Source organism: Cyprinodon tularosa, unplaced genomic scaffold, assembly GCF_016077235.1.
Source record: "Cyprinodon tularosa strain WSP-4 unplaced genomic scaffold, ASM1607723v1 ctg395, whole genome shotgun sequence".
NCBI classification, from domain to species: Eukaryota; Metazoa; Chordata; class Actinopteri; order Cyprinodontiformes; family Cyprinodontidae; genus Cyprinodon; species Cyprinodon tularosa.
This window is the reverse complement of record NW_024039113.1, coordinates 738,649-810,737: the sequence shown is the minus strand read 5'-3', so window position 1 is coordinate 810,737 and position 72,089 is coordinate 738,649. Positions and strand designations below refer to the sequence as shown.

Below are 72,089 nucleotides of genomic sequence, written 5' to 3'. Positions count from 1 at the left end.
TTCAACGTCAAGAATACAGCACCAGCTTCCATCCATTCAAGAACAGCGGCCGTTGCATGCTTTCTTTAATGCGAAAGTCTTACTTTTACATGTTTTCAAAAAGAGAAAAAAATCAAGGTATAATTTTCAGGTGTTAGAATACAAAAGTGCAATTATGGGATTTTCTATGAGCAGCAGTGAATGCATGACTTGACAAAGGTTTAAATGGGCAGTAGCAGCTGGACTTGATAGATAGCATAATCAGCTGATGTAGAGGATGCACTGAGGCAGTCCTCTGTGGGCAGCTGTGAAGCACACCCAGCCACTGAGAGAAATGGTAACCTTGGGATGAATGAGTAGTGTTAATGCATTTAATCAATACATGGGCTACAGCTTCAGAATCAACAATCAGCTGGTTGTTTTTAATTGTGCAAAATAAAAGGTGTAGATTTCCCTTTTTCATTTGTTAACTCAATTAGTGATGTAAATAAAAAGGATATTGCAATAGATAAATTCTTTGTTAAGAAATTATTACAGATCCATGTTTGATTAATTTCTTTATATTGGAAAAGGGAAATCATTTAATTTAACTTAAAAATAAAATCTTGTGTTTCTTCATTTTCTGGCTCCTTTCAGGTCACCACACAACATAATAATGAGAGAAGATCTGCATTTGGCAAAGCAATATTTATATAGTACATTTCAGTGGCAAGACAATGTCCAAATATTTTTATGACTTTGTTTTTTTGTTTTTGTTTTTTTAGCATTTAGTGGCTTATTTTCAAGAAAAACCTTCCTTGGATAGCCAGAGATATATAAAGTACTTGTCATAATTCTCAACTTTGTCATTTTAGATTTGGATTATTTATACTAAACACCACATTTGATATCTGAGATATAAACAGGTGGAACCTCTTTCAAAATGAAAACCAACAAAATACTTTATGTGGGTGTAGATCAAATTAAATCAAGTGGCCGTCAAAGTTGGGATACCCTGATCTATTTCTCATTAATATGTTTTGCAAAAATTACTAAAGTCCTATTCAGGTTGTATTATTTATTTTTTTTTTTAAAAAGCTCTAAACTAGGCAAATTACAAAAACGTAAACAAAATAAATGTTCTTATTTTCAGCAAATTTTTTAAATGCTTGCAGATGTATAGGTTTTTAAACAAATACAAACCCATAGCTTCACAGACAGACTTTCTATGTAAACACAGTAGAATTGGAACAGCAAAATGAACCATTTCAAAAAGTCCAGTTAAAGATATTATTTATCCAATGTGCATTCCTACATTTAACAGCAAAAGTCCAGCTTTTAAACAACAATACATTTCAATTAATTTTGCAGCTATTATTATGATTGTCACCTGTACCTCATTCTTGGAGTCTGTTATCGTCACACTGCCAAAATACTAAAAGCTTTAAAGATTTGAAGCTTTCTATATAAGTATAAATCAGTATGACTTATTCTAATAAGGTTTTAAAAAGCACCTGATGTAATTATTACTACATATTGCAGTCTGAATGTTTGTTTAATTTTGTTTAAGGCTGAAACTCAATTCTTGCTTAATAAAACCATCAATATCTTTTGGTTACTCCACCAATATAACTTAGAGTAATGAACTCATTTTGCTGTTGTATGGAAATTTGGTCTCATTACAATAATTTTGCCTGATCCACTTGGCAGCCAATATTAAGAGTAAAGCCCTAAAGTCATAGCCAGGGTTATTATGCTATACACCAAAAAGTGCATTAGACTCATAAAAACTGTCAACAATAAGGTAGGGAAGTTTGTCTGGAGCCCAGCAGGTTGATATATTCTCTCCCAGGACTAACCTATATTGCTAGTTTCATAGAGATTATTTCAGGCTTCTCCTGAAATTCCCATGTAGAACCTGTTTTATATGAATATGTTTTTGCTAAAATCAAAAGCGATGATTAAAATTAAGTAAATTCCAAGATGAGGATCTGTTTGGGATCTGCATTAGAAAGAATCCTGGACAAGGTTGACTATTATAATGTTTAAGCCTGGACACTGAGGGGGGCTTCATGTCTGCAGTGTGGCACATAATCCATGGATCTGTGACTCTTTGGTTTGGTTTACCAAAAAATTATCAACTGAACATCTGGTTAATTTAAACTTTTGGAACTAATCAACGTGCATGTCAAGATTTAATTGGTGATCAACAACCTAACTGCTTTCTGAAATATAAATATGGCTTTACGCAGAGGCCTATTTCTTTTAGCGACACTTAAAAATGGGAACAAAATAAAAGCAAGGTATTTATGTCTTTCAAAAGTCAGAAGATGGCTAGATGAAAAGAGCTGATTGTGAATACATACCGAAGTCTACAGTCAAAGAAATAATGATAATGAGGAAGATCAAAATCACTATATAACATTGTGGTAAGTCTTTTTTCTCAGATAATTTAGAAGCAAAAAAAAAAACAAATCTGGATTGCTGGTATTATTTGCAACACTGAAAACTAATAAGATACCTTCCTCTTGTAAATAAATGAAAAAAATAATATAAATATATTTATTTATAATTATGTTTTTATAAGCAAACTAATATAGGAAGCATGCTGTTACTTGCTGCTAATTCAGCAGCACCCTCACAAAGTGTCTTTCATGTAATGAACACAAACTTACGGTCAAAATTCCCCAGATCGATACTTCAGTTAAAGTTTCCAATAGAAATTAAGCAATAAACATTTAGATAAAGCTTGGAAATGAAAAAAGCTTCAGTACAAATTGGGATTTTTTTTAATGAGGCATGCCTAAATGAATCTAGTATTAAAACTGCATTCTTTAGTGCATTTCTATGAAGATTTACAGTACAGATAATAGGAATGTTTGTATAACTTTATGACAGGGAAGCTTTTAAATTATGTTCATCTTCTGGTTCCCTCTCAGATTAATTAATTTATTTTTTTCTGAGCAGAGAGCAGATCACATCTTTGGTTATTTCTTAAAACTATTAGAGTTTTTGAAGTCACTTCTTACAGGTTATTTGGCATTGTGCAAAACTATGGTAATGGCGCAACACTTTTAAGCAGAGGCTGGTAGAACAGCTAAATAATTTGCTCAAGTAGTTGCACAGCTTTAACTTAAACTTTACTCATGTAAAAGTAGAATGTAGTCATCCTAGAAATTGCTCATGAGCAAAAAAGTACTTGGTAAAATGGCTTTTCAAGTAATTGTTGAATCGCAGCATCTTATTTAATTTTCACAAATGATGTGATCAGATACATTGCTATGTGCAAAATTTTGTATTTCAAAGTATAAAATAAAGTGGAAAATATTATATTAAATATGATAAGGTGATTTTTTGGAACATGAACTTTGAGAATCTTTAAAGTAGGTAATGAATATGTTAGGAAAGGTTTAAGAACTAGTTACTACTCACCTCTGTGTGTAAGTTTTTACTTGGATGTAAGTGCAAAAATCTTCCAGAGTGAGTGACTTTCAAATACAGAGGTACTATTTAATGGTAACTTTTATGGAATTTCTGAATATACACATATATATAATTGGATCATTTCTGCTTTTGTTTTATTTTGCTACCCTCCATTATTATTATTACCATAACCTTATTTTGGAACCCTACAACGAGGCAACGCTTTAAGACAAAAAGGCCTTAGAAAACCCAAGGTTGAAATCTATAACAGCAATTCATTATTATTTAAGGAAGATTATTTTAGTGTTAAAAGCAACTCTTTCATGCAGCTTTTAAAACTTGTGTTGGAAATACATATTCCATTTTCTGACAGCTGACATCCCTTGATGGAAGCCATTATTGCACGCGTGGTTGGCAAGTGAGTTGTACTCACACTTATAAAGAGCCAAAGTGGGGACAAAGATCAAAGAAGAGCGGATGGTAATTGTTTTGCAAACTGCACGTCAGCGTGAATGTGTAGTGCAGAAAAAGCCTCCTTTGCACAGCACTTTAAGGCATCAAATGCGCTTCTAAAATAGCTTAATGTTTTGTTGTTTCTTTTTTCCTGAGGAGGGCAATCTTTTGTAACAATCAATTACGATACATTTCCCCCTTTGTCTAGGCACTAATAGCTCCTGTCTGTGCACATGGTGGTGCTTGTCTTGTAAATATACAGTGTTTTCCTTTTAAATGTCTTATAATATGCATGGGGAACACAGAAACACACTATGACATAGGGATTGAGCATTAAAACTGGAGAAGCAATTCAGCCATGCTTCTGAGTTGGAGAACTGAGTAGTTTGTGGCTTTCTTCCCATTAGCCAGATTGAATTACTTTGTTTGACTTTTAAGGCCCATCTGTTCTGGTTTAATTCATTTTTTTAATCTGTCATGTTGTGCATGTGTGGCTGTGGATCCAGGCTAAATCCTTCTTTGATGAGAGGTAACAGCTTTTGCAGAGTATAAAATTATGTGTAAAGACTATTGTGACATCTGTAAGTTGTATGAATAACTGTTTTAGATTCCAAACTTTCTGAGATAATTTGACCATTTCCATTAGCTGCTTAGCAAAGTACAACAAAGTGTTGTAATCAAACTACCCCCCTGAAGTATATTAATTTCAAAACAGATGTCACAAATGCTGATTTTTACTAATTTTCTCTTGGATAAATCTATTATGAGGGGAGAGAAAACATCACCAATGGAAGTGAGAGAGATGAAGAGATATTTGCTTAAGGGTTGCAGTTGAAGAGGAATCATATGACTTAGCAGTGGAGAAGGTGCAATTAAGTACTTCAGAGAAAAGGATCAGACATTTTTACTTTTGCAAGTTTCGAACAAAATTTCAAAATATCAGAATGCACATAAGCATAAGTAAGTTATATACTGTATACACCCAAATTTACAACCGTGTCTGTATTCATTACCTTTTTGTGTATCCATTAATTTCTGCACAGCGTTATTTGTTATACATATTTTCATTTGTAGTTTAGAATAATGATTTGGTATTACCTTCTTTGGTTATTTTTTTTTTACTATTACGTTTTTTTTAAAATATTGGTTAATCTCAAAGGATGTATGTATGTAGGTGTGTGTGTGTGTGTGTGTGTGTGTGTGTGTGTGTGTGTGTGTGTGTGTGTGTGTGTGTGTGTGTGTGTGTGTGGGTATGTATGTATGTATGTATGTATGTATGTTTCTGTTCTCACTATAAATGTTTATATTACAGGAACATTTAGTTAATGATTATATCAGCTAGAAATCATTAAATTACTGTATTTACTGTTTGTTGTTCTTTATCAAACAAAAAGGATAAATATGTCTGGATTTTACTTGCATGTTGCAAACACCCCTTGTCTACTATAAGTGTTAAAAGGGAACACGTTTTTTTTTACATTGGCCCCTTGATTTTACGTTATTACATAATGTTCTACTCCCCCATATGATTTTTGTGTCATTTGGAGCTGTTCTGAAGATATTCCGTTACATTATATCCAAGTAACGTCTTCCTATGGGCAACAAGTTGAAGGCACAAACTAAAGTGTTAATAATTCATACTTTATGGTACGCCAGCATTCATAACATGCAGGTGAAGATGTGTCCTTTGCAATTGAAGCCCTTATATAAGTCATGCAAATCCATCCATCCATTTTCTCCCTCTTAGTCTTTGTAAGGTAAGCAGTGGATATGGTGCCGGATGTCTACGGGCAATGGGCGGGCTACACCAACTAGCCAGTCTATCGCAGGGCAACACAGAGACACACAAAGACACACAAGCAAGCAATCCCAAAATCACACCTAAAGACAATTTAGAGAAGCCAGTTAACATAACAGTCATGTTTATAAACTGTGTGAGGAAGCCGAAGACCCTGGGCCAGCAATCAAACTCAGAACTTCCTTGTTGCAGGGCAACAGCGCTTCCCACTGCACCACCGTGCCGCCCAAATGCAAATATGTGCCTATTGTCATTTCAAAGGTATGCATATCACTTCATATTACTGGATACACTGCATCAGAGAAGAGAAACAGCATTTGTTTAAAAGGGCATGCAGTGTGGGAATCTAGGACCAATGGTAAAGAAGTTTTAATAATATTTCCTTTATTGACTAAATTCAAAAACATTAAACTTGCTGTACTTTAATTGATCCTTAGTGGATGTCGGAGAAACATCATCTAGATCTTTGGATTTAATAAATGTCTCAGACCCTTTTCTTCCTCATGTGATGTACCTTTTCCTTTTGGTGAAAATCCTGACATGATTTTAGGCTTGAGGACCCCTGCACTGTTAGAAAGATGGTGCAGGATGGCTTTAGGGGACAAACTATTTCCCTGCCAAACGAAAGACTTAACAGAGAACCTCTTCACAGCCCAGCAGGCCTTCCACTGTCAGTGAGTCCCACGATTGAATTGAATGGTCCACAGATTACTCAATTATTTCTATATACCAGCCTTCCATGGCAGACTAAAGGCCTATTATTGGAGGGACTGAGACCATAGGAACTTATTACATGTGTGACCTTTTAAAGCCTTTCACTGTGATGGATCTCAGGTGAGAATTTACTGGAATCAATTTTTATCTCAAAGCCCGATGCATGCTCACCAGCACAACACTATGAAACGTTCACTTTGTTAAAAAAGAGAAATAAAATTCTCAGCAGCACCTTCACTACTTGAAACAGGTAATACTTTAACGCACCCCCCAATGTATCCACGTCCTTTCCTTCCTTATTAAAGAGACCTTGAAAAAGAGGGCTGGTGGAAGTGCTGGAGTATTGTGCCTAATCAAGGTGGAAGCACAAAGAAAGAACCAGCTCCCCAAAGGTTCACATCAAAAGGTGCATTCCTTTTTGTGAGCTATTTAATCAGTTAAAACACAGATGGCATGCCGCCGCAATTAATTAATCATATATGAGACATCCTGTACTGAAAGTATGTCAGTGCTTTTGTGCTATTGTGCCACCGCATGAACTGTGAAATATGAATAGGAAGTTATTCTGAGCATAATATATAGAAACTGAGCCACTGTTCTCTTTGATTATGCTGTCGATGTAGAAATGAGTGAAATTTTAGTAATCAAAGTCTATTTTCCCTGTGATGCTGCTTTTATTTACTTTTAAAGAATGTTAGAGAGCAGCAATTTTCTGAGGCTATTAAGCTCTGTGCTATCATAAAAAGAATAAACAAGAAGGCGCAAGACATCAGAGGACATCCACGCATTTCTTTTTTTTATAAGATGTGAATAATGAGGTTTTTAAGCATGCAATTCCAACAAATCTTAATTAGTTGAACACAAAGAATGACACACCAGTTGAAAAATTCAGAGAGATCTTTGTATGCAGGCGACATGACTGAAAACCATCTTTGAATAGCTGTGATGTTCAGGGCCCACACCCAGGGATGGATTATTAACATTCAAAAATCGGTTGTGAAAATTACTTTAGGGGCAAACATACTTTTAAAGAGGTATTTCAGTAAACACTCTTTATTGACAGCAATAAATTCGTTTAAAATGAACCATGCAAAGACAAAAACAAATAAAGGCGTACAGCCTTGGCACTTTGAACTGGAGAGACAGAAGTAGAAAACTATTTGCTTAACTCTTAACTTTTTTGTTTTTCTTTCTTAGATTTGCTTACATTCAATTTGCAATACTAAAAACGAGTACCCATCCAGCTCCCAAATCTTTCGAAGGTGAAACTCTATAATTCAGTTTGGTTTATTTTATTTATTTTGCACTAGTTTACACCACAGGCCAATACTGAGGCAAAATAGGAGGGAATATGTTTATCATCACCAAATCTATTCTCACCTAATTCAATTGTATTTTAAATCAATTGCATTTACTCCGATTTAGTGAAATTGTAACTGTTAGAACCTTGTTGACTACCTAATAGCATGAAATACAAGAAATACTGTATTTAAACTAATGAGAATTAACAAGTGATTTCCCGTTCAAGATTTCTGTCACAGTTACTATTCAAAGTTTAAAACTTTATTAAAGTTTATTAAATTAAAACCACTGATATCCTTCTAAACTCAGCAGTTTTAAAGTGCATTAAAGCAACAAAGTGCATTTAATCCACATAATTACCCACCAATGATATCCAGGTTGCTGCAGCTGCTCCAAATCTAGTACTAGAGAGCTATTTTGTCTCAGTCAGAATTTCAACAAAATTGTAGAAACATGCTGCTTGAACACAAGTAAACTTGATAACTGTAAAACTACCATCATTTTTGTCTTGCTGTCTTCATACAGCAAAGTTTGCTGACCTTTGATAGGTGTAATTCATTGATCATTTAGCACCTTGGTTGCCAGAACAATGTAACAAATTATGTTGCCCTGGTTAAACTTATTGATTTTAATCTGAAAATGTATGTTTACTGTTAAAGCTTTGCTCTGTGCAGCTCTCATACCAACAGCAGTGAGAAGAGCAGGAGAAGCAAGCCATATGACACAGACAGACAGAGCCTGCATTTGAATGTAATTACAAAAGGTTTCAAAAGCTTAAATTCCAGGTGGAAAACTGAATCAGATGAACCAAAAACCTTGCACAATCTATGGCAGCTCCACAAGCTTTGGTTATCAAAGTGACAGAGGCCTGATCAGGACCAGATCATGATAGACTCAGTTTCTATATACCTCAGTTGACAGTTTACCTTTAACAATCAAAGGCAGTGCTAAACAAATGTTTCTTTAACTTTGACTTAAAAGAACTCAGGCTTTCAGCTCTTTTACAGTCTTCTGGGAGTTTATTCCAGATAAGTGGAGTGTAAGAACTAAATGCTTCTTCTCCATGTTTGGGTCTAGTTTCAGGTGTGCAGAGTAGGCTTGAACTAGAAGACCTGAGTGGTCCGGGAGGTTGATATACTGATTTAAAAATAATAAATGAAATTAATTTTGTATTAATTTTCGATTCACTTTTTATATGCTTTTGTACTTCCGTTTGGATATCTGCAGCTCCTAGAAGCAGTCAAAGCATTAAGACATCCCCCATCCAGCCTTATTGTTTGGCAGTAACTATATTTTGTGGTGTTCTAATAAATAAATAATTTAAAAAAAATTATTACCTTACAATTGGTAAACACTTCCCCTGGCAACCCCACCCAAACCCAATCCATTTCACTATTAGAAGAGGAGCACTGTCATTCAACTACTTTACTGCTGTATGTGCTGTAAAATGATTTCTGGAAAAGACACATTTGTTATTGTTGGATGCAATAACAACATAACAACCATGCAATGTGAAAAATTTGACATACAAGTTTTGATCATTAATGGAAAATACTGCTCCCACATTTACGTTTGACTGTTCTTTATTTATAAGGTTAATGTGTTTCATGTTAAAAGGCCTCCTTTTTATCACCCTAATCTTTAGCTTCAGCATCAGATTTAAGTAGAAACCCCTGCCAGGTCACTGAAAACTGTAGATAAGTTATACAAAACCTGTTAGTAAAATAAGAAAAAGCAATTCACAACTACAGTATGCTAATGGTTTTCAAAAATCCAAAATGTAGCACATTTTTTAATTCTGAATAGAGGGGCTTTGTTGGAGGTTGTGGTTAGTCTTAGCCTTCTGGATTCAGGCTTTGTACACTCCTCTCAACGACAGCATTCGTCTGGAATTTTGACACTATACACTCTGTTCATCTTCCATGTAGATCTCAAATCTCTATTGTCTGTAATCCTAGAAGCAAGATCCTAACCTTATCCCAGTACCTCCCAAATGTTGCCATCAACTCTCAGAACCATCTGTGCTGGAGAACTTTAAATCCTTAAACATATTGCAGTTTGTTCATTTATAGCTAATTTGAACAATGTTAATTGCATTTACTTCCTATCATTGATTCTGCAGGTTGAACAGACCTATCTTGGAACATAACCCTGCCTGTCTTTAATTGTTCTGCTGACCGGCTTGCACTGTTAATCAAAGAATATGCAAGGTGGTTTTCTGTTTTTATTTGCTACTGCAAATCAACTCAATAATCAGAACTATCACTGTATAATAAAATGAAAATGAATGTGTTGGAGATGCTTTGAGGAAATACTGAAGGAAATTGCAGGGACAGAATTAGGGTGTTCTGTTCCTGCTCATATGTGCAGAAATATGCAGCAATTGTTCCTCAATAGTTGGCCTTTTTACTGAGTACGTAAAATTGGTCCAAAGAAAAAAATATTTTTCCAAAGAATTTCCCTTTACCAGGAACTGTGTGAATTTGATAATGATGGAAAAACCTTTTCTTCATTTATTTAACCAATATATTTGTGTAAACTATTTGTTTTGATGAAACTTACTGCATACAATACTTCAAATTCAACCAACATGCCTCTTGTACTGTAATTATATCACTCCAAATGCAAAAAAACTAGTGAAGTATGCACATGTTTAAATCTCTGTTTTTGGGGCTGAAAACTTCACCCATGAAATGTTTCCATCCAATGCCATCTATCCTTTGCTTAGAAAGACAGCATCAAAAACAAGTTAATAATGTCTTTATGGATCATCCACAGTGAATGAGGTGATGCACAATGCGCTGATTCTTTACGAGAGAAGAAAATTGTACATGTAATAAAATTCAGTTTTATACTTCCATTCTGAGAACTACAATACACACAAAACAAGCAGTAAATAAGCTTTTCAGAAAGCTGATTACAAAAGCAATTTATTGCCAACTCTAGGACTATTTTAAAGCAAAGCAAAGCTGGAAAGTGGAGGGGCCCTCATTCCAAATCTTTTTCTCCCTCTAGCTCTGCTAAGAAGCCATTCTGATCAACATTTTTTTTAATATACAACGCTCCAGTTCCCAATAAATGCAGTAAAATAGACTTGCGATTGAGGTCATCCTTGCATGCTTTACAATAGCATATACTACAACAGCTATTACAGCAGCAAGGTCATTTGATGTGTAGGGATGGTTTTAACAGATCTGAAGGACAGCGCTCTGTGATCCAAGCTCTGTATGCCTACTTGTAGCCAGTTTATCCTGTGCTTTAAGTGCAAAAAAATAAAATAAATGTGCCATACACATTTGCACCAGAAACATGGGTGATATTTTACACTGACTTAGCTACCTAGCCACCTACCTAGCTAGCTATCTACCTACCTAGTTTTTAACCTTAAGCCTCATGGTGTTAACATGGAAATAAAAAAACAATAAATAGTGTATCATATAAAATAAAAGATCTTTAAAAACATAAGTAACTAAAACTCCTACCTAAGATTTCAATAAGATCATTGTGTTTTGTTTTGTTTTCTGTTGAATATTTTTCTTTTCAGTGTTACATCTGGCCTTAAAAACCCATGCCACTTCATCCATAGCATTTTTCCCAGCACAGGTCCACACATCAGGCACTGTCCCCAGGGCACCATGCACTGGGGGAGTAGCAAAACAATAGGGCTTGTGAAAATTCCCAATCATGGTAATCATAACATATTAAAAATACAACTGTGTAAAGTATAGCATTAGATGTTAGCAATGCAAAAATATTTGACCAAGAAAATGACTAGTATGTACTGCAGTGCCCCCCCCCCCCCCCTCCCCTCTATGAGCCCAGTATGTGATTAAGTTGTGATAGCAGCTACACTCAAGGTGATACTTTTAAAAAGTCATGAGTTAATGAGTCCAAAACAGCTTGGTAATAGAAATGTTGAAATAGCTTTGTAATTGTAACTGTCAAAGTTAACATGCTAATGTCATTATTTCAATTTCTTATCAATAGCTGTATGTAACGCACATGCATCTGTGCATTTAGAAACTCATCTGCACCTCAATTGTATTACAGTTTTCAAAATATCAATATTGAGGCCGCTCAGTGGTGCAGTGGTTTGCACTGCTGCCTTGCAGCAAGAAGATTCCCTTCTGGGTTTGATTCCCAGCCAGGCGTCTTTCTGCATGGAGTATGCATGTTCTCTCTAAGCATGCATGGGTTCTCTCCGGGTCCTCTGGCTTCCTCCCACAGTCCCAAAAATATGACTGTTAAGTTAATTGGCTTCTCTAAATTCTATTTAGGTGTGCGTCTGTGCGTGAGTGGTTGTTTGTCTCTATGTTGCCCTGCCTGTCCAGGGTGTACCCCGCCTCTCGCCTGTAGACAGCTGGAGATAGGCACCAGCAGCCCTTTAAATCCTGCTTGGGATAAGGCTGACAGAAAGTGGATAATATTGAGATCTTATTTTGGAAATAAAGTGAAACAAACTGACAAATACTATTTTATTGTTTATTTTTCAGGTAGGGGGTACCACACTATTTGTGCTCAGGGCCCCCAAATGGCTAGAACTGCCACGTATCTTATCTTTCATCTGAAAAAAATGGCAATTGCAGCATTAGGTTGTCCTTGGATGCGATGATTCTAGCTTGTAGAGTAAGAACTTTGTTTCCTTGTGTAGTGAGGGACTGTTCATAGCACTGCTGTTATCATTCAGCTCAGCTCCAGTTTGGACGAGTCCCTTTGGAGCCAGATAAACATTACTCTTGTGATCATTTACTTTCTCCGCTTTTCCTCACTCATCTAAAACACCTTTACTACATTAAAGTATTGGAAGCAATTGTGAGGAAGCAATGGGTTTCTTTTGAAGCATAATTAACCATTTAAAAATGTTAACTATGGAGAGGTCGTGGGGGACCAAGGACAGCGAACAAGGAGCCTGCAGGTGTACGGCCAAAAGTCCCGGTATGTGCTGCGTGCTTGAAAAAACTTCCAGTACGTCGAATGGTAACATTTAGAACTGATGGTTCTGCCCCGGCCCACTTAAAGCTCTAGGTTTATCTTAAAAATGTTAAGCCATGAACAGATATATTCAATCCTTAAGCGAGTCGGCACAGTGAAAGACAAATTTAACCCTTGCATGCATTTAAATTCACTGAAGAAATCTACTAAAAGTTCAGCTATATGTGATGATGGATTACTCTAATTACCTTGTAATTATGTTTTCGACGTAAAACACTAATTCTGGAGTGGTAGAATCAGTCATTGCATTGCAGACATTTTAAATTAGCTCCAACTTTAGGAAAGATGACAGAGGAATAAGCAAAAAGTAAAAACTGCATAATATTTCAAATATAAATTGAGGCTGTGATGGCACAGGAGAAAATGCCACGTGGGGATTATTCACAGTTATATAATGTTGGGAAGAAAACCAGCCGCTTCTCATTTTGGTCACTTATCCCTCATTGTAAAGGTCTGTATATTTCATTGCTGGTGCAGCAGCTTAGGGGATACATTTCAAAGCAGCAAATAAAAATTGGCTAAACTTCCAAAATTAGCACTTCAAAGTCAAACATGATTTGCAGCAAGGGAAAGGATGGAAGCAGTGTGACTGTGAAAGTGTGTATGTGGGAAAAGCTAACTGTGAATGTGTGTGTGTCTGTTGTGTAGCTGATGTGCAGAGTTCAACATTAGGGCTTAGAACCAATTTCTAGGCAAATTGGTTTCATTTAAGAATGAGATCACAGAGTAAGCAAACCTCTTTCAGGCAAGTTCATGCGTGTGTAGCCATTTATTTCAGTTTTATATGCACTGCTTGGCGCAAGCTGCTTGTAGGTAGAATATGCATAATCTTAGCCATAGGCACTGTTCTACAGTTAACATGTTCACATTTACCTGTTATTACCATGAATTTAAATAGTTTCTCCCATTTTATTGCATTCTGTCACAAAGAGCTTCAGCAGTAATTTAGCATTTTGTTTCGTATCCTCCCTCAAGCTCTGCTGCAGAATTAGTGCTAATCAAAGCCACATGTAACTAATTGCTCTCTCGTGTCTCTTGCTCATAGCAAAAACAGGTCCATTAGCCATCAATAGAACATATGTTGGAGTTTGTGAGAGGCGATGAAGATCTGCTTAGTTTTAAGAGGTATAATAGCCACTTGACCATTATGATGCCACATTTATATCAGGTAACAGCTATTTTTTCTTTTTGACACCAAGGCTGCAGATACTGGCAAACGGTTATTGAACCACTGATTCAAAGGATCATACTTAATTATATACACTGAGGTGCTTTCTTCTCATAGTTTACCATTACATCATAAATATCTTAATTCTACCAACTCTCAGCCGATCAACCCTTAACAACTGATCCAAGTTTTTGTTTACCCAACATTTACTGTTTTCAATATAAAATTCTAGCAGATAGAGAAGCCTTGTCTCGATAATTTGTACTTGGGCAATATTTGTTTCTTTTCCATATGATGGACTCAACAGAGCCCTGTCAGATGTTCAAGTCTTGTAATCTAAATCGATTTAAGATTTGTAGTGATGTGTAGTTATTCCTGGAAAACTGAGACTGGAGCAGTGAAACAATTGTTTTGAAGAGCTGGTGAAAGTAAATTAGAATTTAGGGGTATCTTACTTGTCAGCTGTGAGGACATTAAAACAGAGCAAAATGTATAGAGTAAAAACTGCAAAGATGAACAAGGTAAAATATCTACTGTATAGACCAATGGATCTAGAGGTCAAATTGGCAAAGTTCTTGGTGTTTATCATGCTATAGCTGCAATTCTGAATTTAAATAAAAAGTGAATTAAGTATTTTTAGTGCACGGACACTTACACTTTATACCTAAACTAAGTGCACACAGCTCATGTGTGTTTATATTTTTGCTATTTTATTCTGACTTTATCTACCACTAAAAGTCACATTGCACAAACTAGCTCACCTCAACTGATTAAAGTTACATGATGTTTGAGTTCACATTGCTTTTTTTTTTGTTAAAAATGCTTTTCAGCAGAGATTAGAGAAGAATTAAAAGTGCTTCCTGCTTACAAAGAAAAGGGTTTCTGCTACATTTGATTGTGGCACACTACCACAGCAAAATAAAAACCCTATTCCTTTAGAATGACAAAAAAAAGATACAATATGTTAAAACAATATAAGGTTTATAATATAGCATGCTGTATATCTGGCAACTTGTTAAAATCATTACCAGCATGTAAACATAATCTAATATCTTGAAATATTAAAATGTACTTATTCAGAAGAAAAAAAACGGAGCCCTCCGTTCTGTCCAGCTGCAAAGCTGGCTGGTATATGAAGCTATACTGGTGGCTACATCAGGCTGCTCTGATCTCTGTACTTAAGGAACACAAGAGATGACAGTCCAGTGTTGCTAGCTTGGTGACTTTGTGGCTCTCTTCAAGGACCTTCTCAGACATCTGGGTGAATGCTCACCAGTAGGGACCATTGTACAGCTCTGAAATGTCTAAATACTGAATAGTGGTAGCTAAGGTTTATAAAAAATAATTATAGATTTTATTTGTTGGGGCCTTTGTCTTTACCACTATTGTAAAGACTGACCAAAAGTTAAAAGAATTACAGAGAATTGACATTAAATTGGACAATACAGGCTAACAAACAGGCAAATGATAAGAATGAGCTGAGCTAAAAGTTGGTGACTTTAAGTTAATTTGTTAGAATTTTCACTAAACTGAGAAAATTCTTAGACCAGCCAGTTTTGCTTGGTCAAAATATGTAATACTCAATAAGTATTAAGTATATAAAAACGGTCCCTATATGTTAGGAATCCAGTTTGTGTGGGTTGTTTTTGTATTTTCTTTTCCACCACTAGATGATGCCCTGTCTTCGTTTGGGCCTCCTCGCACATCTGCGGCTCATTGGGTCATCACCAGAGGAGTATTTGAGCAGTGGGCTGTCACTACCTCGTCACCAGAGTGTTTGCCAGTATTGGGTACTCTAGCCAAACTGAGATTAGCTGAGTCTAACCTTTAGCCTTGTCTTTCTGAGTCTAAGCTTGCTTTGTCTTTGTTTTCCGGCAGGAAGCCTTCCTGATCCACTGGATAAGCCTGAACCTTCTACCCCCCGTGGAAGGATAAACTGAGTCACAATTGAGCAAGGGGAAACCTCCACATGATCTGTTCAAGTCCTCTTCAGGAAAACCCGATGACAGTCCGTTCCTTTGCTCCTCTGGGCCCAACGTTAGTCTGCCTGTCCGCCCTCCAACGAGTTCTTTCATCTCTGGATAAGACCCCACAAACTGGATCCAAAGATTAACCAAGATTTCCCCAAACGTGAGTGCCTCTCCTGCAAATTGCAAGCCTCAGTCTTTTTTCCTACGGTCCCTGAACTGATCATTGTGATCTCCCCTTCACAATCTTCCAGCATTGTAAGAACAAAAAAAAAAAAAAAAGAAAAGAAGCTGATTACTGAGGGGATTTTTTTAATAGTTGTTCAGGGGAAATTACATTTACATTGTAACATTTTTCAAATTTTTTGAAACAAACAGGTTATAATTCTGTCCTGACGCATCTCAATAATCAAGGTAAAAAAATCCAACATCCGATAAATGTTTAGTAAGTCTTCTGGATGGGTTCTTCTTTGTTGAAATGCTTAGTTTGCCCTGTGACACAGAGTTCTAATATCTGCAGGCACATTTTTAGGAGTTGACATGGTTGCTCTGTGGAAAGAGAGTTTCTGCTGCTAAGAGTGATGTCTTAGTTTAATCTTACACAGACCATTCCCACCGCTTCATCGACAGGAACACATGTAGGGACTGATGTATCATGAGGGGAGACCATATTTTCATCTGTCTCTATGATGACGTCCCTGGCTTTGTCTACAAAGTCCATGGTGTTCTGTATGTGGTGTTCAGAGCTGCCAGCTATAGGACTGGGAACAGACTTTAGATATTTGGAAGCATTGTAAGTGACATTGTTCACACAGCAGACAATGTTCCCACTAACACAGTAGCCAGGGGAAAGAGACATCTCACACCAGACAGTCCCTAGAGTAATGACGTTATCCTAACTGGGCAGAGAAGAAACCAAAACATGACCCCAGCCAGTCATTAGATGAAAAGGAGGAACCACAACCCAGACCCAGAACAGTAGTCATTCCGTAAGTTGTGGGAGTTTCAGAGAAATTTAGTTATTTATTTTTCAAACATGGAGGAGGTGATCCATCAGTTCTTAACAATTATAGGCCAATTTCAAATGTATGTGTTTTATCTAAAACTCTGGAGTCTCTTTGGAGACTGGAGGTCCTCCATTCAAATGAAATGCTTTCTAAATATCAATCAGGTTTCAGAAAAAAAACACTTCACTATTACTGCTACTATGAAGGTGATAAATGATATAATTGTAGCACTTGATAAAAAACAGTACTGTGCTTCACTCCTTACTGATCTTTCAAAAGCTTTTGACACCGTAGACCATGATATTTTAAAATGCAGGCTACTTCTCACTGGACTGTCAGAACATGCGGTTGCTTGGTTTTCCAATTATCTAGAAAACAGGTCTCAGTGTATAAAATGTGAGGAGCTTTGTTCTGAAATTTTACTGTTCACAAGGGTGTGTCACAAGGATCTGTTTTGTGCCCCCTCTTATTTATCTTGTACATCAACAATGTTGAGCAAAAATTCTCTTATCCTAATATGCATTTTTATGCTGATGGTACCATTATTTATTGATTTGGGTCATCTCTTGAACAGGCTATTTATTCCACACCCTTCCAAAAGTGTTCACTCTGGAGGGGAATGTCGTTGAGGTGGTACATGAATATAAATACCGTGGAATTTTAATTGAAGACTCCCTCACCTTCAAACCTTTTATTGATAAACTTATTAAGAATTTAAAAGTTAAACGGGGCTCCTTCTTTCGTAATAAGACATGTTTTTCTTTTGGAGTAAAAAAGCACCTTGTCTCTGCTACATTTTTATCAGTCTTAGATTATGGTGACCTTTTGTATAAGAATGCTGCTTCTTCATGTCTTCAACTGTTGGACTCTGTTTACCATGCTTCATTAAGGTTCATCACAAACTGTAGAGCCATGACACATCACTGTGACCTGTACTTCCAAGTGGGATGGCCTTCCCTTTCTACAAGAAGGCAGTGTCATTAGTACACTTTTTTTTACAAGGCCCTTCTTATGCCCTGAGATCCAACGATCAGCTGTTGCTCACTGTTCCTTTTGCCCGCACAGAACTAGGGAAGAAAGTCTTTAGCTACGCAGCTCCTTCTTTGTGGAATTTTTTACAAAGAAACTGGAAGTTGACTGAGTTTTTATCTTTAAATGCTTTTAAGTTGAAAGTGGAAGAATTTGAAGCAGCCTCAATGATCTGTAATTGTTTTAATTTATATGTTTTTTTTATGTACCTGTCATTGAATTTAATGTATCTCTGGGCCGGATTTATCAAGATCCAATTTTGCGTGCAGTAATTTGCGCTCGCAAACTGGAATTTTGCGCGAGGGGCTGAACCATGGTTTGCGGGTGATTTAACAAGAGCGATTGCGTACCTAGTGGCAGGTGCAAAACTGTTGGAGACGCCCTATTTAAATGATGGTTTTGCACGTTTTGTGGTTTGCGGCAAAGTAGTTTGTGCAAACTAGTGCATTATCTTACAGTGACACCCCCACCCCCTCCAAAAAAATATAAAAAATAAAAATACACACATATATATATATATATATATATATATATATATATATATATATATATATATATATATATATATATATATATATAAACTTTGGCAACCTTTATTCCCTAAGGTGGTATGTGGCTGAATTTCTACTTCACTGCAGTAAAAAAACAAAAAACAAAACAAAAAACAGGTGTTTTGTATTGGCCTGTAGAAAAATGCACATACCAAATGGCTCACAAGAAGTGACTGTGGATAAGATGACTGCGCTTACGCATCCCCGCAGCATTGGCATGTTGATCCACAGGCGCAGGGGGGAGGTCGGGGTTCTCCAGAAGGGCGTCAGGGGGACATGGCATTTAGAACGTCGGACAGCACTTCTGAAAAACGAGATTGGGAGATCCCAGATGCAAAAAAGTGCAATGTTGCAAGGAGTTTTGTGATATCTGGTATTGCGTGGGTCCTCCTTGTGGCTGGCTCCAAATCCATTCGGAGTTCCCCCAACAGCTCCAAAATGGCAATGCTGGATAAACGATGTTTTGATGATCGTTTCCTCGTTCATTCCAAAAATATTCACACGGAGTGAAAAAATGCGTTCTCTGCGTCTCCTTGCTTCATTTCGATGTCTCCTTCTTGCGACAATAACTGCTGCCATGTGTGCGCAATTACGCATACAGACCATTTGCACCTTCTTTTGAAACGTGTTAAATATAGAGTCAGATACCGTTAGCAAAATTGCTTTCAGGTTTGATAAATCACTTTGCGAGTGCTAAATTAATATATTTACATGTTCTCCTCCCACAAGACGCACTTTTGCGTGTAAACGCCCCATATTGCATATTCATTGCAGAAAAAGTACTAAATGGATAAGAGGCGCTATTTAGCACGTTTTAAGGACCAAATCCTTTTAGCGCGCTGTTGATAGATCAGTTTGTACATTTTTTAGCGTGTGCAGTGAAATAGCTCACGTTTTTATACACGCAAACCTTTGATAGATCCGGCCCTCTGTTTCTTATGTAACTTTGCTGCCTTTTGGCCAGGACTCCCTTGAAAAAGAGGTTTTTAATCTCAATGGGATTTTCTTTCCTGGTTAAATAAAGGTTAAACTAAAAACAAATAAATTATGACCCAGTGGTGTTTAAACTCCAAAATGTAGTATATATACACTGCAAAAAACATCTAGAAATAAGTAAAAAATGGCTTAAATTAAGTGTATTTACCCTGAAATTGAGCAGGTAAATAAGATGATCTGCCACTGGAATGAGTAATTTTACTCCTAAAACAAGATAATTAGATAATATACACTTGAAATAAGACAAAGCAATTGTTCCATTGGCAAAGTGTCTCACTTACCTCCTCAATTCAAGAAAAAATTGACTTAATTTGAGCAAAAATGACTTATTTAGATTTCAATTTTTTGCAGTGTATGTTAGAGTACAGACTACTTCACTCCAAAGATATGGTCCCCCTGCACAGAGTAATGTTGTATATGCTGTTAAGTACATGGATGACTGTGATCAGAAGGGAAACAGAGCAGCCTGTAGCTTAAAGGATGGCCCGAGAACAAACACAACTCCATAAGGCCAACATTCAATGGTTTATGCTTATCTGCAACTGGAGCCACTCTTTAAGGAATTATGATTTTTTTCCCAGAAACCTTTGACCTTTAAATCAGGGTGGTGAATTTAGGCTCTCATTCTTACAATTCTGTCATTGCAAGCATGACTCCGCCCTCTGGAAACAAGGGACCATCAGAGCACTAAAGATTAGTTGTTAGGGGGTTGGTCCTTGTTTGGCTGTGAGCAGCCAGTTTTGATTGTCACCATTTACCGGGTAAATCATTATGCAAACAGTACAGCTCATAAGGCTGATGTTACCTCTAACTTCTGAGAATGGAGAGGTTCTTATTGCTAATAAGAAACAGTACCCTTGAAAGGTTAAACTTCATGTTGTTTTTTGTTGTTCGTCAACAAAAAACATTTCTTTTCATTTCATTTCTTAAGCCCGTTTAAATCAAAAGCAGATTTGAAAGATTTAATTATTCCACAATGACACTGCAACACTAAAATAATGCATCAAGGAAAATAAAGAAGTTATGTAGAAAAATAATTATGGTATTTACTTAAATATGCTCTAACATAATATCATGTTTTTCTCTTTTCTTCTTTATTATACTGTAGGTTAGGGTTGGAAACCTACCTAAAACTGTAATGCCAACTTTCTATCACACTGTGAAATTGTACTGCTGAAAATGGATGGAAAGATTGTGAGGATCAATTTTGCTGATAATTTCTAGTATTTTTTTTATTTTTATGGCAATGATCAGGTTGATTCCTCACCAATACTTGGATACCTTCAAATTAAGGAGAGAACCCAGCAGGAGGTTACTTTCAACATTACCTGTTGTAATTAAAAAACGCATAGTCTGCTATCAGTTTCTTCTCCCAAAGAGCTCTCAACCATAAAATTGAATTTTGTATAATTAAGACTGAAGAAATGCTGATTGATCCAAAAGGAACTCAGAAACAGTAGTTTTGCATAGAACTTTGGCAGCTTCTACACCTATCCGTTATTTGTGGTTCCTACCCTGCATGCATCCTTTATGACCATGCTCCACTGACAGCTACCCCTATTTCAATACGAACGCCTGTCAGGAGAGATTATACATCACATGAATCGCAGCACATAATGAGCAAGAGGGAAGGGCACTTTTTAACACCCCCTCGGGTGCAACACATGACACCAGCCAAGCTAATTAAGCAGATGCCATAATGCAGTAATCAGGAACTCAGGAGAGGCTGGAGAATTCGCCAACTTTAGTCATAACAGCACAACATTTGCTGCTCAGGAACTTGTCAACCGACCCAAGCAGATGGGGATGCCAACCTGCAGTTCATGTGTATTAATGTGTGTGAATACGGAGGTGTGTGCCATGTTTTATAATTCTTCATGCGCTTTTTAAATTATGTGTGTGCAGACTTCTTATTTTTATGTAGACACGCACCAACAAGACAGACTATATGCAGTAAAAAATCAATACTCCGAGTTTTCATCAACATAAGCTGTGGACAGTGTTACCTGGTGAGGTTTTTCCTCATTATTTTACAGGGAAATGAGCAATCAGGCATATTGCATGAAGCCTGATTGTTTCCCTCTGTAAATCAGGAATTGCAATTAAAATGTTCTCTTATGTGGTATAATTGATGTCTGCCTAATCCTTTATTTGCACACCTGCCAATGAGACTGAATTTTTAATGAATTTCTAATTAATGCTCTTTGCACACCTCATTTATATGTTAGCAAATTATATCGCTGTTCTGTGTCCTGCTGGTAGGAGAGCGCCTGCAGGATACTGCACCTGCAACATACATTTTTTTTCTTTTGTCTCCAAAAAGAAATAAATCAACTCAGCAATAAAGCGGGGAATAATACAGGAATACTGAGGACATCAAACATGTTAAAGTTTTATCTTAGTTTTTTTTGTCCACATCCCCCAATTTGCACTTATAAATGTAAATCTTATCATTTCTGAATAAGGTCCAAAAGGAAATTGGTTATTTGTAAAATGGACAATTGTAAAATGACAGTGTATGCGACTTGAGTTTATAAAAAAAAACAAGAAAAAAAAACAATTATGGATGAAGGTGGCTTCTAGTGTGAAAAACTTTCAGTAAATAAAAATATTGTAGTACTAAACATTTAAAAATGCTACATTATGTTTCTTTGATGAAAGTGCAGATATATTACTAGTACTTTCATTTTATATAAATTATCAAAACTGTACACATGTACAGTACTGATCTTACCTCTGAGCTCTGCATGATACGATCTAAAATGGTTTTTAAAACATGTAAAAATGAATCTATGAACTTGACTAACATATTTCTTGATTTCAGTGTAAAACAGTGGCTGACAAATTTAGGGTCAAGAACTCCTTGTAGATTGTTGAGCAATGAACTGGAGGTCTGGAGATGATCTCTAGGAGGTTGAACCTTGTAGACCAGCATAGACTGTTATTATTGCTGTAATTGAGGTTAACACTAGCAACTTGAATCAATTAAAAACTAATTTGGTGTGTGCTTTTTGTTTTATCTCATTCTCTAATTGGCCTGGTTAGCAACTATTTTACTTGTAAACCAGTGCTAGTTAAGGTTTTAAAATCTCCAACAGTTTTTTGATGGGAAACTAAAACATCATGGATTTGTAAAGCTATTGGATCTGATTTAAAATATTCTTTAAGAGGCCTGTCCAGGCTATAGCACTTACACAATATAAACATTTTTCTATATAATATTTTTCATTAAAATGTATAAATTTGTATGTTATAAAAAAAAACATAAATAATTCAGCCACTTTTGTTCTGTGTATAAAAGTTTTTGTTTTTCTTTTAGGCTGACATATTTTCCTGCTCGTCTTTTCTTGTAATGTTTCAGAAAACAATATAGCAAAAGACCCACTTGTAAGGCCCTATATGCACTGGGAAACAATGCAATAAAATGTGCACCTATTTGTTTGAAATACAGCTTTTATTTGCTTAAATCTAAAAATATCAAAATTTAAAACAGTAAACAGTTATCTAATTTGTTAACTTTGCATTTGCACCCAGTTACTCTGGGTATCTTTTTCTGGAATGTTTACTGCTTTCCACATTATCAAACAAAATGTGCATAGAGATCAAATTAAAACTGAACTTTAGAAAAAAAAATCGTAGCTAAACACATTTGGTTTTTTCTTCGCTAATGTAAAATTCAGCTTAACAAGGTTTTTTTTCTACCAAGTTTTAACTGGTACTATTATATATATATAGTTATAGATGCTAATTTTTAGTGTAGTGAATTATCTTTTGATTGATCTGACAATTATTTGACAGTACATTAGTTCCTGGTGCATTTATCAGGAATAACCTTATCAGATAAACAGACAGCGTCATGCGTCTCTATTAACAGTGCCTTCGGGGAAAAAAAGCTTTATAAATACAGCTCATGATGAGTTTGAGTGAGCTCTAACTCAATGAGCGTTTATTTTCCCTCCTCTAATTTATTTGCTGTTGCATTTCATTTCCAGGCCAATTCACCCTCATAATCAGATGGCAATTAGTGAAGCATGAATCACAGAAAAGCCCCTCAACTTATCTCACTTCCCGACACCTGCATGCTGACAACAACACAGTTTGGTGAATCATTCTTTTATTCCAAATAAAGTCGTGCTTAGTTTATTTTAAACAGCATTTCCAATTTCATCAGAAGTTTTCAAAATGTAATAAAACCTTTTAAGCATCATGAGAGATGTTTAAATATATCTGCCAAGCTTTTATAGCATTGTCAGTTATTTGATTTTTTTCAACACATGGGCAACGTCCCTCAACTTTCGTTTCAGTAGGAGGACAAAAAACTCACTATTAACATTTAGGAATCTTTAATTCACACTAGTAATAAAATTGCATTACATTTCATAAAATAAATGTTCCAGTTTATATATACAGAGAAAACAGACTGTACATACCCTCCAGTGAACCATTTCTAAAAGAAACAGAAAACATCAAAAAAATTTCACAAAACATACAAGCAATACAGTGCTCAGCATAGCAGGCACAACTGTACATCAAAATTTAAAACTGCTCAGTGTTGGGTGGGCATGGTGTGGTAGGGGCAAAAAGTTGAACATTTATAACAGAGTCCTTGAGGTGGGTGGGGTGGGAGGGAAGGATCCGAGAAAGGGGAGTTAAAAAGTATTGCAGGCAAGCAGACGGATGCTTGTCTTGTTCCAAGTGCAGCAGAACATCCATCTTGTGTATAAAGTGTGGATCTGATTGTTGCTGCCATCAACTATTGAACCTGCGTCTCAAAGCTGCCATTCATTTGGCCCTCTTCATAGTCCATTTGACACAAAATCATGTTGTTTTTTAGGAAAAACTTGTCCCCAACGCAAAACCTGTGAAAAAAGAACGAAACAAGAGATTATAAATACAACTGTTGCTAGCTTGTGTGGCGTGTAGGGATAGATCTTGATAAAAATTTATCAATGCTGCTACTCCTAACAATACTTCTTATCAATATAACAATTATCAATTTTATCCATACCCTTATCAATTAGGGTTGTTTTTTTTTTCTTTTGGACAGGTTTTAATTAAACAAAAGGGTAAAAAAAAAAATAGTAATAATGATAATATATAATTTAATATATCATTTATATTTCAAACATTTGGAACAAAAGAACACAAAATTAATAAAAAATACAAAATCAATTATTTTATATATAAATAAAGCAATAGCAACACAAATTAAAACTACATCTTAAATAAAAAAGTATTTTGTAAAGTTATAGGAGATTTCAAAATTGGCAAGAAAGATTGTGATTAAAAACATATCTAAGCCCCCCCAAAAAAATTAACTTAGGTATTCAGTAATTCAGGCATCCCCAAACTTGGTGCTCGAGGCCCAATGTTCTGCAGGTTTTAGAGGTTTCCTTGCTCCAGCACAGCTGATTTGAATTGAGGCTGATTAACAGGCTTTTGCTCTACTGCAATCATAATCAGCTGTGCTAAAGCAGGGAAACCTCTAAAACCTGCAGGACAGAGGCCCTCGAGAACCGACTTTGGGGATGCCTGCACTAATTTACCTGAATCCAGGCTACATTTTATTGTATTATCAAACTTAACTAAAGATAGCTGAAGCACCCACAGTGAATGAAGTGGGAAGCTGTGTGTGGATCATCTGTAGAGAGGGATTGAGTTTTAAAGAAAAACTAAATATTATATTAAAATTATAATTGCATCCTGATGCGTAATCTAAGACGGAATCAGTGGAGGTTTTTGCTCATGCAGTTTCTCTCATTTTTAATGGGGAAACACTAGTCACTCGTTTTCCACTTCTGACTGTAGGCAGAGGTATAAAGAGTAGCAGAGCTTCCTGAATGGGGAGGTTGACTGCATGCCGTCCGTCAGTCCTTTTGGACTCGCAGCAGCCGTTGCCATTTGCCACAGACAGTGCACTCAGAGGGATCAGTACATTCACTTGTTGCCAAAGTGAATGTACCAAACAACAGAAAATAGTCTCTAGATTTGTTGCTGCTTACATTTGAAAAGAAATTTTGCAAAAGGAATCATAAAAGCTTTTATGTTGTCAAAGGTTTGATGAGAGTAAGAAAAGTGAAGATGTGACAGCAAAACGTTAGCCCCTCCCTTCATTGTGTCTGCTTCTTAAAGAGAAGGAGATTGGCAATACAATGTTAGTAACATTTAAGTCTCCCTGACAGGTTGAATGCAACCTTAATAATACAGTTTAGAGGACTGATGCGGCTAAAGCCTGTCAGTCTGTAAAGACTGTCCGAAGTGGCTTACAAGTGGTTTGATACCAGGTTTAGTACCCATCTTTAGCAGTCTGAAATGCTGCATTTGAAAATGATGTCTGACAAATATTTAGTTAGATTATAAGCATTATGAACAGGATGTTTTTAATTTGATGGGCATCATTAATGCGTGCCTTTAAATACTTTAATATTATAAACCAATCTGGTTAGAAAGCAAATAGACTGGGGAACTGGAACCTGATAAAAAGCAGGTTAAAGCTCACTTGGTCAAATGGTAACGTTGCCTCTGGAGTCTGCAAAGAATTCCTGGCACAAGCTTTCTCAGACATCGGTTTGGCTGCAGTGTTCAAAATCAGTTTTCCTTAAAAGTCAAAGTCAATTGAAGAGGGAAAATAACACACAGCTGCCTGTCCCAGTGATGTTCCCTCTCTGCGCTGCAGTTTGTTGCGTGACACTCTGGAAACAGCTCCATAATGTGACTGAAAGGGAGCGGTGATAAGAACATTGCTGAAAATAGCTTGGCCTCAGTAATATGCCAGGCTGGTAACACGGTAAATAAAGCTGGTAACAGTCACAGCCATGGCAATGTTGTGCCAGATGAGCCCTGGCTTCATATATCTGCCAGCTGAGAAAAGAGACTGGAGTCATAATTCCCTTACAGCAGGTGTTCACTATGGTAACTGAATCTGGCCTGCGGAAGGTTAATGGGCTTGTGCTGTGTGGAGGAACAGGGTCACAGCACTCCTGACAAGCATGCAAAGGATGCTCCACTCTCATACTGCTGCCATTACTGACAATATATTAATGGGGAAAGCCAATATTAGGGTATGTCATACTTCTTGTACATCATACCATAGGCTTTGTAGTAGTTGCAGGGTTTCATTGTGGGTGCTATTCTCCTAGAAATACAGTGATATACTTGTACTCGTTATTTTTTCATTTTATACACCAAAATGCTTCTCTTTCTGTAGCGTCTGAACTTCACACATAACAACAAGAACTAATTTTATGTCCCTCTGGCTTTAAAGATTTACACATTTAGTCACAGATGGGAAACAGACTGTTGGCACTATGTTATAGTAAAAACAATTCTAAGGGTATTAGAAAAACAAAGACATGCAATAAGATAAGTAAAAATGTTTTGGTTTTTCTACAAGATTTCCAAGCTGCTTGATGTAATGCAATTAAAATGGAAAACAACAAAAAAAAAGAAACAAAAAAAAAAAAGCAGAAAAAAAACATTTTTTTCCCCCCACTTGAAAAACGGTTTACATACGAGCCCTTTTTCCTACTTCATTCAATATGTGATTAAAATGCGGTTTCATTGCAGGTATGATCCCTGTTCTTACCTCTGGTTACAAAGCTGACAGGCAAAACAGTCCAAATGGTAAACATTATCTCTGGCTCTCATCACCATTTCAAAGGCTGGGATCAGTTTACTGCAGGCTGCACAGTTCCCTGTTGTACCAAAGAGCCTGAAAGACAGAGGGAAAAGAAAGAGAGATTTACATACTTTTCTTTTTACTTTCATGCCCTGAAATGCAAACAAATGTGCTGCGTGACAACTGCAAATAACAGAAAATAATATGTGATGTGTTATAGACAATGCACAGGGAACAGATTTCTTAATGTCTTTAAAGTAGTTTTGTTTCACCAACTAAAATTGATCTCTATATTTCACAACGGATCTAATGCTTAAGATGTATTTAAAAAAGCTGAAATGGATGACAACATAACTGAAATGATCCACCTTTCAGCTTCTCCTTTAAGAAAAAGACTTAAACACATAAAAGAGGAATGCAGTCATTCATTTCTAGAGATTTTCTTTTGCTCAAATCATTCGCTTTGTCTCCAACATCCCCTCGCTGCTAACTGAAGAACTACCTTAATGTTAAAATGTGAAATAACAAAAAGAAATCTCACAGCAGCCTGTTAAGGCTTATTAGATTTGGAGATAAATTATAAAGGTCATAAACACAAACAGAAGGAACTGGTGGAGATTTATTCTTTTATAAAAAAAGATAAAAAATAAAAAAAATCCTCAAATGCTCCATTTCTCAGACAGATTTACATTTTCATTTTCCATGCTTCTGCCCTTATGTTTAATTTGGAGATTTTGGAGCCCAGAAAGATTTATATATTCTGCGGCAGGAGAAGGTCTGCTTCACAGCTTTGCAAGACAGGATAAGAACAACTGCAGATCGTCGTTCCAGCAGTATGTTAAACACTCCTCACTCCTCAAACTTGCAAGACTCAGACAGATGAGTCAGAATGTTGATATTCGGCCTAGTTTATGCTTGTCCCATTCAGTTTCTTTCACCTTGTTAGGGAAAATGTATATCCAGCAGCCCTGCTTCTAATTAGGGGCCACTGCCCCAGAGGAGCAGCAGAAACCGAAACAGAGAGAGAAAGGTTGTTATGTTCCATGAGAGGGATTCACAGGGTGTTAAACTGAGACATTCTTACATTTAGTTATTTCTTCAGTAAAAAAAAAACACCCTCAGTGTTCTCATACAGTAGGCATCTGCCACCCACAGACTGCTCTGAAACACAAAGAATGTGTTTTTCTTCTGTGAGACACCAAGACTGCTGCTTAGTCATGCATCTAAAGAATTTCTCAACATCCAATATTGATGCACAAATCCAATATTTTCACTAAAGTGTTTGTGTGTAAAATAGCTGACTTATGATATTCTAACTATTTAGGATATAGAAGAAAAAGAAAAGAAAAAGATTTACAGCCGGAATCGGATTCCTACATTCACTTCACAAATAATAGGTGCACATTTTTATTTCTCATGGACATTAAATAAGATCCATTTTATGCTATTACGCTCTTCAAAGTGAGGAATTTACAAAAATGTTTTGCAAATTTTGCTTTCTAAATTTTCAGATTCGTAAAGCATTTTCGTAGCTCTACACGAGCTTCCCACAACAGTTTGCTGGCCCATTACTGCTGACATAACTGGTGCCATTGGGTGATTTGCTCACACACATCTTCTCTGTTGAACTGAGATCAGGGCTTTTTGATGGCTGCTCTAAACTATTGATTATTGTCCTCAAGGGATATTGTGACTGGGTGGCTGTATGCTTACTGTCCATGCTAATGACCCAGAGAATCCTAAACTGTAGCTTCCTGACTGATATCTTGAGATGCTGCTTCAGTATTTTTTAAGGTTTAAAGGTTTTTGCTAATTTTTGAAAAGACACGCCCTCTCCGCTTAAAAAAAAAAAAGCAAATGCACAACCCTGTGCCTGCTTCCAAGAGGGAACTCCTATTAATTGGATGCAAGAGCATGTAAGAGCCCATTTCTCCTCATGCACTCTGTTTAAAAGTTACTGTTTGCATCTCTCATAAAAGCTTACTTTTCAAAAGAAGAGTTGTAATATTTCCACTATGTCAGACTTACCACCGGTAAGTGAATATGGGAGCAAGCAAGTACTGTAGGTCGGCCTTATATAAACATATCACCACAATAATTGACAATTACGAGAACAACTTATCTTGATGATCCTCCACTATATCTTTAGCAAAATGGGTTTAAATCATGGTGCCATATTTTTTGTCAACCTAACCAGTCACCCCAAGAGCAAAATAACCTTTGAAATTGTATCATAGGGCTTGCAAGCTTTCTTCCATTTAAACAAAATAATATCACCTGGATTTTCCCGATTGGTGAGAGAACCAGAATGTGAACTTCTAATGGAAAAGTACTAAAATACATTGAAATTAACATTTCTCATTCATTTAGCAAATAGAAAAGATTATTTGCTTACCCTACCTATTCAAAAACTGAAAAATAAAAAAAGGACAAAATGGTAATTTGTCTTTTCATAAAGCATATTAAAAATACACACTGAGATAGTGGTACATTTTTCTGTTTGATATAAACTTCTTACTCACCAGGGGAACAAAACAAAAATCTATACTGTTTTGTTGAAATTGTTTTAGCAATGTGAACAAAAAATAGTGTCATGAGTCAGCAAACAAATTCATAGTTTGAGGATGCTGTGGCAGTTAACAGGCTTGGCTATTTATAAGAAGTGTGACACAACTGTTTATTTGCACCAACTATGCAAAAAAAGAGAGAGAACTTAATAAACTACAGGCAAATCTGCTTTGTAGAAAAATGTATCACTTGACCTCAGAGCAGTAACAATTGTGAAACATTCTAACCAATCACTAATTTAATTAGTTCTAATAATCACCCAAGCTAAATTTCTTACTTATTTTTGTTGGAATGTCTTGGATCTGGGTCTAGGAGAGTGGGCCTAAATTTAGCTTTTGTAGCATTGCACTTTATGGAAATTCATCTATCTTAAAGATTAATTAATACCAAGCGACTCTTGGATCAATAAAGTAATTAGTGGCATACTTGTCCTTCATTAAATATACATTAATTGCACTAAAATATTATATTAGGCTGTTGTTTGAGTGTATGTGGCAGAGGAATCTTTTGCTGAGCTGAATAACCAGTGGGGATGCATTTTACTTCCCTAAGGGAAAAAAATACTCTAGAAGAAGCTGGATACTTTCGGTGAGTTACACACATTGCTATGTACAGTAGACACTTATTATATCCAGAATAATTGTCGTCACCTGTTCCTATCACACCCTACTGGGCTGTAGACAGTCTGCTAACTTGATACATGTCCTGATGGGAAGGTCCGGCTTGCTGAAATACTAAGTTTACCTCTAGACAAACACTGTGTCACAGTTTGGGGGTAATTGTCACATTGCAACTTCTAATATCATTCAATGTATTGTTTTTTTTCCTGCTTTATTAAACAGGTTTTTGGAGCTTAGTATTGGAGCCTAAGTCCAAGCCTGTTGACAATCTACTGTTTACAATTCTGATTCAAACTGATTTAAAAGTTGGATTGTTTAAGGTAATCCAAAACTCTAGATAGAGATGCCATAATGTGCAATTGTGTCTAGAGACATAATTCCTGTTCTTTGATGCAAACTGGATATTTTTTTTCTTATGATTTCCAATTAAGAAAAATAAAAACATTACTTAGATGGTTCTAACTGCAGGAACATAAGTAGCTTTACGTTAACAGTGCAAGTGCATGGGTTATCATGTGGCATCAATGTATGTCCTAATTGAGCTTTATGTGCAAACAGAAGATAACAGCCAGAGGATACTGATCAAACAGAACAACACTTCTACTGCTGCTTCTGTTGTACAAACAATAAACATCTAGAAAAAAACAACCATTGCTGTAATCCCCCGAGTAATAGCTGAGGGGGGCTGCATTTGGTCTGCAATGACTGTGACACAACAAATGATATTGATTTAAAGCTAAGAAAACATTACTTCTTTGTACACAAAGAAAAACAGGAAAGAGCAGAAGTGGAAGCAGATGGTGCATGTTTTAATTCATCCAGGATTTTGAAAGAGCCAATGCACTGCACTGGTAAGATACAAATCTGCAAAAAATGAATTATACAAAAATATCAGTCCGACAGGTACCACCAACCAATGCTTTCTTAAGCAAAGGGGCGTGTGTTAATAAACATAGTTGCAACGGCTCGTTTCATCCTTTACATCAGTAGTTCTCAGCCATGTTCCTCAAATACCACTGTCCTCCACATGATCTATATTAAGGGATCATTTGAAGGTGTGCTGCAACTGAGAAACATCTAAAACATGCAAAGCAGTGGTACTTTAGGACCAGGATTGAGAAACAATGCTTTACATCAGGCATCCCCAAAGTTGGTCCTCTGTGATTGTGATTGTTGGATGCAGAATGGTAAGATATAAACAGGCATCCCCAAACTCGGTCCTCGAGGGCAGCTGTCCTGCATGATTTAGAGGTTTCCCTGCTTTAGCACAGCTGATTATAATGATAGCAGTAGAGCAAAAGTCTGTTAATCAGCTTTCAAGTAAAATCAGCTGTACTGGAGCAAGGAAACCTCTAAAACCTGCAGGACAGCTGCCCTCGAGGACCGAGTTTGGGAATGCCTGTTTATATCGTACCATTCTGCATCCAACAATCACATTCACAAAAACAATTAACCACCTTTTTGATGTAACACAAGGTGACATTTAAAACAGTTTTTTTTAAACATGTATTTTACATGATTTCTATTCAAGACCTTTAATAAATAATTTGAATAAATTATTTCTGCCTTTAAAATAGTTAATCAAAGCTAATATGTTAAAGGAGTTGGTTGGTTCTGTGTAAATGTAGGAAAAATTAAAACCACATTTTATTATACTGTGCAATTCATTTAAAATTCTCAATATGCTTCATACCTACTGAAGAAAATTAGCTCCTTTCAAAGAACAGATTGCAAATTGGTTTTGAAAAACAATTTATTTAATTTGAAAATTAACTTTTTAGGCCTGAATAGCCCACTTTGTGAGGAATTTCCAGGTATTGTTGTGAAACATTTCCTGTATTGTCAGGGTGCAGTGGCTCATACTCTGTAATTTCTTCAGTCATTTGGATTCAGTGAATTATTTTCCTCAAAAGGATAAAAAAAAATAAAATAAAATCAACATCAGAGTTCTCAAAGTTTATAGCTGATGAATTCAAATGATTCAAACCTTGAGAATAGTCTAAGTTTATTTCTGTAGCTCCCTAAAGCCTGAGAGAAATTCTGTAAACGATATATGGTAAGTCAAAAAAATATTTTTAACCCTTTCTATTTAGATCAGAAATTATTCGACATCCAGAGTTGTCACTTTTTTTTTTGTAAAAGTTGTCACTTTTGTGAAAAGAATTGTAATTGAATGACATAATTAGATAAAAAGACATAAAATGTAAAAAATAACCTTTATATAATGAACTACATATAATGAACTACATTAGATTTTTATTCAGAAGCTGACATTTCAGAGTTTAAAGTCAGAATCAGCTGTAGCTGTTTTATAGTTTAATACTATTTAGCACCATTTCTTTCTGTTTTTTTTTTTTTTTTTTTTTTTTTTACAAATTTCCATTGTATCTGGGTTTTTATTTTTGCTTGTGTAACGGAGCTGTGCCATAAACCGCATGTTTTCCGTTGATCTCTACTGTGAAATATTTTCATTACACAACAGAAAAGTTCATATTTCCTTTACATTCAAATGTCTATTAATTTGACTTAATCACATGTATGTAGCATTATAAATTATGTACATAACTGTGGCAATTAAAAACTATTTTAGATATAATCTATAATCTAATACATTCCAGGCAACAGGAAATTAAATAACTTGTCAAGCTTGTTTTATAAAAAGGATTATTTTTGTTTTTACACTGGTATCTGTTACCCAGAAATAAAGTAAGTTTCCCTTTCAGGCTTCCCATACCTTATTTATAAAAACTTCAGAATATGTACACCAATGATAGACTATCGCATCTAGTATGACATATTTTTTATTGCAGATTTGATTATTTTACCTGTTAGATTCTTATATTTATATATTTTATATGTCCAAGGCTAACATCTGAGGAAGGATTTCAAAGGCTAAAGCAAACCGCTATTTACTTGAATTTTTTTAGTTTATATCTCCGTTTTTAAACTGCACAGATACAGCCATGCAATGAGAAACCAACCTCTTAGTAGGCATTTTCCATAATTTGTTTTTATTCGCATCTTGAATTATGGCAGTAAAAGAGCTTGATGGAAACAGGAAAATTCAAATCAACTAATTAGATTTCTCAAAAAAAGTTTGTACACTTACTTTAGGGGTTTTTGACTTTTCGATAAGAATTAAAAGTGCATATGAGGAGATAGAAAGACATTTGTCTCAGAAGTTCTGTTGTAGGGAATATTTACCTGTCATTTCTAGAGTTTACCAGTGTGTCATTAATAATACTAATGTCACTAATACATGATAAAGTCACCACAATTTGTCTGATTGCAACACATTCATTAAAACCTTAGTCCATCATGGAGCTGTGTTCAGCGCTAGTTTGCTAACTTTATTTTCTGCTTGTTACAGCTAAACATAACCTCAGTCATTAATTATTTTTTGTAAACATTAAATCTATGGCAGTATGTATATCACTTAAAATATCTGGTCCCTATGTTAAAGTGCATTACTTTAATAAAAAAAAAAAAAAAAAAAAACACCTGTCATTAGAAGAGATATTAAGCAACCAAATATACATGGAATTAGAGCTGCAAAAACTCTTATTTGGCTAATTGATTAATCTGTATAATGAAAGGTTCCTTAGAGAATCTTTTTCACAGACTTTAAACCACTTTAAAGTAAGACTTTTTCACTTGAGTTCTGGATAGGGCATATTGACAAAGTTTTTTTTTTTATTTTAAATGCAAAATGTCATATTATATATATATATATATATATATATATATATATATATATATATATATATATATATATATATATATATATATATATATTTATTTATTTATTTATTAGGGGTGGAACGGTTCACAAAAACCACGGTTCGGTTCGGTTCACGGTTTCGTGGTCACGGTTTTCGGTTCGGTTCGGTATATGTTGATTGTTACACCGAAATCCCATAAAAATTTATGAAATTAATGAAAAAATCCAAAAAAATGTATGAATTATTTTTAATGATCCGCGGAAACCCTGGATCATTTCTGCATGTTTTGCTGCTTTGAATTTAATCATCTACAAGATCTACAAGGAACTCGGAAGGAAGCGGACGGGAGCCACAGCGGAGGCTGGAGGCTTTGCTTTGTGCAGGCGGTCTGGAGCGCAGCGGAGCGCTGACGGAGTATGTGGGATTTCAGGGTTAGCCTGACATGTTGGTCATGTTGCTGTTAGCATAAACAAAACGTGTTGCACAATGCTTGCACAATGTTGCACTTTTATCCACAACTTTCTTTCCGCCGTCATCATAGGTCACTCTAAATGCAAAGTGGTCCCATTCAGCAGACCTATAAAGTGCTGCTGGCGCGTCTTCCAACTCCTGTTCTTTCCTACTCGCCATACCCACACAATTCTCCACAACAACTGATTTTTTTCTGCTACACCCGGCTATGCTGCTTCGCTTCTTCTTCTTCTTCTTGTTTACTACTGGTGGTTGGCTTTGGTCGCAGTACCACCACCTTCTGTTCTTGAGTGTACACGCTTCGCCTATGAGAAAATGGAGCCGCGCATGAACCGAACGCAACACACGCGAACCGAACCGAGACAGTCGAACCGAATGGTTCGGACGGTTTTCAAAAACCGTTCCATCCCATATATATATACACTATATTGCCAAAAGTATTTGCTCACCTGCCTTGACTCACATATGAGCTTAAGTGACATCCCGTTCCTAATCCATAGGGTTCAATATGACGTCGGTCCACCCTTTGCAGCTAGAACAGCTTCAACTCTTCTGGGAAGGCTGTCCACAAGGTTTAGGAGTGTGTTTATGGGAATTTTTGACCATTCTTCCAGAAGCGCATTTGTGAGGTCGCACACTGATGTTGGACGAGAAGGCCTGGCTCTCAGTCTCCGCTCTAATTCATCCCAAAGGTGTTCTATCCGGTTGAGGTCAGGACTCTGTGCAGGCCAGTCAAGTTCATCCACACCAGACTCTGTCATCCATGTCTTTATGGACCTTGCTTTGTGCACTGGTGCACAGTCATGTTGGAAGAGGAAGGGGCCAGCTCCAAACTGTTCCCACAAAGTTGGGAGCATGGAATTGTCCAAAATGTCTTGGTATGCTGAAGCATTCAGAGTTCCTTTCACTGGAACTAAGGGGCCAAGCCCAGCTCCTGAAAAACAACCCCACACCATAATCCCCCCTCCACCAAACTTTACACTTGGCACAATGCAGTCAGACAAGTACCGTTCTCCTGGCAACCGCCAAACCCAGACCCGTCCATCAGATTGCCAGATGGAGAAGCGCGATTCGTCACTCCAGAGAACGCGTCTCCACTGCTCTAGAGTCCAGTGGCGGCGTGCTTTACACCACCGCATCCGACGCTTTGCATTGCACTTGGTGATGTATGGCTTGGATGCAGCTGCTCGACCATGGAAACCCATTCCATGAAGCTCTCTGCGCACTGTTCTTGAGCTAATCTGAAGGCCACATGAAGTTTGGAGGTCTGTAGTGATTGACTCTGCAGAAAGTTGGCGACCTCTTCGCACTATGCGCGTCAGCATCCGCTGACCCCGCTCCGTCAGTTTACGTGGCCTACCACTTCGTGGCTGAGTTGCTGTCGTTCCCAAACACTTCCATTTTCTTATAATACAGCTGACAGTTGACTGTGGAATATTTAGGAGCGAGGAAATTTCACGACTGGATTTGCTGCACAGGTGGCATCCTATCACAGTTCCACGCTGGAATTCACTGAGCTCCTGAGAGCGACCCATTCTTTCACAAATGTTTGTAAAAACAGTCTGCATGCCTAGGTGCTTGAATTTATACACCTGTGGCCATGGAAGTGATTGGAACACCTGATTCCAATAATTTGGATGGGTGAGCAAATACTTTTGGCAATATAGTGTATATATATAATATATATATATATATAATATATATATATATATATATATATATAAAAATGTTTTTTTTTTTTCAGTGGGCCGCTCTGTCGGCAAAAAGGCATGTTTTACAGTCTCTATACATCAGGTAACAATTAATAAATTACCAAATTAGTTGATAATTATTACAACAATTGATTAGCACAATAAAGCAGTTATCCTTTGCCTCATGTTGAGTCATTGCAACAGGTATTAAGAGAAAAGAATGCCTTCTTTATTTCTTTCAACTTGCTGCTCTGCTTGAACTTGAAACCCTTAAAGCTCATGCAGTGTATCCCCTGCCTGTCTTTGTTGCTTCCTTCAGTTTGGTCTGTGGCTCTTTAAGTTTTCAATGTTTTTTTTCAGCTCTTTAAACTTTTAAGTCTGCGAAGGGTCGGGGCAATTTTAATAGAGGAAGAGCTGTTAATGCATGCATCACATGTTCTGACATTCCCCAACAGTTGTCATTTCAAAAGTGAAAATGTTTTCTTTTGATCCACCCCAGAAGACAAAAAGCTACTGCTACATTCCTAAAGGAGTAAGACTTGTAAAACAATTATACCTATAGTGTTATCATATTTCTGCAGATAACCTATAATGTTCGTTATCTCAAGCACATATTCCTCTTACAGTTAATTATAACCCACTTTGATAAGTTGATGACTATTATGTCATTTCCAGTGGGTGAAATGAAAGACTAAATTAAATCAGTTCTCAATCCTGATGATCACACGATGACTATATTGCTCTAAGACAAAGGCCTAATTAATTTCTTTTTCTAGAGTCTGAATGAGAAATTTGCCCAACTAGATAAAAATACTTGCAGAATTGACAGTGTTTCTATGGAGTATGTAGATTGGAACCAAACCTTATAGTTGCTGCAATCACTAGCATAGAGATGTGCAAGCATTTATTTTAGGCATTTTGAAAAGAAAGACTTAGGAGAATGTGTAAATGAATTTAAGATGCTAATGCCACTGAAGGACAATCACAGATGGAGCTCCTATAAAGATGAACGTGAGCATGGCAGGGATCCAACCCTTTAGAAAGAATCAGTGTGTTTGATCCACTGCTTGTATTTAATGAAGTGCAGGCAGCTAATTCAGTGCACAGATTCAACTTCATTACTGCAGGTGAGGGTAGACCTGGTCTTTTACTAAGGAAAGAGAGAATGAAAAGGGAACTGGCAGCAGCTGGACACTGCATCGCCCTCTTCTGAAAAGCACCAGTCTCTTCAACTGCCTCTTCTCCCTTTGCAAAGCAAGGTTTTTAATTTTCTTCATAATAGCATTCATCTGAAGCATCTCAGCCATTAAGTGTTATGCATTTGTCGCAGGAGGGAGAACATACAAGTTGGATAGATTTCATTAGACAATCTGGGGCAGCGGAGGCACATAGAAAGCTCTCTTCATCTCCACTCTTTCAATGTTATTCTTATTTTAGTGTTTCTAACTTTTTATTTCACATGTCGCTCTCCATTTTTTCCCCATCCCCTGCCTGACCTCTACATCTTACCGGTCTAATGTGCGAGAAAGCTTTTCCTTCTGCCTTCACTATGCCAGTTAGGCACTTACAGCTTCGGGGTTGGGGTTGCTGTCCTTTCAGCTGATGTATTTTACTAAGTGAAACTAAGAGCTTCATCATTTTTGCCTACTCTTGGTCATTTCCCCATTTATTACAACCTCATCTGCACCATCTGCTCCTTCTGGGGGCAACATCAGGTCTTAGTGGACCTCTCACTGCATCTTAAAAGCATTAACTGTGGGTGGGGACTGATGGATGGTAATGGCCTATCTCAATGTAACGTCCCTGAGCGCTTCTCGAATGGGCCCCAAGCTCCTTCCAGGTCAGAAAAAAAGCCAAGATGTGAGTAAAATGTCACTGAAAACCATAGATGAGTGGGGGGAAAACACTCACTATCTTTCTTTAATAAAGTAGAGGCCAATATTTCTTTAATTAACAACACTAGTTACAAGAACATCAAATGAAGTAAGCTTTTACCTCCTATTCCTTTAGTTTGTAGTTGATTTAGATATTTTACGATGCCTTTATTCAATCACCAGTGAACACAGAGCTCGCCCTCCTTACAGGTAAACTAAGAAAACAAGGACTTCCCTTATCTGATTCGTGTCAGACAAATAAAAAGTTAGATTTTTTTCTTGCAAAAGAAACTGAACTATTGTTCTCCACTGCAAGGTTGTTTCAAAATACAAAGAATCAACAGGCAAACCAACTAAATACTTGGCTTGATATTAAAAACTAATTCAAACTACCAATATTAATACATCCTGTAGCCAGATTAAAACTCACGCTGAAATTCTTTAGATAGATGCCTTAATAAAAGTCATAGCAAGTAAAATAATCGCTGTTTATAATTGATGAAATAATATGGTCCATAAAAACCCAGAGTAGAATCACCATTTTTTTGTGTAATAAATATTGGACAAGCTAAAGCAAAATCCTAAAGTTATTTCACAACTTAAAAGCTGATTTTAGTTTGTATTGTTGTTTTTTGTATTATGTTTTAACACAACCCCCAAGTACACAAATCTATTAAAATAAAATACCATCCTTTTTCAAAGTACTTTCTAATAGTGATCTTGTTGTCAGCTCTAGATCTAAAGTGAATGATTAAGCTCAACACCCTATATCCTTGAGACACTCTTTTGAAGGAGCATTGAAAGTACTTCTTCCTTTATTCTCCAATTATATAAATTACTTTATCCTTTTGAACCCTAAACCCTTGAAATCCCATACTCTAATTAAAATTGGTGTATCTTTTTAACTGTATGTTTCAACCACAAGGTCTAGTTGAATAAACTTGGTAAAACAGCAAATCTAAGAGACATTTTTAAAACTAGTTTCTGGCTGAGCAATTTCATATGCCATGTATTTATGTTGTAAATCTTTCATTTAATTTGGGTAGTTTGTTAAAGATTAGTTGTTTAATCTATTGATTTATTTATTCATTAATTGCCAATTTAGAAAAAAAACTGTTTTGATAAAAAGGGGCTTCCACAACATGGACATTTTTTAATATAATGCTGAATTTTAAAAAGAAGCAATTTATCATATGTTAACTGATTATCCATGCTGCATTAAATGCTAACTGAATAAACCAATCAATTGAGGTTTTCTTAAATTAACAAACTTAGAAAGAGTTACAAAATATAACAAATCAGCAACCTATTAGTAGAAAAAATATAATTCCCCATGAACAGAGATATAAACAAATAATCAGAGATGGGAAGTAACGAAGTACAAATACTTTGTTACTGTACTCAAGTAGATTTTTCTGATATTTTTACTTTACTACTTATTTTTATGCCGACTTTTTACTTCTACTCCTTACATTTTTACACAAATATCTGTACTTTCTACTCCTTACATTTAAAAAAATTGGCTCGTTACTTTAGTTTTGAATCATTTCAATGGAGTTAGTTATTTTTCACAGCATAAATACCAAATTCAATCTAATTGGATGGGAATCTACGTTGCATTTGACGCACCACTACAAGATGAATCGACAGATTCGGCGGTATTCATTCACGGCAAATCATTGCAGCTTGGTAGCGGTGGCATTAGCATAGTAGCATGGACGACGAGATGATTGAAAATGAACACAACGGAGATCTAGTCCTATTGGCAGACATCCGTTTAAAATGTAGGCAACGGCATGAAAAAAGTGGTTTCTACTTTTACTTTTATACCTTAAGTAAAATTACAAGCCTGTACTGTTACTTTTACTTGAGTAAAGAAGTTTAATCAGTACTTCCACTTTTACCAGAGTATTTTTTAACACAAGTATCTGTACTTTTACTTAAGTACGGAAAGTGAGTACTTTTGCCATCTCTGAAAATAATTTTAAGACCAGGTATGTACTTGCCACTTTGTGGTGATGAAGTGTATGGTAACTGTGATATAGCTTTTTGTGATCTACTTTTTTGTTATCACATCCTCATCTATCTTGCACATCCATAATTTTGGTGTAAGAATTTGAAGCTGCTCTACGACTCAACAAAGCTGAATTGGCTTTATTTAAGAAGTGATAAGTCAAAGAGCTTGTCGACTGTTTACAAAACAGAATGGAATACGTAGAATTTTACTGCCTCAGATTGGATTGTTTCTGTTCTGGTATGACGTATGCTATGATTATTTCTCTTTCAACTACCATGGTCTTGCTTCTCTTAAGGATGAAAAGCAGCAACCTCTTCTGGCTGGCGACCACACTGGTCTAAGTTAATATTATCAGTTAATTGGATGAAGCAATTTTAATTAAATAAACCAGTATTAACCAGTACTCAATTCTTCTTTTGTTATTTGGCAATCTTACAATGGGATAAGAATAGGCAACGTCCAAACTAGTCCAACCTGGATTAAATTGCTTTACGTTGATAACAGATTCTTTAGAAAGCAATCTTAAGTAACTAAAGTACGTTTTTTTAATAAGTAAAAAAAATCCTTTCCGAGAACATAAAAAATTGTAGTTTTATTGCAAAATGTTAAGTTAAAACCTTAAAAATGTAAAATAAGTTATGAAGAAACTAATGAATTGTTTACATGAAAAAAAAAGAAAACCACACACAGTTTACCTTTTAAAATGGTAAACTGTGTGTGGTTTAAAATTGTTTAAACCCATCCTCTTTTCATGGTTAATCCCAGTTGGCCGGTGTTGCACCATGTTTTGTGGCTTATGTTTTAAATCAGGGCAGAGTGGTGAGGAGAATCCACAACAGCCACCCTTTAGATCACAGTATATGATGGGTTGCAGAATATGGTCAAACACCAACATCTGCATGTCTGGAAAAAAACAACAACTCAGAGCTAATTTCTATACCTCGTTTGTTTGGCTCAACGAGGGCTCTTGTTATGTGTGTCACTCAATAAGCTGCATGTATGACAAAAAAAAGAAACATGTCTGCTTAAACAGCTTCTTAATGCTTTTTGAATATGATACCCTGTTTTTTTTAAGATAAACCAAACTGAAAGCATTGCCAAAAAGCTTAACCACGTCTAACCATGGCCGCGCTTCACTAAAAAACTTTGGTGAACGCTCCATGTTTCCATTCAACATTAACAGACGAAGGTGATGAAAAAAAAAATATTTGAACCAGAAGAAGAGAAGTTAGATGTCAGAATCTCCCGCCAACATAACATTTGAAGAAGACAGAGACAGCAAAATGGAGAAGTCACGTAACTTTTGCGGTAAATGCTTCAGGAGAAGAAAGGAGAATTCTGCACTTGGGACACAGTCCTAAACTTAAACGTTTTCTAGAATTCATGTACAACATAAAGATGGAATCTTTTGCAGCAGAAAAGGAGTGGCAGGATATGAGAATCCTGAAAATCAACAGCAGTACTTTTTGCAAAATATTATGATTCACCAGATTGGAATTAAATCCTTTATCATTCTACTTTTGTATTTTTAATATCCAAACATGATATTAGTGGCAGATTATTTTCTTATTTTCTTGTAGGTTTTACTTCATTACGAAACATACAAATTATGTATTTCTTCTTTTTCAACCACTGGCCTAGCTTAAAACATTAATCACCCACCTCCAGAGCTAGAATTGCTCCTATTGAGGAATTCCTGTCACCTGGAGTACTCCTCTATGAGATTTCTTTTTTATCATAAAATGGCCTATAAATAAACTGTAAAAAAATTTGGAAAACCAAATGAGCTTTTAAAAAGAGCAGCAATAATAATGTAACAACATGTCTATTTCAGACCAACTTGAAAACACAAAAAGCATGCAGAGATAAAGGAGTTGACATTTACCAATTTGTAAATGTCAAGTTTTTTTTACTTAGTTTTTGTTCTTGTTACCATAATTTTGTGTAAATTTCTGGACGGTTAAAAGATGTTTTCTGCCAAATGCACATATTTAACACAAATATCATAATGCTGCTTTGTGAATCATCTTTATATGGAAAAATTGTGCTGAGTTCACATTAAGTTGGTTTGAGTTGAGATGGACGCTATATTGACGTCCTGTTTACGTGGAGAAGGTGTTACGGCAAGATATGCAAAGTTATTTAAATTAACAGCTTTTGTTAGCACCCAGCTGGCTTTTCCAAGTAACGCTTAAAATAATAATTTTCAATTATGTTTTTTTGCAGAGTGAAAACATCCAAATGGCCATGTCTTCACAAATTCGTTTTGAGTTTTCACAAGTTTAACATCTCTGCAAACTTTAGATCCCACTTTTTCAGGATCTTTAAATAACACAAAAGACCATGCAGGGTCTTTTTCCTGGTTTTGCCATTGCCTGCCATATATACTTTTAAAATAAAATAAAAAAATTAATCCTAAGTGTTCCTAAAAATATTTTTAAAATCTTGTCTTGCAGATCTAAAATAATGCATTATCTCATCTCATGAATCAATCGTACCACTCCTGTTATTTCATATATCTTCTGAATCATTAACCTATTCAGCATAAAATTTTAAAAGCAAATATGTTAGAGGAAGTTTTGCTAAAAAATTCTGTAACCCATAAATTTAAGTAAAGCATTGAGTTTTAAGCATTTAAAACGTTCCTTTGCTTGCTTGAAATGGGCTACTGAGCCATCATGGATTCCTAGTGTGCATTCACACACCAAAACCAGGATTTTTGAAATCGTTTTAAAGGGGGATCAGAATCTCAAATACCAAAACAATAAAAAAATAATATGCATTTTGGTTTAAATGTAAAAATATAGCTTATTAAGAATATATCCTCCAGCATTTTAAAGATAACAAGAAGATAGCTGAGAAACATAGGCTATAGCTTGAAGGAAAATACAAAAAGGTAAAGGGTGGGCGGAGGGGTGGTGGTGGGGGGGTGGGTCAGTGCTTGACGCGGAGGTTTGGACAAGAGTGAAAGGGGGTGGGGCGAAGGGCACCGGCATCCCTAAGTCGGTCCCAGGGGGATTCCCTCACAGATAAATGGTAGGGAATGTGACCTAATGCCTAGGAAATGGTCATGTTTAATTTAACAAGCAGATGGCAGGGGCATCAGAAGTGTGTTTGGGGGGCGGGGAGCAGCGCAACAAGCATGCCTGGAGGATTCTCACAGCTTTCAGGAACTATAATTTATAATGTCCAAAAACAAAAGGATGATTTTACATTGCAGATGCGCAGGTGGTAGTAGAGTGAAAACACCATTACCTTATGTGCTAAAGTTTTATTCTATCATTGTTATAACTGGAATGATTTCACCACAGTCAGAGAATATATGTACTTAGTAAACTATAACAGAGATTTAATATTTTTTAAGTTCCAGCAATTTTTATCTAGTTTCTGCAATCAGATTATTAGTGTAATGTATTTCATGATATGCATAAAACCAGAAAAAATCCTATTAATTGTCTCAAATATACTTCCATTATCAGCAGGGAACGTTCTCAAAATAAAGGTCATGAAACACATAATCAATACATATGATGGGGCCCAAAACCATGATTGATCCTATAATTATTAATGTCCCTGGCATACTTTGCTTTTAAATTATTTCTGTTCAATCAAGAGGTATTTTTTTAAAACAAAAAGAGTCTGCTATCTTTCAAAAAATAATACATATAATACAAGGATTACTTAATAAAAAAACTTTCTTCATTTAGTTTTTATTAAAAATTGGAGTTGCAAACTTAATATCACCCTTTCAATAATCAACAGAAAGGTATTTATTAGCATTAGAGAAATTAATCTTTTCTCAATATGGCCAGCAAGCTTTTTGCAAGTTTTCTCTGGTCGTTTGACAATTTCTCTATAATGAGCTCTAAGTGTTTCAGGTTGGAAAGCCCTGCTGCCATCACCCTAATCTTTCCAAAGGTTCTTCAATTTCAAGGATGAACTCTGGCTTGTCACGTCAACACATATTTATTTTTACTTTCATAGAGAAATCATTTTAGGTCAATTGTAAGATTATTTCAAACTCACATTCTCCAGATGTATGAATGATGTTGGGCTTAATTGTATCTCATAATGCAACAAGAAACAAGATTAGCAACATCACCTTTTTCTGCATACAGATAACACTTCTAAAAAACAACTATATTGAACTGTACCAGGAGATAGAAAACAAGAGCTCTTGTAGTGACATGACCATTATGTTTTTGTGAGAGGGTAAAAGTGATTGTGTGTCTTTCTTGCCTCAAGTAGTCCCTGCGACAGAGGATGAGGTTGGCTTTCGTGTACAGGGTGGAGCCCACCTCCCCCAGGCGGCAGTCACAGCAGGCACATTTGAGACAGTCTTCATGCCAGTATTTGTCCAAGGCCTTGAGCAGGTAGCGGTCTTTAATCTTCCGATTGCAGCCAGCACACCCCTTCTGCTTCCCTTTGGGCTGGACAGAGAGCATCGGCACACCTGTAGTGATAAGGAGACAAACAGCAACGCGTGATTTACGGCCCGGGAACACGAGTGACTTTTCAGGTCCTCTTCTTTTTTTTGATAAGCCAGCTGCTTCCCGAGGCGTCTAAGCCTAGTGTTCGCACACGGCCACGGCAAGCTGCCTACCTGCTTCATATGCATTAAAGAAAACACTCTTCCATGTAGATAGGCACCCAGGTCACATTGGACTACAACACCTTGACTTACTTGTTCGGCTAGGAACATGCTGTAATACAAAAGTTACACGATCACTGACTGTGGGCCTTAGAGGAAGGGACACGGATTTCTCTGAATAAAACACACAAGGCCTGTTTAGCTTACTGTGGTATTTACAACAAGATGTGCAGTATGTTACTTACCTACCATTTCATCAAAACCCATTTCACTCAACTGTCCTCGGCTGTAAAAGCTCCTCATGGGCTTTGTTTGGTATAGATTAACATTAACCTTTTAAAAAGCCTCTGACCACAAAAACGCTGCTACCAGACCCCAGTGAGATATGTTATGGCCTAAGTGCCTTTTAGCATACACTCACTCAGTGTGTGTTTCATAGAGACACACACACACATAAGCGTGCGCACAAACCCCAAACACACAATGCTGTCTCCTCTCTGTGCTCTGAGCATTACAGCCTTTCCTCCTTTTACACTTATCTGTACTCATGTGTCCGCAATGAGCAAGCCTAAGTTACCAAACTCACAAATTGCCCTGCTGTCACGCAGGTCCCCTTTAAGTGCGCCTTTTAGCCTCCTAAAGGACAAATAAAGTCCATTTAATAACTGCACTAAACACTAATAGTCTATGTGAGGCTGACATTTGTGTTTGGACTAAAAGCCCCCCTCAGGCCACTGCTGGTACGGAGGCAGGGGTGCGTAGCTCCCCTCTGTAGCACTAACAGGTCTGCCACAGCTGAAAGCACAAGACAACAGCTCTTAAGACACTCTCTCACACACTGAGCTATTGATCCATCTAAAAGAACACACAGTGGACGCCACTTGCAACTCTACTTTCAAAACACATTTGTCTCTCTCTACCAAAAAGAGGAAAAAAGGGCAGGACATCTGCGTCGTGGGGGTTTAGGCTAACATTTTGTACGTTCGAGTGACTGTGAAGGCCTTTTTTACATGATATAAACAGTTTATATACAATCTTATTGACTTATTAGTTTGTGCATGGTGAGATAAAACTTTTATTAACATCTCTTTTCCAAGAAAGAAATTGCAAAAGTGACAGTGTGTATTGTGCATTTAGACCTGCTATTTGCTTTTTCAGTGATAAAAAAAACAACCTCGGCAGATACAAATGGACTGCCTCTCTTGCTGTTTTTTTTTCAGCCAAGTTTATTGAGTTTACTCTCTTTCAAAACGACCTTACACTGCTTTTCACAAAAACTTCTTTGGAATAGAAAATCCCATTTCCGCCTAGCTTTTCTAACTCTTTCACACATGTACACGCACGTAAATAGACAAAAAAAATGTATTATTAAATCCAGATTTGCACTTTTTCTCCATCCCTACATCAATATTGCAGGGGATGCAACTTAATTAACAATTTCCCCTTTTACATAAGAGGTGAATAAAAAGGAAGAGCTTGTTAGTCTAATTTATGGCATTGGTTTATATGTCAGAAAGGACTCTAGTGGTGTCGAGCCGTCTTATTTCTTTATCAAAAGTAGAGAGTAGAGGGTAATTGGTTCAGAGCTAGTGATGGGAGCCAACAATTAGTGTCCTGCATGCCCTTCAGCTCCCTAACCTGCCACCCCAAAACAGACACCTTGAAGTTGCTGCATTAGGATTACAAACCCTGCCATAAATACCAATGTTCAGCATAAATGAAACTAAAAAAGCTTCGAATTCAAGCCACACTGAATAAGAGCAGACACGGCTACCTGTATTTCATGGCTTGTTAGGGGAGCTCTCTGCAGGTATGCCAACAGAGCTCGCCTGTCAGGCTTCTACAGAACTAAAAACAGTCTTAATGAGGGAGAGCTTGTATGTGCGTGTGTGTTTTGAATCGGAGCTTGTGTTCAGCAAGAAAAAAAAAAAAAGAGTCGCTCCAATTCCCTCAAGGATTACAAAAATCTTTAATTTGCCTTTATGACACCTAATTAGTTATTCAACTCAAAATCTTTGCTTTAAATAAGAGAAGTAATTATATGAAAAAGGTCATTTCTGCACCACCGAAGGAACAACTCCTAATTGGCTGAGACCACCACTCCCGACATGCACTCTGTTTTACATCACGTTTGAAAAGGACAAGCTTTAACCTATCCTGGAATTACCGTGTGCTGCTCACAGCTGCCGTTAGATGTTTAAAACCCTGCTAAGCACCTTTAAAATGACACCACACTTTCTGTCTAATATTACCCAGGTTCTGTTTCCAGTTAGTCTGACATTTATTCCTACAAGCGTATGTGGTGGGTTCTCTGCTCCAGACTGTGGCAGAGTTTTTATTTTGCAAACTGTCTGAAGAGCCATCGCTGGGAACAAACAGGTTTTATGTCTTCTCCGAAAAACAGCCTCTGCAAAACAGGAGTGCAGCAAGCAGGAGTTAAAACCTACTAAACAAAAAGCAGTGACAGGAAAGAAAGTGATTGTGTAAAGTGAATGTCTTTTCAATTCCCTTAATGTCATGAGACATTTTCTTGCACCTGTCATCACTCCGGGTGCTATGCGAAATGCCGTAGAGCAGAACCCTAAATTCTTGGCACCTCCCAGAAAAAAAAATAAAAAACATAAAAAACAATAAAACAAAACCAAGCTGCATTATGAAAGTAAGAAGCAGACCAAGAGGCAGCCTCCACTTAATCCATCCCATTTAACAGATACAAGTGCCACTGACCTTCCGGTGTCATTTGATGTAAAAAAAAAAGCATGCCTCTCCACATCAAAATTCGTTCCCCCAACACGGGGATACATTTTCCCAACAAAGTGGAGAGACAGCTCTTGCTCTACCAAATATCTTTCCTGAGAGGGGAATTTAATTTGCCATTAGTGCTGGGTGTAAAGCCCTGTCATCTCTCTCTTTCTTTAAGATTACATCTTCAAAGAATATGTACAGTTAGTTTTACTCAGCCCAAGCGGCCTGTCAGAGCATGTATTTTCATTATAGATACCATCCGACTTCTCTTACCCTATTTACACTTTCATTTTTGCAGTTATCAGAAAAACCAAATCAGTCTAGTAGGCTTTTTTTTTTTTGTATATATTGAAGTTTTTAAGAAAAAATACACATCACAGATCAGTCAAGGAAACCTTTTGAAAAGGTAAAAAAAACATGTAGTTAAAAGAGAAATACGGCATGAGTAAGAATACTGAAAGCAACTATTTATCAGCCGTTCCTAAACAATGCTTGGTTTCTGTATGAAAAAAATATTTTCTCAACTGTATTTTTAATCATGTACACACATTTCCTCAACACCCCAAGGGAATAAACAACTATCTGTGTGTCAGTTGTTCAACCTGAAGGAAGACCTGTTATTGATTCAACATCGGCTCAAGCATTGAGGTTAATTATCACATTGTGTGAAATTCTGCTGTTGCTGCATTTATTTTTGCTTCATCTTTTATTTTAGTCATTGAAGCATCAGAACCAGTGAATTACAAAGCAGTTATTCTTCTTTAAATAATTTTGATGTGTATTGTGATTTAAGGTGTTTAGAGTAATGCACAAGCCCCCAAACCTTTAACAGCAGAAAAAAATAACAGCTCCATATTCCTTCTCTTGATTGGTTAAAAGCTTTATATTCAACCCAGTGATGCCTACTCTCCAGATTCAAGGGGAGGTTAAAGATTTGACTGTTCAGCCTTCCTGACAAATTAGGAGAAGGGGTGGGGGGGAGGTGATGTTTAGGAGGTGGAAATTTGCCCTGGGTGGCCCATTCTCTCAGGACCCCTAATAATTTGCAGCCCCCAGCTGCTTTGAGAGAAAGGTTTTAGCCGCCATCGTGATGATCACAAAATAACTAGATCTACAAAAAATAAAATAAAGTAATGATTCCATTTGTCTGGAGCATTTCCACTTCTTATTATGGTTATAATTAACTTAATCAGTGTCAACTATTGATTCAAAAAAGTGCTTCGCATAAAAAAGCCTACAACAGTTCTAATGATGAGACACTCGGAAAAAAAAAACTTAGCCAAGCAGGATAAATCATTATGAACTTACGTTTTGAGCAGTAATTAGTGTGTGAATTTAAACTATGGACACAGCTAATGCTTCGACAAGGATTGTATTTTTAACTAGCATGTAGCAGTAAAATCTTAGTAACTACATATTCATAAGTAGATGCAAAATATTCATAAATTGTTTTTTGCAGTGACTAAACCATCCATCACCAGAAAGATGTTTTTGTAATTGCAGGTTTAAAAATATCAAAACAAATAACTGAATACATCACAAAACATATAGTAGGGGCTAACATTAGGTCTGCTTAGGATCAGTTTAAGAAATGAACATCTAATAAAGCCATTTCTTTTGCAGTCCTCCAATACTCTCCATGTTGTGTTATATCTTAATGAAGGAGATAAACAAAAAAACAGACAAACAAATCAGGCTTTTCTGGCCGACTTCAATATCCAGCGTCTTTTTAGGTCTAGACTGCCATCTCTGAGTTTGACCAATTTAAAAGAATTGTTTAAGGATTGTAAAATATTAAATAGAAGGTAGATTTGCTGTGTTTGTTTACATTTGCTGTGTTTTATTGAATGAAAAATTAATTAAAGCTTATCTTTCTCCTAAATCAAAACTTTGTAAAATGCTAAAAAAAAATATTACATAAACGCACATGCAGTTTGTTATTGCATTACTACACAAAAACCTTTTATGCATTTAATGAAAATGGATTTTATTTTTATATATCTATGTATTGTTTTAGAAAACAAATTGCATGCAAATCAATCAGTCAAAACTTGACCATTTCTAGTGTCGGGCAAAACTAAGTAGTGCATTTAGATATTGTATTATATCATATTACAATATTCCATATAACATCTTATTAGATAACAATACATTATGTTTTAAAATATCATATTAGCCATTGCTGAATAAAATGGTGAAAAAAATTATGCGTCTTTGCCCCATTACCATAACTTTAATCGTCCCTCATGAGTTTACAGCCTTCAGGCGCCAATTTATTCAAGTCCGTTGTATTTCAGCAACCACTGTAATCGCTATGGCCATGGCAATCCCAAATAAAATGTTGTCCCAGGGCCAAGGTGTCGGCCACTGCGGTTAATAGAGATTTGATGCAGATGTCTTTCTATTGTATGTGAAGCTCGGCTCCAAAAATCTCCTCAATTGAACCCAAAGACATGTTTTTCAGTCTGCAAGACAAAACACAAGACATCTGGTAATAAAATCAGCTGTAATACACATGTCAGCTGAAAGCAGCCTGATGAGAGAGTTCTCTGTGATAAACAAAGGCCACTGATTCGTGTTCAAATCGTTAGCTAAAACATATGGAAGAGGTAAAGAAAAAGCAATGCATAAACACAGAATGATACACATGCATACACCGTTTCCCTAAAATTAGGTAATTTCTTGCAATTGCCCCAGTCATTATTAGAGATCAAGCTGGCTGTGTGTTCTTCTTATAATTTGTTGTAAAAGCTTTCTTTATTACAGTACAGAATTTTGCTTTTCCAGATGGTTGTGTATGAATGCTCGGGTCTGTGAGGTGATTTCTGTGAGTCTATGCCTGCTATGATTATGACATAATTAACACCCACAGTAAGTGGGAGAGAAAGCAGACAGGAATGGTGCAGGGGGACTGTTCATTAACAAGATGCACTCTCTCAAACTTTGCAGCTTGCTGTGGCTAATAAGCCTTACTGAAATGAAGCCCAGCCGTCCCTTGCATTGACCCTGGCACCGGCCGGGATAAGGGAGGGTTTTGTCTCCTGGAATAATTGCTCTTTTCACATGTTACAAGTGTCCTGACCCCCTCGGTCGGCAGCCACTTTTCCTACCATAATTACTCCTGATCCGCTCCAAATGAGTCAGCCGCATTAGAACTGCAATAACACTGGCTCGGCTTCAAGCGCGGCACGGGGAGTCTCAGCAGAGCGGCCCAGAACAGGACAGCCTTTTCTCCAAGCCCATGGTCATTTCCATCACGTCAGAGGTGCATTTCTTACACTTGAAGTCAGCACGGAGGCCCTGGGCCCTTTTTTTTTTTAGGAGCTTACAGACAGTATTGTTTGCTCCTGGTGCGCACTGCTCTCTGCGGTTTGGCTGCAGACTTCATCCCAATTAACAGAAAACTTCATTAGGGTGTTTTTTTCAACACTTTTCAGCCCCTATTATTTTTAATTTATTCACTTGGGGTTAATTAAAAGAAATGTATCACAGAGATATGCAACAGCTTTCTAATTAAATTCATTGCTCCTGCTTTTTGAAGACATGAAACTGGCAGAGATTCTAAATTATAACAGAAGGCAGCATGTTCCAGCACTTCATTGCTCAGTAGAAGGGTACAGGGGAGGCTCTGCAAGGTAAGCTGTCAACAGCAGAGCATGAGTTAAAAGAAGCAAGATGTGGCATAGAAAATGAGGTAATAAGATGAATGAGGAGGAGGAGATGGAAAACAAACATTTGTGATTTTTATCAAGCTATTTTAACCACAAATAAACTCATGAGATGTCTTACAGCAATGAGAAATTGTGAGAGTGATGGCAGAGCAAAAAGATTTGTTCCACCAGTCATCAGTAGAGGTGCTTCAGGGTTTTTATTCGTGTTGATATTAGGGAATCTACTTAAAAACCTGTCATTTCAACCATTATTAATGCCAACTATGGCTATCAAGTACCAAAACGTTCTGAAACTACGGTTTCAGAATGCTAAATCTGAACTAATCTGTTCAGCCTTTGTAATTTTTTTTTTTTGGAGGAGAAGGTAATCACATCTGCCAACCTCTGATTTCCCTAGAAAATAAAAAATAAAGTTAAAACCATTAGACCTGTCACAGCCACTTTCCTGCCATCTAGAACAAAATGCGGCAACACTTTTTACCCCTCATTAAAAATGCATTGGGAAAGGAATAAATGCAGCCCCACTAAAAGTTTGTCACTCATGGGGTCAGGAAGTGATGTACAAAATCCGTCCCACTCTCCGGCAATTACAGCATACTTATTATTTCAAAGGATATGCCAGGAGACAGGTGTGCCATTCAGGGTCCTCAGCATGTTGGAAATGGAGGGGAAGGAGGAACACCATACTGTGACGCACTGTGTGAGCTTCTTTAATCGTGAATAATGCAAATTCCCCACAGGGGGCAGTTATTTGGCAGTGGCGTCATTCAAGCATCCCACTTCCACAGCTGATGGGGTAAATAATGAGGGTGGCTGGGTGGGTGCACATTTAGAAAGGAGGGCTTTTATGAAGTATCTTTGTGATTCCCTGTTTTCTTTAATCCCCCAACTGAAAGTGACATTCATAGCATCCAAATGCAATTATCTATATGATTTTACATCTTCAATTCTAAGAAATGACCCTACTTTTCCCTTCTAAGAGTGGTTCTTGTTAGGGGTACATTTAAACATGTAGCCATAAAAACTGATCAAATAAAATGAAAAGAAAAAATGAGAAGAGGAGAAAAGAAGTGGAGGAAGAGGAGTCAAAAGAAGAGTCTAAAGTTCATGTTAAGTGCAGTAGGAATGTGGATGGCATTAACAACTGAAATTGTAAGCAAAAAACATCCCACTCAAGCACTGATGAAATCTTCAGCTTCAATGACCACAACCTCATCTATTAGCCATCAGGGACTTTGAGCAACCTGCTTTAATGGCAGGTTTTAATTAGCTATTTAAGATTTTATTTACTGAAGGTCATCCTTTGAGAGGTTAGTTCACTGCAATTTGAATCTTATTTATGAGAAGACACGCAGGACTTCTCTATTTACCAACCAGAAAACTGGTAAGACCTCAAAAAGCTTCATCTTGATTTAAATTATTGTGGTTGAAAACACTGAACAACTTAAGCCCTAAATTACTGTGTGGCATATGTGAATTAATTGGATTTTTAAATTCAAAATAATGAAGAAAAAAAATTGAGCTTTAGCGTCTCTTGCTCATGACTGAATGTAATTAAACTGACCTGCATCTCAAACAGCTCAGGTAAAGAGAAGTAAAGATGATTATGGTAATTTGTGTGACAGCATAAGGGATTTTAAAGGAGGCTACTCTTTTGGTACAACCGGAAAGGGAGGGCAGCATAACTTTGTTCACTTTGACTGAGACACTTATTCTCTGGAGGTTGTCAGCATATGATACATACCAAAATCTCCTACTGCTCAGCTGACATTGTAGCTATGAGATATTTATAATCAGAACATAAAGAGAAACAAATGAAAGACTATGCAACAAGCGGTTTTGCGCACATAACGGACCTAGATTTCCTCTCTATAAAAGTTTATGGAAAAACTACAAGAAATGTTATTTATTCAGGGAACTCTCAATTGAACAACCACAATCTGATGTTATATTCAGGAAATGAAATCTTCATTAAGCCTGTTCTATTTTGTTTTCGCTTGAATGAACATTAAACTTGAGATCATTTAAAATGAGGGATTTAACACAATTTTCAGGAATGAGATGCTGAGATATTTGAAGGTCACAATATTACTCCTCAATGTGAAGTCTGACAAAGCTATTATTATTATTATTATTAACCTGGATGCTAAGGTACATTTGTGTGAGACTCTTATTTTGAAGTAATGTAGAAAATCTCTCTTGAAAGCGGCTAATAAAGTCTACACCTGACTGGCAAACAGCACTTAGAAGCCAAAACTAGTTTTAAATCATTGGTTTGGCGGCATTTTGCATTCACCAGAAAAAGAAACAATAACATAGAGACTGACAAGAAAATAATGATTTGTTTTCACTGTTACAATAAGTGGCTAACTTAACACCAAAAAAGAAAAGAATATCAAGAAAATATTTCTGACATTTACTTCAGAAAGTAAAACTCCTGTATCATACAGATTAAATACATATACAATGAAATATGTCAAGCCTTAGTTTTTTGTGATTTGATTACTATTCTTACAATGAAAACCCAAAACTTTTTGTGTCCAAACTTTAAATATAGCAAAAAAAGTTAAATATAGGAAAGTCATTGCATTACACCCTAACAAGCTAATTAACTCAAAACATCCCATACCATCTCTAATGTCTCATGTAAAAGACTACTAAATAGACAGGTGTCCAGTAAACCCTTATTTTCACCCTCCGGCAGAAGAGTAAGTCACAAAAGGATATTGCAGAACACACTGATTGTTCACATAGTGTTGTATCCAAGCATATTTAGAGAAAGATGGATGGAAGAAAAATATGGTTGAGAGGCAAACAAGCAACGGGAACAATCAAAGCTTTGAGAGCATTGGACTTAGGAAAGCTTGTCTTTGAGTAGACCCAGGCTGGAGTCAGAGGATTAGGAGTCACTACACACAGATGAATCATACCCTGAACTAGAGACAGTGTCAGGAGGGCCTAACCTGAGCTATTGGGAAAAGGAACATGATCGATGTTTCGTGTCTCAAACAACAGATAAAAGCATAGTTGTATTGGTCCATAGTCAATGCAGCCCTTTGCCAGGAAATTTTAGAGCACTTCAACCTTTAATATGTTGACCAGTAGATGCTAACATTTTAATATCAGTTCACATTTATAAACACAGCCAAATGTACTATACTGTAGGTAGGTGTAATGTTCAAGTGTTGTTTTCTAAGATTAGCCAGCAAAAATTGCTTGACTTAAAGATAGGGCTGGGCAGTAAATTGCATTTGCAATATAATCCCAATCTTACCAAATGCAATGTTTACAACACATTAGCATAGGGATGGAAAATAGCCAAAACTTCTATTGTTATATATAATATTGATACAAACATAATAATAGAATGAGAGAGTCTGCCAAGTATGCACACAATATATATAATCCTGTCACAAAAATTTAATCAAGTTTATAAAACTCCTCCAATATCACTTTTCAGAAATACTAACTTTAAAAAAACTAAACACATTAAACTACAGAAAACCTAGAACACCAGTCAGTGACAAAGACAAGAGTAATGATACACTATAATGCATGTTGAAGTATCAAATGTATTTAAAAGTCGTCACTGTTTGAATAAAATTATATTGTAAAACATGTTGATTCTAAATTGTTGTCCACCTATAAGGGCTGGGCGATAATTCAATAACGATATATATCGATTGATAGGTGTGTGGCGCAATAGAAAAAAAGAGAGTCGATAAAAGTTAAATAAATAAACGCAGCTTTCCTTCTTTCTCATTGTAGCCTATCATGTAGGTTTATGCTAGTCACTACTTCTTCCCAACCAATCACAATCGCGGACCCAGGCACGCCATCACAAAGCGCCGCCCTCTCAAACCACAACACAGAGCACATGAAGATGTCGCAGCAAGGAGAGGCGGAGGAAAAGAAGGGTTTTTGTACAAACCGGATTCCAAAAAAGTTGGGACACTAAACAAATTGTGAATAAAAACTGAATGCAATGGTGTGAAGATGGCAAATGTCTATATTTTATTCGTAATAGAACATAGATGACAGCTCAAAAGTTTAATCTGAGTAAATGTAACATTTTAAAGGAAAAATATGTTGATTCAAAATTTCACAGAGTCTACAGATCCCAAAAAAGTTGGGACAAGTAGCAATAAGTGGCTGGGAAAAGGATATTGAGCATATAACGAACAGCTGGAAGACCAACTAACACTAATTAGGTCAACTGACAACAGGATTGGGTATAAAAAGATCCTCTCAGAGTGTCAGTGTCTCTCTGGAGCCAAGATGGTAAGAGGATCACGTTTTCCACCATTGTTGCGCAGAAAGCTAGTGCAGCAATACCAGAATGGTGTTGCCCAGCGTAAAATAGCAAAGACTTTTAAGTTATCATCATCAACCGTGCATAACATCATCAAAAGATTCAGAGAATCTGGACCAATCGCTGTGCGTAAGGGTCAAGGCCGTAAAGCTTTACTGGATGCTCGTGATCTCCCGGCCCTTAAACACCACTGCACCTCAAACAGGAATGCTACTGTTAAGGAAATAACAGAATGAGCTCAGGAATACTTCCAGAACACAATCCGCCGTGCTTTCTGCTGTTGCCAGCTGAAACTCTACAGTACAAAGAGGAAGCCATTTCTAAGCAAGCTCCACAAGCTCAGCCATTTGCACTGGGCCAGGGATCATTTAAAATGGAGTGAGGCAAAATGGAAGACTGTTCTGTGGTCAGATGAGTCACGATTTGAAGTTCTTTATGGAACACAGGGACGCCGTGTCATCCGGACCAGAGAGGACAAGGATAACCCAAGCTGTTATCAACGCTCCGTTCAGAAACCTGCATCACTGATGGTATGGGGTTGCATGAGTGCTTGTGGCATGGGCAGCTTGCATGTCTGGAAAGGCATCATAAATGCAGAGACCTATGTTCAGGTTCTAGAACAACATATGCTTCCATCTAGACGTCATCTGTTTCAGGGAAGACCCTGCATTTTTCAACAAAATAATGCCAGTCCACATTCTGCAGCAATCACAACATCATGGCTACGTAGGAGAAGGATCCGGGTACTGAAATGGCCAGCCTGCAGTCCAGATCTTTCACCTATAGAGAACATTTGGGGCATCATAAAGAGGAAGGTGCAACAAAGAAGGCCCAAGACGGTTAGAGGCCTGTATTAGACATGAATGGGAGAGCATTCCTATTTCTAAAGTTGAGAAACTGGTCTCCTTTGTCTCCAGACGTCTGTTGAGTGTTGTTAGAAGAAGGGGGGATGCCACATGGTGGTAAAAATGGCCTTGTCCCAACTTTTTTGGAATTTGTTGACGCCATGAAATTTGGAAATAACATATTTTTATCTTAAAATGATACATTCTCTCAATTTAAAATTTTGATTTGCGATTTGTGTTCTATTCTGAATAAAATATTTGTTTTTGACACCTCCACATCATTGCATTCAGTTTTAATTCACAATTTGTATAGTGTCCCAATTTTTTTGGAATCCGGTTTGTAGTTCGCCAGTTTGGCAGTATTTCGGTCATGGCAAGTCGGACAAAAAACAAACCACAGTCATCTGTAAAATGTGTAGGGAACCAGTGAAAACCAAGTCTGATAACACAACCAACTTTTTTTTATCATCTCAGCCGCTCACACCCGCAGGAGTACGAGCTGTGTAGGCCCCGGCGCGGCTCTCCTCCGAGGAATCTTTGGGAATTTTGGGAAAATATATATATTTTCAGTTCTGGGCAGTTTCCCACGTAGTTCTAGCAATTGAGAGAAAAATGCTGAGGGGCCAGCAACTTCAAAGTAATAACTCAGGTTAAAGCAGGAAACTAAGCTTAGAAGAATGGAGGGGGGCGGGGGGGGGGGGGGGGGGGGGTCCATTTATTTATTTGTTATATTTATTTTGATCACTTTTCTGGTCACTTTAGTTTATTCTTTGTCAGTATTTAATAACATAACTCTGCAAGTCAGTATTTAATAACATTACTGCAGACCGCAGCAACATGAACATCTCCCCCCCACCGCTTCTCCCCCCCAACAGTATGGCGAGCTTTACGGGACAAAATGTCTTCCACGACGTCCGCATCACCTACCTTCTCAAGTGATGAGGTTTGTTTACATAGATAATTTTACAGATAGTATTTCATTAGTCTGTGTGTTCAGTACCGTCTCAGTTCATCTCTCTCAACTTGCCGTAGTTACTTTCGAGCGTATTGGGTGATCTCGCAATCGCTATTTTGTTGGCTCTGCGCTGCCGTATCGCAAAGATGTCTGCCTCCATGGCTGCGAGACCCGCTCCTATGTAATTATAAATAACGATCCCTGTAATATCCCTGTAATTATTACATACTGTAGCTTTAAGTTATTTTTCTTTAAAGCTACAGTGTGTAATAATTACAGGGATATACAGTCAGAAATGTAATATATTATACATAACTATGTTATTTATCATCATCTACGAGCTCAGCCTCTTAACCTTAATATTTGCGTTGCCTTAGAATTCGTTATTTATAATTACATAGGAGCGGGTCTCGCAGCCATGGAGGCAGACATCTTTGCGCTACGGCAGCGCAGAGCCAACAAACTAGCGATTGCGAGATCGCCCAATACGCTCGAAAGTAACTACGGCAAGTTGTTTAAGTCTACATGAAATCTATACCCTGCACAGACTAATGAAATACTATCTGTAAATTTATCTATGTAAACAAACCTCATCACTTGAGAAGGTAGGTGATGCGGACGTCGTGGAAGACATTTTGTCCCGTAACGCTCGCCGTACTGTTGGGGGGGAGAAGCGGTGGGGGGGGAGATGTTCATGTTGCTGCGGTCTGCAGTCTGGACGTTAGATGTCGCTGAAAATTACACACTGTAGCCTTAAAACAATTATGGTTAAAAAAGTTGGTTAAATTAAGATTTAATTCGAAGTCTGCTTTTGTGTTCTTTATTAAAATTAAATCATTTAGCAATATCATAAAAAGTCCAGGCAGAGCTGCACATAAAATATGGTTTCAAATCTTTTCAATAATTATCGATAGGGTTGTCACGATACTAAACTTTTCAACTCGATACCGATACTAAGGAAGATATTCGATACTCGATACCATTTTCGATACCACAAGGATAAAATTTCAACAGAAATATTTTGATTAATAATTAAAATACAATAAATACAATAAACAATAAGAACAACATTTTGAGGTTGTTTGCTGTGCACAGTATTTAGCAAGCTTGATAAAAAAAACTTACAAAATTAAAATTAAGTTTTCCTTACTTGGCTATGTTTTGCACACATAACAATGACACTAGCCAAACCGGTTAAGAAACAAAAATAATTTTCAGCAGCTGCAACTGTTACAAAAAAAGTCTGAAACTGAAAAGTGCGTATAATTATTCAATCACACAGTGTTCTGAAAGTGCATTTTCCTCTAATCTGCACTTTAGATGAATGACTGTTTAGGTGCGACTGGTACTCGATACTTTTGAAAATGAGTATTGTATCCGGATACAACATTTCAGTATCGATACTTTTTTGAGTATCGATACTTTTGACAACCCTAATTATCGATATCGATCAATATGCATTTTTTTTTATCGATAAGCTTTTTTTCTTTATCGCCCAGCCCTACCACCTATACCTTAGCCAAAGTTTAACCAAAGTTAGATTTCCTCCATACCGCAAAGATTGTATGAAGTTAGTAGTTCATGCATAAGGAGGTCAAACCGAGTCAGCCTCCACTCGCTTTCTGAGCAAGACCCTTAACATCACACTGATCCCCGGGCACCGCACAATGACAGCCCACTGCTTCCCAAGGGGATGGGTTAAATGCAGAGGTACATTTCTCCAGTGTGAGATCAATAAAGTTCAATTATTATTTCTGTTTATTAATTTTATGTAATATTAGTCTTTTTTTTAAGCCAGAATCTCCAAAGTTGAGAGAAAAAAAAGAAGAAAAAAAACCCCCACAAGAAATAAACTAAAGGCTTTAGATATTTTAGCCTTTCCCGTGGGTTGTCTCAGATGAACACAATGAACACCTCACAGCTAGGGTATCCAGCTACTCTGCTGGAAACAAATAAGCCGATTGCACTATTACACCCTGCTTCACTTCTTTTTATTCACAAAACAAAGATGGGCTAAACACACATACTTGCATATACTGATGTTGCCCATGTTTTATCTTGTCCTTATTTTATCCCCGTTAGTTTTTTTACATTCTGTATGTCATTTGAACAGATGATCAAGATATAAGAGATGGGAAAGAGAAGTCAGATTCATTCATTTAAGTGCACTCAAATTTGGTCAATAAAGATGGTTCTGAAAAAGAGGTTTGACATAATTTACTTTATGTATAATGAATGGATACAATATGGTGTTTTCACTTTCTAAAATGAAATACAAAAAAAATGTAGACATATTTATTGATATTCCAATATCCTGATATATAGCTTCACCTTCACTGGTCAAACTGGAATCTCAATCCACTAAAACAATCTTTAGCAATGAAATAAAAACAAATAACTAATTTCCAAGATATTGGTTTTAGTTTTTTATAATTTGTTTGATGTTTTTTTTTACCTAGTTGCATAAGTAGGGAAGCATAATCGGGCTGGAATAGCTCCCAGCATTTCAATCTAATGGCTAGAATCTGCTTGCTGAGAATCAGGTAGCAGCCACGTCTCTAATCTGATCTGAGTCCATGTTTGTTCAGAAAATAAACTGATTTGTTTGTTCACACCTATCCTCTGTTAGAAGGTTCATATGTCTACCATGCTCAAGAATGATTAATTTAAAATTAGTAAACTTAAGTTTTACACTAGGATGTGTAAAAAAGACTGCCATATTGAAGCCTGTTTTTGACACGCGTCCAATGACAGCTTTAAGACTTACCAGGGCACAGCCGATACAGGACAGATCGCTTTTCCTGTGGATTTAAACCAAATACATTATTTTATGCTTGCAAGCATAGCCACCTATTCACAATGTTAAGCTTTTAGACAAATTAAATGGTGGTCTAAAATGCCTTTTTTCCATTTAAATTTTTTTTCTTCAAATTCCAATTTAATTTGTCACCTGAAAATTTGATTTTTTTTTTTTTTTTTTTTTTTTTTTTTTTAAATCATTGTTCATATAATGACAAGATAATACTTCACATATCTCTAAATATTTTTAGAATAGCTTGGAGAGTTTGTATGCAGTGGCACTTTTATGTTTGTGTCGTTTTCAGGAAAATATCAAGGGTTTGAAAGTTCAGGTACATCACAGAAAATAAAAGAGGCAGTAGCTGTTGGCATAAACTTAGATGAAAAAAGGTGGTGTCTCCTATGGATAAAATTAGGGATGCACGATATAATCGGCCCCCTATCGGTATCGGCCTGTATCGGCCTTAAAACTGAATATCGGACATCGGCCACCCCACCGATATTTAACCCGATATTTGATCAGCTCTGAGTTTCTTAAGTCTTAAAAAAAAAAATACTACTTCTTCTTCTTCCTCAAAAACTTCTTTTTTACAGACTTAAAAACTTCTAAAGACGAGGGAAAAAATATTGATACATTAAAATATCCCAATATCTTCATATGCTGATATATTGCCATTTAAAAACACCATATCAATCTCTTTTGCTAATGAAATATTGCTATATGTCATCTTTATGCTACGAAATCCCCTGAAAATTCACCAAATGTTGCCATATTTTTATATGTTGATATATTGACGCGGTAACGATCTATTTTACTAACAAAATCTCACAAGAATTTGCAAAATATCACGAGAGTTTGTAACAGAACAATGAAATTTCACGAGATTTTGAAAGTAAAATAGATCGACACCGCGTTTTTTATAATCAATTTGATATCAGCATATGAAAATATATTTGAGTATATTATTTTTCAAAGTGTCAGAAATGGATAACAAAACTGCTATTTTCAATGACTACTTATTTTTGTCCAGCTATAACATTGGTATCGATATCGGTTATCGGCTACATGAGTTTTAAAATATCGGCATATCGGATATCGGCCAAAATCCCAATATCGTGCATCACTAGATAAAATTATAGTTATTTTGTTAATTTGTGACAACTTGAAATTTCTGCTATTGTGTATTTTTTAGCTTTGTGCTTTTATTTTGAAGCAATGTGTTTCGTTTCCTTGTTGGTAGCTTTAGTAGCCAAAACTTACAGCACAAACAATATTTTCACCTGCTGCTGTGTAAACCTTAACCCAAGGCTATTTGTTCCACACAACTCTTAAACATTTTGAATACTTTAATGCCTTTTGAGCAGAGGTTTTAACAATTTGCCCTTGTAACACAATGTCAGTGGTTGATATCAACGGCTGAAATATGAATAATAACACAAATTTTAATAAAATATTTTTGATATGCAGCTTTGTTATAGATGTTATGCATTAAAACGCTACAGAACCTGCAGAGTTTAACGAAACCTAATCTAGATCTGAGTAAACAAATTGATAAAATTAGCAAATTATGGAAAAGATATAAAAGCAAAACTAAATTAAAGTATTATATATTCCTTTTTATCATGCTATAGAACTGCTTTAGAATTCAATAAGAAAAAGCAATTAATGTACTGGCCAAACTTGTACAGAAAAGTGCATCTAAAAGCATTGGACACTGTTCATAACATTAAAAACTATAATATTTAATTTGCTTATGAAAGCTAAAAACAGACTGCTCAGTAGCGCACTTGGTAGCACTGCTGCCTTGCAGCAAGAAAGTTCCGGGTTCAAATCCTGAATCTTTCTGCATGTTCTGCCTGAGCATTTGTGGGTTCTCTCCAGGTACTCCGGCTTCCTCCCACAGTCAAAAAACATGAGTGTTAGATTAATTCTCCTTAGGTGAGTGTGTGTGTGAATGGTTGTTTATCCTGTTTGTCTCTGTGTTGCCCTACGATGGACTGGTGACTTGTCCAGGGTGTACCCCGCTTCTTGCCCGTAGACGGCTGGAGATAGGCATCAGCACCCCTAGCAACCCTGCTTGGGATAAGTGTGACGATGGATGGATGAAAGCTACAAACATATCCAGATATCACAAAATGTAATTTCTTTAAGGGACAGTGTCTACAATTTACCCCATGAATTAAAAAAAAATAAACAGACAGGTGCCTCCCTTATCTAGATTGTGATATCTACTACATAACCCGTGGAGCGACATTCTGGTCTTTGTGAAAGGATGGGACATATCAACCTCTACCACCCTTGTCAAGAAAGAAAGAAATACATAAAACATTTCTCTGAAAACAGGAATGAAAAAAAGCCAATGCTCAAAAGCTAGTATGACTTTTATCAAACAGAAGCACTGAGGTGACCTGATCACTCTTGACATATGAACTAAAAGTATATTATTTAAAAAAAAACTGGAAAATCTCTTTGAATACAGAGCTGAGAGAAGCTTATGATCGCCTACTTGCATGACTTTTGTGAAGAAAAAAAAAGCAGCTGATTACTGTTGCAATAGAGCTCATTCAGTGTAGAAAACCCACAAAACTAGCGGTTTCTGCCGGGGGACAGAGTAGCTACTACACTACACTGGCCTGTTTCTAACTTAACCAAAATAATCCTAACTGTTGTATTGAATTACATTGCTCGTTTCTAAACATGTGTAGTTGTGCGTTCTCATGTGCTTGTGAAATGTCATCAGCTAGTACTGTCCCAATTCGTAAGAACACATGACCGAGGGTAGACAAGTCCCCGGATGTTTTTTCGGTCCCTCCCTCTTTACCAAGTTTTTATCAAAGCAAACTTTTTCACCTTTGAGATTGACTGATGTCCCAGCATGCACTGCGGCAGCAGCAGCTTCCTGTGGAGCGCTCACAGTATTAAGTTAAAAGTTCTCTTTTCTGTTTCCTTTCTAAAAAAGTACATTTTAAGATCATTTGAGAACATTATACTTTTAAGCTCAACTATATGGCCCATTTACTGATATAGTTTGTAATTAAAAAAAAAGTCCCGATGTTGAAAGGACCGTGGCAACCAGCGGACCTGCTAACCACAGCCAGGGTTAATCTTAGCCCGTCTGCAGCAGCCCTCTCTCGGCATAGCCGTGTGTGAGGTACCGCTGGCTCTGGTGGAGATTTTTTTTCTTTTATTTGGCAAAATGTTAATTGATTTGTGTTTATCTGACTGTGTTAATCATCATTCCCCCACTAAATGAAAAATGTAAGAATGTATTATTATCTAGAGACCATTAATAACAAGAGGTGAAATGCAGCTCCAGACGAGCCGAGCGTGTGTTGAGTCCACTCTTTTCTGTGTTCTTGAAAAGAGTATTGAGCCTTGGCAAGCTTGAGCAGGTCTCCTCTTGGGTGCACCGCCCTTTGTGCGTTTATAAACTTCTAATTCTAAGCCACGAGAACACTTTCATATTTGACAAGATTTCATTAGACTATTACAGAATATGTATTTATTAAAGCAATTCTTGAGTTTTGTTAATAACAGGCAAATTGGTTACATACTGTCCCTTTAAAAAAAAACTTCAGTGTACATACATAATCTACTAAATATGAACAAAATAAACACAAGATATAACATGAGACAAAAAAAAAAATGTTGCAGAAGACTAATGGAGATTTCTGTATCTAATTTAGCCAAAATATTTAAACAAAATCCTTTATAATAACAAGTTTTCCAGCCTTTATCTAGTTATTCTTTGCTGTTACACCATACTTCTGGAACAAAGTAAAAACACCTACTCATATATTCTGGCTTAAACATTGGCAACACTTGAAACACTTATATTGTATCAAATCACCACTTAGGCTTTATTTGGAATTATTATGTTATCAAAGTCTGATGATGTAACTGCTAAAACAGACCTGCTTTTGTGAGAATATCCAGTGCCAGTTCTTTAAAAGTATTATTTTCTAAACTGAGACATTCAATTATTTTTATTTCCCTCAAACTACAGGCATTTGCACAAAAACCTTTAAAAATGTCTTTGAATACTTTTGTGCTTCTAAAAAAATGTCATTTCAGCTTTTTAAATTGTACAAACTGTAGGACTTTAGCCATTGCTGAAAAGCGTAAATCGCTAAAGAAGACTGATCGGTTTCATTAAGACACATCAGGGCAAAAAACATTTATATTGTATATAAATCATTATCTCAATGTCCATTTGAGATAAGCATCTCAGCTGCTGAAGAATAGCCGATTGCTGTGTAGTTTACACATCAGCTCATCGGTTCACCCCAGTAACTTTGCAACAGGTCATTCCTCTTTTCATGATTTCCTTTTCTTCGCCTGTGATGACAGTCAGACTGAAGAGTAACCTTAACAAAGTGGATCATAACTCCCAGTCAGAGCAGAAGGCAGTCAATAAATAACTTATCAGTGTCTAACAAAAAGCTGAAGGAATGTTGTAGGAGATGTGTACATTAATATTTGTAGCATCACTCTGTGTTTTTTACTTTTTTTCAACAATTTGACATGAGTGTTGTCAGAGACAGCTCATGCGTCAGCTCTGCAGTGACGGGTGGCTGTCAGACCTTCTTCCAGTGGTTTCCAACAGAGTAGTTACTAACTAAATATAAACATTTGTTTACACCTGTCAGGTTGTTATGCAGTTAATAATCATTATTTATCAACATTTCTACCACTTACACATCTTTTAACTAAGCTTAGCGTCAAAACTTTATCTTATTTCTGTATGATCCAACAGGGATGATCTGCTCCCCGCCACCTGGGTTGCAGCTACACGTCTTGTTACTGGGAATCTGAATATTATAACATTGCCAGCATGTGGCTCCTGGCAGTAATAAAAGAGATGCTCTCGCAGCTCAAGAGTGCATAATTGAGTTTGTGCACCGCGCTGATGAGTGCGGCCATTTACATCCAAGGCAGGTGAGTGCGCTCGCTAAAATGTGTCTCTTAAGTCTCAATTCCGTCCTTTTGAATTCCACTTTAGATCACGGAAATGATACGGATCTGCTGCACTTGTAAAATGTGAAACGATCAGGGCTGATAAGGATCTAGACGGTTAGTGGTGACGAGACGAAATTGTCTCTAGTGAGAATTCTGCAATTGTGAGATATCAGACTCAGATTAGATTAAATTAAACACTCAGGGCTGAAAATTGCATTAATGTGGTTTTGTAGCACATTTTTCCCCTGAGCTTAGCTAGAATGAACAGCCAGAGCAGCTTTAGAGTAACCTGACAGCGCAAAATATTACCAGTGCAGTGCAATGTATTGTTATCAAATATGATGTCTTAACTAAATTAATTAAAATAAAAAATGAGACCTAAACAGATCAAAAGCATAACTACTTAAAATATATATGTATTTTTATATTTGCAGTTATTTAAACTGCCATTGTTTCCTTTGAAGTAAAACGACTGGCTAAATAAATAAAGCTCCTGACTGGAAAAAAAAAATCCCACAAAGCAATGGGATTTTAATACTGTCCACGGCCTAGAGCACAAAACGAGATGTAATTTCACTGTTTGAAATAGGCAAGTTTAATTTTAAAGCCCGAATGAACCAATAAGCTGAAAAATGGCAAATAGCAAAAAGCAAATTGCATTTCTCTGTAAAAAGTGAAAAAAATGACTTAAGGAACATATAAAAGTAATCTCCAGCTGGAAATTAGAAATCAACCATCAGAAACTGAATAACAGAAAAGAAATATTACTGTCCACTTTCTAAATCAATATAACATTGCTATGAGACAGTATTGCCATGGCAACGCGGGTAAAGAATGAAGCAATTCTTATTATTTCAAAATAAATATCGAAGCCTGAAGCCCGACTTTTATTACAGCGGCCGACAGCTTGCCAAGGCTGTATTCAGCTGAAGCATTACTTTTCAATCACATGTGTTATGAATGTAGAAATTCCAGTGGACAGGATGTTAAGGGGATCTTAAATTAACCCGTAAAGGTGACCAGAAACTTATCAGCTGGTAGAGGTTTTTCCTTTTCGCTCCCTTTTCTAAGCAGGAATAAACTGTGATTCTGTTAATATTCAGCAAAAATACGCCTTCAGCGTCCTCCCACTTTCCTCTGCCATAGTTAAAAGGGAAAACAGCTGAGTTGCTATTTTTTTCTTCTCTCAAATTAGAAGCAAATTGGAGCCTCATATCACAGGGTGAAGTAAAATGTTGACACTGAATATTTTGGTACATGTTTTGCTATTCATTATCAACTATAGCACGCATATTAGGTCATTTCAAAGAGCGGTGCCTGTGCTACTTTTACAGTCATCCTTACTGATCTCAGTAAGTATAGTGGGGAATGCAAGTTAAAACCTTAAAATCTGTAAAAAACAGTAAATAGATTAGAGTGTGCATGCAAAATTATGTAATAAAAGACATGCAAAATGAGAAAAACTCACCTAGTTTACAAAAATTATGGATTGTAAGGAGACAGAAGTTAACACAAAACTGATAAAGGTCCTTAGTTTTTACCTAATGTATTGACTTCTGTGGCACTTTGGCAGAAGTAGAATATAAGGATGAAGCCAGTTTCCCCTGGAAATGTCTAAAAAAAGAGCTGCAAAAATGTTATATCTGGTAAAAGCTGTAACAGCTGAAATTGTTGTAGATTTCCCTAAGAGAAGGCAAATCCTAAAACCAATCTGCCAAACAAGCAGCATTGCTGCCAAATTAAACCGTAATCTTTGAATACATCAGCGAACAAACCAGTGATCCACTCGTGAAACAACTAAAACAGGAACACCCAAGTTATTTGTGCAAACACACACCGATATATGAAGAAATCAATCAAGAGAAGCAGAGCTTTCATATACCCGTGTGGCCCCTTTACAACACCGACCCACACCTCCCATGCTGCACACCTTTATTCATGCAGGCACTTAGAGAATGCATTAGACAAGAAGGTTGAATTGACAAGTCTATAACTTTAGAGCCAATAAACCCTAAGAGGGCACACCACAGTGAACGAGACCAGAACCAACCTGCTGTGCTGACAACCTGGACCCCCCCCCCCCCCCGCCAAAAAAAAGAAAAAATAATAAAAAAAACCTCACAAGCTGTGGGTTGAACCCAGCAAATAAAGGGTGAAGCTTTTAGGCAATGAGCAGCAGGTGATCTCAGCTTTTCTGCAAGTCCTAATGCTCCTAAAAGCCTCTCTCCCTGCTTCTGTAATTGGGCATCAGTACTTAATGTAGTATTGACTGCATTACATGCTCCTGTGCATCCTTTCCCCACTAATGCCATTTGCATCACCTTGTACATTTACCATATTGCTTAGCCAATAACTGTTAAAAGAAATCCGGATTGTGATTCATATAGGGAACTTTTAGCAAGATGGACATCCGAAGAAGGGGCCAATTTACAGTTGAGTTAATTTGAGTACATTATCACAACATGGCCTGAGCCAGACAGAAAACTTTATATCTGCACCGCAATCCTTTCTAAGATATTTAAGGGTAAGAAGGACTGTTAAGACAAATGAAATGTCCATTTTCTATCATAAATGATGGGTTCCAAATGCATCCATTACTTTTGTATGAAGAGGATAAACTTCAGCTTGTAGCAGAAATATACTGAGATGTGGTACATGGTCCATGAAGGCTGTCACTGTGTATACCAGCAGGTGGTCCATATTTCCTCCATCCCTCTAAAGAGGTGCAGAATAAAGAGACTTTTTCCTCCTTTCAGGACACATAAAGACCTTCAGTGAGGCTACTGTGGATATCATGCTGAATAAATGAAAGTGCATCTGAGCATTTCCTCCAAAATGGGACGTCATTAGAGGCAAGTTTGATTCAAATTAAAATTAATTAGACTGCCTCACCCATTAACCTGGATTCATTGAAATAGATAAGTAATGCAAGAAGACCTATTTCGATGGGAAGTGAGCGAACGTTGCTCGGCGCTATCCATAATTTGCAATCAAGTTAAAAGCACTCCGCTGTCATCTCCCATCCCGTGTGATGTCAAAGGCTGCCTCGCCAACTTCACAGACGCAAAAAGCACTTAGAGAGAGGAGCAAAGAGTGGAGGAGAGTGTGCCCTAGAAAAAAAAATGCAACACAACAAATGCGCTCTTAAATAAACACGCAACTCTTCCTGCATTTGGGGAACTTTCATGGAAAACTGACTCCTGCCAAACAAAAAACAAAAAAACAAAACAAAAGGAGGATTGAATGAGGTCGAGACCCATGGAGACGCAAAATGCGTAAAAATGTCAGCAGTTCCTCCGGGTTATTATTATAGCATGTTGCCACTATGGGTGTTACTCACCCTCTTCCTTGTCCAACACCATCGTCCTGAGGAACGAGGAGTCCTTCCCCGGGCGATCCGTCCTCGGCTCCAGCAGGCTGCACTGCTCCGTCTTCTCACCACTTCTCCTGGAAATTGCTTTGAAACGCGCGGCTGAGTACTAGACTAAGCCTCGCTAAACCAAAAAGGGGGAGTAGGGGGGAGAAAACCTGGAACGACGTATCGCTTTCTGCACCTCCTATCAATAATAATTCAAACACGGAATGCAGCGATAAACACGACGAAAACCCTCTTTTCGGGCTGAGCTGTAATGCAAATAAACACCGCGTTGGTTGCCCTTGATAAATTCCATGCGAATTTTAAATTTAAAAAAAATGACACGAAAAAAAAAAAACAATGAAAAGCGAGATAAATCTAGAGTAAATCTGCGTAAAGGAGTTCACACGCAAGGACGGACCACACGCTCGGACCAGCTGAGCTCTCTCCTCTCTCGGTGTTAATGCTCTCCCTTTCGCCTTCTCATTTGCTCCGAAACGGCATCTATATATTCAAACAAATCCAATTGCGAAGCTGACAACTGCTAAAAGCAAACTCGCGCCGCCTCTCTCCCAGTTTGTGTGCCGCGCTCTCGCCTTTCTACCGCTGAATAAATGCGCGCAGTTTCCAGAGACCCTCGGATTCCCCTGTTAATTAAATCAATTCATTATGCTCAGATCTGATTAGCAGCCCTTCCCCCCTCTTTGAATCAATTATTCAATACACAAACATAATTGCTTGTGCCAGAGGTGTCTAAGTATTAGCTTATTTAACTCCAAGGACACTAATTACCCCTAGGGCAAGGGAACTTTTCTCATTAATTCTGACAAAACACAAAAGCATAGCTAAGGGAAAGTGAGTGCGTGCGCTGACGCGCGCGCGCGCGCGAGGCTGCCTGCCAGACTGAATGCGCGTGATTGAGAGAGAGAGGGAGAGAGCGCGCAGCCGTGCAAGTGAGGGGCTGCGTGTTGATTGTGTGCGTGAGGAAGAGTGATGCTGCTCCATCCTAGTAGACTTTGAGTCAACGCAAAACGCGCTCATTGTTCTCCACTCTCACTTCTACTTTTCTCCGCAGATTTGAAACCGTCTAATTGCGGTCTGTTTAGCCGCTAATTAGCGTCCACGCGCATTTATCATACATACATCACAGGGTTTCAGAGCAAGACGAGCACAACAGATGGGCCGCGGTTTTGATTAGTGGCTAGATAGAATGGCTCAGTTTCGAATCTGGTAATATAATTGTTGCCCGTTATTGCCAAGATGAAAGTGTTGCTGTTTGGTGGCAGAGCCTTAAATAGCACCACTTTCCCTTGCCCTGCGGAGACTGTTAACCAATTAAGGGTGAGATCCAACAAAGATTAGCCATTTAGGATAGTGGAGTGAGTTGAGCTACAATAACGCTGGTTCGTCAGCAGCCAGCAGGTTGTCTGTCTGTGGTGTGAGCCTGCTCAGTCTGTCCTTGCCTTCTGTCACGTTTTGCACCAGTTATTCTATTGTTTGAGCACGTTATCACTACCAGATCTCTATAAGCCAACGTTTGTGCCAAAAGTGCAGTGATGTGAAAAAAAGTTTCTCCTTTACAGATTTATTTGTTCTTTAGTCACTCAAATGTTTCAGATCAGCAAAAAAAAAAATAAAATAAAAAAATGTTTAATATATGGCAAAGATCACCTGCCTAAAAATAAAATGCAGTTTTCAAATTAAGTTGCATGAAAGTAAAACTATCCTTGGTGGAAACAACTGCTACGATTTGCTGTTTAGGCAGTTGAATGGTTTTGGACATGAACTCGCTGATAAAACTTAAATTTGTTTTATTTAGACAATGATAGCAGGACTTCAGTGCCACTTGATAACGCATTTGTGTTTGAGCTGAAAGTCAGGAACTAATTTCTTGTAATTCTCGTTCAGAGTGCTAAAGAGAGAAAAAAGAAACTATACAGTACATCTGTTTTAGAAATTATGCAAATAATCAGGTCTTGAAATAGAAATGATTTTCCTTGAAGTTCGTATTTTATTAGAACATCCAGAAATATTTTGTACTATGATTCCACAAATTAATTATATAACAGGCTTAAATCAGAGGTAATTGAATGTTTGCTAAATTTTTCTTTTTTTTTTTATGTCTGACCAAGATGCTCTGAATGTGGCCTGAGAGGAACGATGGTTTGAAAGAGAAATGAAGGGAGTCAACTTAAAGAGAAAAGCCAGGTACATGGTTTATGCTTCCAAACATCCACCACTCTGTCCTGGAACTCATTCCAAAGAAATCACTCAAGCAGGCTCATGATGATTCAAATGGCCAAACACAAAACCCATACAAAACAACACACTCCAACAACCCAGTAGAATGATAGATAGGTCATTGATTTGCATTTGACTTGGAATGGGCTTAGGAGGGTGGACTGCAGGTGCTTAACATCCTCAGCGTTCCAACTCCAGTGGAAGTGACAGAATTGACAGTGACTCCTGGATAGGTGTGAACTGTTTGTAGAAAAACTGAGTGAAAGTCTGGTTGCCTCTGTTATAATCCTGTTCTGTGGTTGCCATGACCTAGGCCCTTCTGTAACCTCCTGCTACCCTGGAATACATTTGGCTGGGTTGTCACTCCTGGAAAGCTTCACACATTTATCTGGTTCTCTTCATTGCTGGATAATAGCTTTCATTGTGCTGTTGCCCAAAAATCTTACAAAAAGCTTCCTAACATTTTCCAAACTGAAAGTTGTCAAAGACTTTAAAAGACTGAATTTCTTCAAATACTTGGTATGACTGGATATGATCCTTCTTGAAAGCCTTTAGCCTACTCCATGTTGTCTGAGAGATTTACACGTAAGTGACCTGCTACAAAAAAATTAGCATACAACATTGCTGTTGGTACAGTATCTTTAAAAGTTTATGGTAACAAGTATACAATCATGTGTTTAGATTTAGGGTTAGGATTAGGGATTGGTTAGTTCTAGTTTTGCAGTTTGCGCTCCATGCAAATGTTGTAAGATTGACTGCCACAGCCTCACATGCACCCTGTGCATGAATAATGGTGAGGGGGGGTATCTCCATTGCATCAATATCTGACACGCTTTTAACTAATTTTAACAACTTGGGTGTGAGAAAGAATTTCTAAATCAATCTGATTATTAAGATATTGTTTCTCTCTGCCCATTGCTAAATTGTATATTAAATACACGTATCAAACTGAACATCAACCTCCTTTGAACAGATGGTATTCCATCAATTGCCTGATTTTATTAGATTTTTATCAACAATGTTATGTATTAGATTCAGATAATTTAAAAAAAGCCAGTGCAATCACTTAGTTTCGATTTAACTACAGTATGACTTAAAATTCAATTCAATTCAGGTTATCTATACAGTGCCAATTCACAAGACATGTCACCCCAAGCACTTTACAGAGATAATGATGGGTGCTGGAGTCTGCTTTTCCGTCTTTTTTAATAGATAAAAAAAAATAGCAATAAAAAGTTACCATAGTTTTTTATATGTTTTAACAATAGGCCTTTCATTACCTTCTGCTTTTTGACAGAAGAATGGGAGGTTGTTTTTGATCATTTTTTTCCTCCAAAACATAAATAATAATTTAAATGTGTTTTTATTCATTTACGTGATATTCATTGGATATTGTAATCGTTTATTGACAAAAAAAACAACAAAAAAACTAAACTAGAGAAAAGTCAGTCAGGAAAATCTCATTTACAGTCCTGTAGTAATGTTGTTGTAATCTGAGCTATCTATTTAAGGGCTTACAGGTGCTGGTCATAAAATTAGAATATCATGAAAAAGTAGATTGATTTCAGTAATTCCATTTAAAAAGTGAAACTTGTATATTATATTCATACATTACATACAAACTCATATATTTCAGATGTTTATTTTGTTTAATTTTGATGATTACAAATGACAAC

The 72,089-nt window shown here is 36.8% G+C and overlaps 1 protein-coding gene across 1 annotated transcript; it reads right to left on the bottom strand.

Annotated features, from left to right (window-relative positions):
* Positions 1-23,455: 23,455 nt before the first annotated feature.
* On the bottom strand, positions 23,456-68,994 carry lmo1 (LIM domain only 1). Its single transcript, XM_038297747.1, has 4 exons — positions 68,158-68,994; positions 44,179-44,392; positions 26,944-27,069; positions 23,456-24,217 (listed from the first exon to the last, which is right to left on the bottom strand). Exons 1-4 carry the CDS (start codon positions 68,177-68,179, stop codon positions 24,112-24,114), a joined length of 468 nt encoding a protein of 155 aa, XP_038153675.1. The 5' UTR covers positions 68,180-68,994; the 3' UTR covers positions 23,456-24,111.
* Between the last annotated feature and the right edge of the window lie 3,095 nt (positions 68,995-72,089).

Coding starts and splice junctions, on each gene's coding strand:
- lmo1 (XM_038297747.1), bottom strand. CDS start 68,179: ATGGTGTTGGACAAGGAAGAGG. Junction 44,393..68,157: donor GGTGTTGGACAAGGAAGAGG/GTGAGTAACACC, acceptor TTATCACTACAG/GTGTGCCGATGCTCTCTGTC. Junction 27,070..44,178: donor TGTCGCAGGGACTACTTGAG/GCAAGAAAGACA, acceptor TCTGTCTTTCAG/GCTCTTTGGTACAACAGGGA.